Raw genomic sequence first — 72089 nt, 5'->3', positions numbered from 1 at the left:
ATATAGGAGTTAATCAAAATTGGATTTGTTTCACATTTTCTGTGTAATCTGAGGGAAATATGTGTCTCTAATATGGTCATACATTTGGCAGGAGATTAGGAAGTGCTGCTCAGTTTCCATCTCATTTTGTGGGCAGTGTGCACATAGCCTGTCTTCTCTTGAAAACCAGGTCTGCATACGGCTGCCTTTCTCAATAGCAAGGCTATGCTCACCGAGTCTGTACATAGTAAAAGCTTCCTTAATTTTGGTTAATTCACAGCGGTCAGGCGTTCTGTCACTGTGTACTCTTTGTTCAGTGCCAAATAACATTCCAGTTTGCTCAGTTTTTGGTTGATTCTTTTCAATGTGTCAAATAGTTATCTTTTTGTTTTCTCATGATTTTGGTGGGTCTAATTGTGTTGCTGTCCTGTGGCTATGGGGGGTCTGTTTGTGTTTGTGAATAGAGCCCCAGACCAGCTTTTTTATTTATTTATTTTATTAAACCTTTATTTAACTAGGCAAGTCAGTTAAGAACAAATACTTATTTACAGTGACGGCCTACCAAAAGGCAAAAGGCCTCCTGCGGGGACAGGTGCTGGGATTAAAAATAAACAAAATATAAATATAGGACAAAACGCATATCACGGCAAGAGAGACAACACAACACTACACTACATAAAGAGACACCTAAGACAACAATATAGCATGGCAGCAACACATGACAACACAGTATGGAAGCAGCACAACGTAACAACAACATGGTAGCAACACGACATGGTAGCAGCACAAAACATTGTACAAACATTATTGGGCACAGACAACAGCACAAAGGGTAAGAAGGTAAAGACAACAATACATCACACAAAACAGCCACAACTGTCAGTAAGAGTGTCCATGATTGAGTCTTTGAATTAAGAGATTGAGATAAAACTGTTCAGTTTGTGTGTTTGTTGCAGCTCGTTCCAGTCGCTAGCTGCAGCGAACTGAAAAGACGAGCGACCCAGGGATGCATGCGCTTTGGGGACCTTTAACATAATGTGACTGGCAGAACGGGTGTTGTATGTGGAGGATGAGGGTTGCAGTAGGTATCTCAGTGAGGCCTAAGAGGGTTTTATAAATAAGCGTCAACCAGTGGGTCTTGCGACGGGCATACAGAGATGATCAGTTTACAGAGGAGTATAGAGTGCAGTGATATGTCCTATAAGGAGCATTGGTGGCAAATCTGAGGGTAGAGAAAACTTGTTGGACACTAAGAAAGCTTTGTTGTAGAGCATTTAACACAAAATCTGGGGAGTGGCCAGCTGAGTAGAAGACTGTATCATCTGCATATAAATGGATGAGAGAGCTTCCTACTGCCAGAGCTATGTTGTTGATGTAAATTAATTAAGAGTACCCCAAGGATCGAGCCTTAGGGTACTCCCTTGGTGACAGGCAGTGTGTGAGACAGCAGATTTTCTGACCGAATCAAAAGCTTTGGCCAAGTCAATAAAAATAGCAGCACAACATTGCTTAGAATCAAGGCTAATGGTGACATTATTGAGGACCTTTAAGGTTGCAGTGACACATACATAACCTGAGCGGAAACCAGATTGCAAGAGAACACTATAGACATCAAGAAAGCCAGTCAGTTGATTATTGACAAGTTTAACCAACACTTTTGATAAACAGGGCAAAATAGAAATAGGCCTATAATAGTTAGGATCAGCTTGATCTCCCCTTTAAATGATGGACGAACCGTGGCTGCCTTCCAAGCAATGGGAACCTCCCCAAAATGGAGAGACAGGTTAAAAAGGTTGGATATAGGATTGGCGATGATAGGGGCAGCATCCTTATAGAAGAAAGGGTCTAAACCATCTGACCCACATAGTTTTTTGGGGTCAAGTTTACGGAGCTCCTTTATCACCTCGGACTCAGTGACAGCCTGCAGGGAGAAACTTTGTAGCGGGGCAGGGGAAAAAGAGGGAGAAGCATCGGGGATAGTTGCAGTAGAAGGGGTGAGAGATGAGGAAATGTTGGACGGGCAAGGAGGCATTTCTGAGTCAAATAGGAATCCTGACTTAATGAAGTGGTGATTAAAACCTCTTAAGGATCCGCCCCTTTATTTCAATTTTCGCCTAAAATGACATACCCAAATCTAACTGCCTGTAGCTCATGCCCTGAAGCAAGGATATGCATATTCTTGGTACCATTTGAAAGGAAACACTTTGAAGTTTATGGAAATGTGAAAGGAATGTAGTAGAATGTAATAGATCTGGTAAAAGATAATACAAAGAAAAAAACATCCGTTCTTTTGTATTTTTTTGTACCATCATCTTTGAAATGCAAGAGAAAAGCCGTAATGTATTATTCCAGCCCAGGTGCAATTTAGACTGATCCAATGAACCATTGCATTTCTGTTGTATGAAGACTGCCAAAATGTGCCTAATTTGTTTATTAATAACTTCTCATGTCAAAACTGTGCACTCTCCTCAAACAATAGCATGGTAGTCTTTAAAAAAAAAGTTTTATTTTAGCTTTATTTAACTAGGAAAGTCAGTTAAGAACAAATTCTTATTTTCAATGACGGCCTAGAAACAGTGGGTTTACTGCCTTGTTCAGGGGCAGAATGACAGATTTTTACCTTGCCAGCTCAGGGATTCGATCTTGCAACCTTTAGGTTACAAGTCCAACGCTCTAACCACTAGGCTACCTGCCGCCCCTTTCACTGTAATAGCTACTGTAAATTGGACAGTGCAGTTAGATTAACATGAATTTAAGGTTTCTGCCAATTTCAGATATGTTTCTGTAAAGGAAATTTTCCTGTTACTTACAAACTCATGCTAATCGCATTAGCCTACGTTAGCTCAACCATCCTGTGGAAGGGACACAACGATTCCAAAGATGTTTTAAAGAGCTCAGCCATGTGCTTCTTGTCAGTAATTACCACATCATCAACATTAAAGGACATGGGCAGCTGAGGATGACGTTAATGAGTTTAAGTATAGCCAATTGGAATATGTGGTCTGTATATTTTATAATTTCATTGAGGATACCATCAACACCAAAGGCCTTTTTGGGTTGGAGGGTTTGTATTTTGTCCTATTCTCTGAAAGAGACTGAAAGGGCCTGACAGAGACTGAAAGGGCCTGACAGGACAGAGTATATCCCTCTAGTAATTTAATAGGGTCTCTATGGGAGAGTATAGGGATTACCTCAATTAGTGTTGTCACAGTGACACAAACCTCCCTTTGCTCTCATGGGCTCAAAGGTCAAAGTTGACGACAGACATGGAGGCTTAACCACCAGTGTCACTCCTAATGACCTCCCACTGTCTATCTGTCTGTCTATCTGTGTTTGTATCTCTCTTTGTCTCTGGAGACCTTTCTATCTCCTCTCCCTCTCTCCCTACCTACCTTTACGTGTGTGTGTGTTCATGTGTTTGTTTGTATCTCTCAGAGAGAGAGAGAGAGAGAGAGAGAGAACCAGTCAAAAGTTTATATGTTCTACATTGTACAATAATAGTGAAGAAAAACAAAATTAAATAACACATATGGAATCATGTAGTAACCAAAAAAGTGTTAAACAAATCAAAATATATTTTAGATTTTAGATTCTTCAAAGTAGCCTCCCTTTGCCTTGATAGCAGCTTTTCACACTCTTGGCATTCTCTCATCCAGCTTCACCTGGAATGCTTTTCCAACAGTCTTGAAGGTGTTCCCACATTAGCTGAGTACTTGTTGGCCGCTTTTCTTTCACGCTGCGGTCCAACTCATCCCAAACCATCTCAATTGGGTTGAGTTTGGGTGATTGTGGAGGCCAGGTCATCTGATGCAACACTCCATCACTCTCCTTCTTGGTCAAATAGCCCTTACACAGCCTGGAGGTGTGTTGGGTCATTGTCCTGTTGAAAAACAAATAGTCCCACTAAGCTCAAACTAGATGGGATGGTGTATCGCTGTAGAATGCTTGAATTGTGCCTTGAATTCTAAATAAATTACAGACAGTGTCACCAGCAAAGCATCCCCACACCATCACTCCTCCTCCTCCATGTTTCACGATGGGAACCATACATGCAGAGATCATCCGTTCACCTACTCTTCGTCTCACAAAGACACAGTGGTTTAAACCAAAAATCTCAAATTTGGACTCATCAGACCAAAGGACAGATTTCCACCGGTCTAATGTCCATTGCTTGTGTTTCTTGGCCCAAGCAAGTATCTTCTTCTTATTGGTGTCCTTTAGTAGTGGTTTCTATGCAGCAATTCAACCATGAAGGCCTGATTCACACAGTCTCCTCTGAACAGTTGATGTTGAGATGCATCTGTTACTTGAACTCTGTGAAGCATTTATTTGGGCTGCAATTTCTTAGGCTGGTAACTGTAATGAACTTATCCTCTGCAGCAGAGGTAACTCTGGGTCTTCCTTTCCTGTGGCGGTCCTCATGAGAGCCAGTTTCATCATAGCACTTGATGGTGTTTGTGACTGCACTTGAGGAATTGTTCAAAGTTCTTGAAATTTTCCGTATTGACTGACCTTCATGTCTTAAAGTAATGATGGACTGTCGTTTCTCTTTGCTTATTTGAGCTGTTCTTGACATAATATGGATTTGGTATTTTACCAAATAGGGCTATCTTCTGTATAGTACCCCTACAGTGTCATGACACAACAGTTTGGTTCAAACTCATTAAGAAGGAGAGACATTTCACTTTTTTTTTTAAAACAAGGCACACCTGTTAATTGAAATGCATTCCAGGTGACTACCTGATGAAGCTGGTTGGGAGAATGCCAAGAGTGTGCAAAGCTGTCATCAAAGCAAAGGGTGGCTACTTTGAAGAATCTCAATATATTTTGATTTGTTTAACACTTTTTTGGTTACTTCATAATTCCATATGCGTTATTTCATAGTGTTGATGTCTTCACTATTATTCAACAATGTAGAAAATAGTAAAAACAAAGAAGAACCCTTGAATGAGTAGATGTGTCCAAACTTTTGGAGAGCGAGAGAGAGAGAGAGAGAGAGAGAGAGAGAGAGAGAGAGAGAGAGAGAGAGAGACACTAAGAGAGAGAGAGATTTCACCCTTTCTATCTCCTCTGTCTCCCTCCCTACCTTTACATGGCAGCCAGTCACCCAAGCAGTATCACAGCAGTAATCAAGCAGTATCACAGCAGTAATCAAGCAATAACCAAATAGCATCACAGCAGTAACCAAGCAGCAACCAAGCAGTAACCAAGCAGTATCACAGCAGCAACCAAGCAGCAACCAAGCAGCAACCAAGCAGTAACCAAGCAGTAACCAAGCAGCAACCAAGCAGCAACCAAGCAGTAACCAAGCAGCAACCAAGCAGTAACCAAGCAGTATCACAGGAGCAACCAAGCAGCAACCAAGCAGTAACCAAGCAGTGTCACAGCAGCAACCAAGCAGCAACCAAGCAGCAACCAAGCAGTAACCAAGCAGTAACCAAGCAGCAACCAAGCAGTGTCACAGCAGCAACCAAGCAGCAACCAAGCAGTAACCATGCAGTAACCAAGCAGTGTCACAGCAGCAACCAAGCAGCAACCAAGCAGCAACCAAGCAGTAACCATGCAGTAACCAAGCAGCAACCAAGCAGTGTCACAGCAGCAACCAAGCAGCAACCAAGCAGCAACCAAGCAGTAACCATGCAGTAACCAAGCAGCAACCAAGCAGCAACCAAGCAGTAACCAAGCAGTGTCACAGCAGCAACCAAGCAGCAACCAAGCAGCAACCAAGCAGTAACCAAGCAGCAACCAAGCAGCAACCAAGCAGTAACCAAGCAGTAACCAAGCAGTAACCAAGCAGCAACCAAGCAGTAACCAAGCAGTATCACAGGAGCAACCAAGCAGCAACCAAGCAGTAACCAAGCAGTGTCACAGCAGCAACCAAGCAGCAACCAAGCAACAACCAAGCAGTAACCAAGCAGTAACCAAGCAGCAACCAAGCAGTGTCACAGCAGCAACCAAGCAGCAACCAAGCAGTAACCATGCAGTAACCAAGCAGTGTCACAGCAGCAACCAAGCAGCAACCAAGCAGTAACCATGCAGTAACCAAGCAGCAACCAAGCAGTGTCACAGCAGCAACCAAGCAGCAACCAAGCAGCAACCAAGCAGTAACCATGCAGTAACCAAGCAGCAACCAAGCAGCAACCAAGCAGTAACCAAGCAGTGTCACAGCAGCAACCAAGCAGCAACCAAGCAGCAACCAAGCAGTAACCAAGCAGTAACCAAGCAGTGTCACAGCAGCAACCAAGCAGCAACCAAGCAGCAACCAAGCGGTAACCAAGCAGTAACCAAGCAGCAACCAAGCAGCAACCAAGCAGCAACCAAGCAGTAACCAAGCAGTAACCAAGCAGTGTCACAGCAGCAACCAAGCAGCAACCAAGCAGCAACCAAGCAGTAACCAAGCAGTAACCATGCAGTAACCAAGCAGTAACCAAGCAGCAACCAAGCAGTAACCAAGCAGCAACCAAGCAGTAACCAAGCAGCAACCAAGCAGTAACCAAGCAGTAACCAAGCAGCAAAATGTAACAAGTACTTTTGGGTGTCATGGAAAATATATAGAGTAAAAAGTACAAGTTGTCAAAAATGTAAATAGTAAAGTACAGATACCCCAAAAACTACTTAAGTACTTTACACCGCTTGTCGTACAATACCTTAGTCTTTCTTCACTTTGACATATGACATACACACTGAGCCTGTCTCGTTTTGGAAGGCACAGCTTTAGATTTTCTTGGTTCTACATGGTCTGCAGGACTAAATACAAATACTGTCATCTCTCTGTAGTTGTTAAACAACTGTGTTCTGTGTGTGTGTGTGTGTGTGTGTGTGTGTATGTGCAGGCATGCGTGTGTGTGTCTGTTTTTGCGTGTGTGTGTTTGTGCATGCATGCGTGTGTGTGTGCTTTTGTATGTGTGCATGTGTGCGTGCATGTGTGTGTAAGTTTGTGTGTGTATGTGTTTGTAGACAGAGGTGACAAGCAGACAGACAGGCTCTAATCAACTGTGAAAAAGGTTCCCCTTATCACCGCACTGCAATAAAGGCACACAAAGGACCCATTCTCCTGCAGTGTGTGTGTGTGCATGTGTGCAGGGGGAAAGCAGGGGGGAAAACAGGGCGAGAACAGGGGGAGAACAAGGGGAGAACAGGGGGATAGCAGGGGGAGAACAGCGGGAGAGCAGTGGGAGATTGATGGAAACGGGGAGAGCAGAGGTACAACAGGGGGAGAGCAGGGGGAGAACAGCGGGAGAGCAGGGGAGAACAGGGGGAGAGCAGGGGGAGAACCAGGGGAGAGCAGAGGGAGATTGATGGAAACAGGGGGAGAGCAGAGGCAGAACAGGGAGAGAGCAGGGGGAGAGCAGGGGGAGAAGAATGGAAACAGGGGGCAGGCAGAGGTAGAATGGGGGGAGAGCAGAGGTAGAATGGGGGAGAGCAGAGGTGGACCAGGGAGAGAGCAGGGGGTGAGCAGGTGGAGATGGAAACAGGGGGAGAGCAGAGGTATAATGGGGGAGAGCAGGGGGAGAGCAGGGGGAGACAGGGGGAAATTCACGGAAACAGGGGAAGGACAATAGCCAGACTCAACTGTGTGTGTGTGTGTGTGTGTGTGTGTGTGTGTGTGTGTGTGTGTGTGTGTGTGTGTGTGTGTGTGTGTGTGTGTGTGTGTGTGTGTGTGTGTGTGTGTGTGTGTGTGTAAATGGGACCAGAGGACAGAGCTGGCTCCTGTCTGTATCCAGGGTCCCTCCTCATTAGCTACGCTAAGTGACCTTTGAGGAGGTGAAGATAGACGGGGGATGGGACACAGCCAGAAAGCATATCTCACTCTCCTTCTCCATCTCCCTCTTTTCCCTCCCTCTCTTTTCTCTGTCCTGTCATTCTCTCTGCTGTCTCTCTCTCTATCTCTCTCCTCCATCAGTCTCTATCTATATCTCCCTTTCTCTCTCCTCCATCACTTTCTATCTATATCTCCCTCTCTCTCTCCTCCATCACTTTCTATCTATATCTCCTTCTCTCTCTCCTCCATCACTCTCTATCTATATCTCCCTCTCTCTCCTCCATCACTTTCTATCTATCTCTCTCTCTCTTTCTCCTCCATCACTCTCTATCTATATCTCCCTCTCTCTCCTCCATCACTCTCTTACCCTCCTGGGTGGTTCAGTGGTTCTAAAGTTGAGTGAGCCCATACTGTTCAACAGGTTTTTATATATCATACACTACAGTACAGCATTGTCTAAGAATATATTTAGAGGAAGTGTGTGCACTATATCAGAACGGTCAATGTGTTTTGCTTCCTTTTAACAGGTTTTGGCAACCCTGTTATAAAAATCCCTGATCCCACAGTAGAGTGTGTGTTATTGAATGGGTGTGTGTGTCCCTTTCAGTGTGTCAGATATGCAGATGTTGTCTGTTTAAATCATCTCTCAACCTCTCTCTCTCTCTCTCTCTCTCTCTCTCTCTCTCTCTCTCTCTCTCTCTCTCTCTCACACACACACTTTCTCTCCCTCTCTCTCACTTTTTATCTCTCTTTCTCTCTCCCTTTTCCCTGGGTAGTAGCTTCTGCCCAGGGAGACTGGTCTTTGTGTGTAGCCTGATTAGAGGCAGTGTGGGCTGGGGAGAGCTGTCTGCTGTGCTGGACTGTCTGGAAGTCCTCCAGACTTGCTGCTGAAGAGACAGGCTGGAATGTGGGAGGAAACGCACACACACACAATTACCAGAGAAGGAAGGAGGACACCCACACAAACGCTAATGCTGCCTGGAGGGAAGGCACAAGGTGACTTAGCCCTCTGAGACAGATGCTTGTGTGTGTGGTTGTCTGTATGTGTGTGTGTCTTGTTTTGCTATCTTATCCCTTAGATTTTAGTTAGTATTATACATGTGTAAAGTGGAGAAGCTGTGTTTGTATTAATGTATATACATATTGTACAGTATCTTATCATGACAGTAAGTGTTTTATAAAGAGAAACAGACAAAAATGCCTTGGAGTTCCATAGAGTAAACAATGTTAGATAGTGAATGCCAAAATCCCATATATATTTTGGTTTGAAAATAAATGGCACCATTAAGATAGTTATCTTTATATACATTTCTAATATATTTTATTTATAAATGTTTTGCAAAACAATAAAAAGTGTTTCAGTAACAGAACTACTTATAGTTTTAATGGTTAAAAACATAACTGCAGAAGTAAAAAAATGAACATTTTTCTGATTAAAGCAAAAGTGAATTCAGGTGCTATGTCTGTATGTACGATTCCAGGTGTACCATATCATACCATAAAGTATAATTGAAGCAAATTATAACAAATAAAACAATTTTCTTTTTAAAATTGAACATTTTTTCATTACAGCCATTTTACCACCGTTATTTTGTTAAATTATGTTAGATTTGAATACATAAGTAAGTACCTGGTAACTAGGGAACCGTAGTAAAAAGAGACATATTTCTAAGTGATAGTGAGAACCAGAGATTTTACCACCCGACAGGTAGTTTAGTCCAAAGTGTGAGTCTCTCTCTCTGGCTGTTGTTGCGTCCTCCAAGTCCCTTTTCTTCTTGCTTTTCTAAGATGTAGTTTCCTTCTCTCTCTGTTTCTGGTTTTGAGCAGTAGGCTTATTGTCCCAATGCAGGCTGCGCTGTACGACAGTCAGTGGCAGCATCAATCCATCCATACACATCTTCTTTCAATGAATTCATCCATGTCTTCTTTTTTATATTTTTCATATCAACAACCTATTTTTCCCACAATTATTTAAATTTTCCCCCTTTAATCTACACAAAATAAGAAGCATGAAAAGACCATGGTAAGACCATGGTGAGACCATGAAAAGACCAGCGTAAGGTGTTATTTGAATATTCCATAATGCTCCTGTGTAGGCTTGCGAAATTCCAGTTGGGCGATTCCACGCCAAGATTTTTGTTATCTCAGATCCTTCTGCCAATTCTCACATAGAAACATCATTGGGAGAACGGATATTTCACATGCTTTTTACATTTGTATCACCATTTATTTTTAAATAGTGATGAAAGGGCCATTGTAGGCCATTTAAAAAATATACATGCCTGTAATCTGTGAACCGTATATGGTCTTTGTGTTTAGATATTTGTATTTAAATTATTTTTAGACATATAGTTTGGAACAATATACTTTTCAAACACGTGACATTTCAAGAGTGGCTCTCTGGTACTTTTGAAGATATGACCCATTTTATATATAGAATTTGACATCATAGGTCATTAACCAATCACAGCCCTCCTTTAGGATTGCACATTCAGCAAATCACCAGCAGAATCCATTTTCCCATTCGCAGTGTTGTTGATGCTCATAAAATATATCAGAACTTAAACATTTGCAGAGAGCCCACTCTGGAAATGTGATGTACTTGTAGAGTATATTGTTCTAAACAATATGTCTTAAAATAAACAAAATCTAAAAGGATATTCATATGTTTAATGTTGAATAAATGAATGTGACCAATTGTATTTCAGAATCTAGACAATCTCTATATGCTATAGCACACTATGAGGAGTATGATGACACCAAGGTGTTGTCTGTATCGTGTGTGTTTCACAGGTCACAGGTCATAGGGTCTTACAGGAGGCATGAAGGTCTAAAAAGTTATTCAAATGATAAAGCATGTCAAACGTCCTTCCTCCAATGAAGTTTTTATTTGAGAATTGCAAGAACAATCTGAGAAGCCCAAAATATTTTTGGTCTATCCTGGTGTGAAATTTCCCAGTAACTCCCTAAATTCCCAGTATTTCTGGAAATCCTGGTTGGAAGATTCCTGGCATCAGAAGGAATTTATGAATCCTCCTATCAGTATTTCTAGAAAACCTGGGTTATTGGGAAAGTGAAAATAATTTTGCTATATACACTCTGGACAGGCGGAGTTGTCTATTTCAGTGTCTCCTGAACTTCCAACCTTTTTTACACATGCTGTGTGGCAAATTTTCTCTTACCCCTTTTTCTCACAGTCATTCATTCATCACATCTTGAAGCTTGCTTTACTCTAATCCTCTCAAAGATTTACAAAACTATTCAAAGCACCACACTGCAAGCACTACTGCCATCTGTACGAAGTCATACCATCATTTTTACTATGTTCCTCTGCTATTATCATAATGATAAATTGATTGCTGTAAAATATACATGTGATTGTTTTATTTATAGGATATAAGAATTGAATAGTGTCTTGGAGGATCCTGTCGCATCGTGTGTGATAAACGCTGAGCACAATATGGCAGTTCAGTAACACCAGCACCCCTGTATCAAAAATCTGTAGTAACCATCTCAAAAACAGGAAAGAAAATGAGTAGAAAAATATCAGCGAGCTATCTGTTAGAAATTCTGAGATTCTTTGGGGCTCTCAGGGCAGGTATAACAGACAGAGAAGGTGCTACTGTAAGGTAGGGCTAGCTAGTGAGTTAGTGAGTTATCAGAATAGGCTACAGGGTGTGTGAGGGTGGGGGGTGGGGGGTAGGTGGGTAGAAGGAAAGATATTCGGCCAAAGAAAGGTTGAATGTTTGTGCTAGGAAGCAAGCTGAGGGGTTTGGAGGGTGTTTGATAGAACATGGTGGGATATGTGGAAAACTGGGGTAAGACTGGGGGAGACTTGGGAGAGAGACTGGGGGAGACTTGGGAGAGAGACTGGGGGAGACTTGGGAGAGAGACTAGGGGAGACTTGGGAGAGAGACTGGGGAGACTTGGGAGAGAGACTGGGGGAGACTTGGGAGAGAGACTGGGGGAGACTTGGGAGAGAGACTGGGGGAGACTTGGGAGAGAGACTGGGGGAGACTTGGGAGAGACTAGGGGAGACTTGGGAGAGAGACTGGGGGAGACTTGGGAGAGAGACTGGGGGAGACTTGGGAGAGAGACTGGGGGAGACTTGGGAGAGAGACTGGGGGAGACTTGGGAGAGAGACTGGGGGAGACTTGGGAGAGAGACTGGGGGAGACTTGGGAGAGAGACTGGGGGAGACTTGGGAGTGAGACTGGGGGAGACTGGGAGAGAGACTGGGGAGACTTCGGAGAGAGACTAGGGGAGACTTGGGAGAGAGACTGGGGGAGACTTGGGAGAGAGACTGGGGGAGACTTGGGAGAGAGACTAGGGGAGACTTGGGAGAGAGACTGGGGGAGACTTGGGAGAGAGACTGGGGGAGACTTGGGAGAGAGACTGGGGAAGACTTGGGAGAGAGACTGGGGGAGACTTGAGAGAGAGACTGGGGGAGACTTGGGAGAGAGACTGGGGGAGACTTGGGAGAGAGACTGGGTTAGATAGACAGGTGGGAAGTAGCCTGACTGCCAGTCTGTTTGTGTTATCATGCCCAGCTCCCTGTGTCTCATTGACATTTTGTCTTGAACAGCAATGGAGTTGGGAAGAGCACAAACATATCTGGGACCAGGCTAGATGGGAAGGTTAATCTGATACAAATAGGATACAAGTGACATTTGTGAGATATGAAGGATACAGTATGATAGGCAGGAAACTGGAAGGACATAGGGGAGAGGGGGAAGCATCTGGGGAAGAAGGGAAGGATAGAGGGGAGAGAGGGAGACATCTATCTGGAAGGATAGAGGGGAGGGGGGAGAACTGACTGGAAGGATAGAGGGGAGGGGGGAGACAACTGACTGGAAGGATAGAGGGGAGGGGGGAGAACTGACGGGAAGGATAGAGGGGAGAGGGGGAGACAACTGACTGGAGGGATAGAGGGGAGAGGGGGGAGAACTGACTGGAAGGATAGAGGGGAGAGGGGGAGAACTGACTGGAAGGATAGAGGGGAGAGGGGGAGACAACTGACTGGAGGGATAGAGGGGAGAGGGGGAGAACTGACTGGAAGGATAGAGGGGAGGGGGAGACAACTGACTGGAAGGATAGAGGGGAGAGGGGGAGACAACTGACTGGAGGGATAGAGGGGAGAGGGGGAGACAACTGACTGGAAGGATAGAGGGGAGAGGGGGGAGAACTGACTGGAAGGATAGAGGGGAGAGGGGGGAGAACTGACTGGAAGGATAGAGGGGAGAGGGGGAGACAACTGACTGGAAGGATAGAGGGGAGAGGGGGAGAACTGACTGGAAGGATAGAGGGGAGAGGGGGAGAACTGACTGGAAGGATAGAGGGGAGAGGGGGAGACAACTGACTGGAAGGATAGAGGGGAGAGGGGAAGACAACTGACTGGAAGGATAGAGGGGAGAGGGGGAGACAACTGACTGGAAGGATAGAGGGGAGAGGGGGGAGACAACTGACTGGAAGGATAGAGGGGAGGGGGAAGACAACTGACTGGAAGGATAGAGGGGAGAGGGGGAGAACTGACTGGAAGGATAGAGGGGAGAGGGGGAGAACTGACTGGAAGGATAGAGGGGAGGGGGAGACAACTGACTGGAAGGATAGAGGGGAGAGGGGGAGAACTGACTGGAAGGATAGAGGGGAGGGGGGAGACAACTGACTGGAAGGATAGAGGGGAGAGGGGGAGAACTGACTGGAAGGATAGAGGGGAGGGGGAAGACAACTGACTGGAAGGATAGAGGGGAGAGGGGGAGAACTGACTGGAAGGATAGAGGGGAGAGGGGGAGAACTGACTGGAAGGATAGAGGGGAGAGAGGGAGAACTGACTGGAAGGATAGAGGGGAGAGGGGGAGAACTGACTGGAAGGATAGAGGGGAGAGGGGGAGACATTTGGGGAAGACTGGGGTTGTGATAGTTGTATCAGTAAGGTCACTGGAAGACAGTATGATAGGTGGGACACTGCTGACTCTTCATGTACTTGATGGCGAACTTCAACTCCGTACTCTTCTTCTCCCATTTGTGGATGGACATGAGCAGCAGCTGCTGGTCCACTTTCCGACCCATGATGAGGAAGTTACTGCCAAGGTTGTCCAGCTGAGCACAGGGGCAGTTGGCTCCATTCTTTATGTACAGCGTCAGCTTCTTCAAGTCCTTTTTACGCAGGACACCCATCTTGAGCACCTTCTTCTTCTTCTGAGCGGCGATGAGTTTACGGTCACCATTCTCTTTCTTCACTTCTTTGATCTTCATCTTGATAGCTAGGGGAGAAGGGAGAGAGAGAGTGAATGAGAGAGTGAGAAAGGAGAGAAGAGGAGAGAGTGGGAGGAGAAAGTGATTAAGAGAGAGATGGAGAGACAGATTTAGATCAAAATGTGGATCAGTGACTTGCATTTTTATTTCAAATAAACCTCCTGATGGTAGTTTTGCCTTTAAGATGGAATCTATGGCAGAGTAAACAAACACAGCTTAAATCCATTCCCTAAACAACAACAAAACTCAGCAACCCATCCCTTTAACAAATGGAATCAGCCCAACATTGGACTAAATCATGCAAAAACTATATGAAAGCTACTCATGTGTTTTGTGTTGGGACCTGGACATCGCCTTGACGGCACATACACACATACACACACGCACACACACGTACACATACACGCACACATACATTTAATTTTTTTACATTTTTATTTCACCTTTATTTAACCAGGTAGGCTAGTTGAGAACAAGTTCTCATTTACAACTGCGACCTGGCCAAGATAAAGCAAAGCAGAACGACAAAAACAACAACACAGAGTTACACATGGGATAAACAAACGTACAGTCAATAACACAATAGAAAAATCTGTATACAGTGTGTGCAAATGAAGTAAGAAGGTAAGGCAATAAATAGGCCATAGTGGCGAAGTAATTACAATTGAGCAATTAACACTGGAGTGATAGATGTGCAGATGAGGATGTGCAAGTACAAATACTGGTGTGCAAAAGAGCAGAAAATCAAAACAAATAGGTAGTTGGTTGGATGGGCTATTTACAGATGGGCTGTGTACAGCTGCAATGATCGGTAAGCTGCTCTGACAGCTGATGCTTAAAGTTAGTGAGGGAGATATGTCTCCAACTTCAGTGATTTTTGCAATTCGTTCCAGTCATTGGCAGCAGAGAACTGGAAGGAAAGGTGACCAAAGGAGGAATTGACTTTGGGGATTACCAGTGAAATATACCTGCTGAGCGCGTGCTACGGATGGATGTTGCTATGGTGACCAGTGAGCTGTGATAAGGCGGAGCTTTACCTAGCAAGGACTTATAGATGACCTGGAGCGAGTGGGTTTGGCGATGAATATGTAGCAAGGACCAACCAACGAGAGCATACAGGTCGCAGTGGTGGGTAGTATATGGGGCTTTGGTGACAAAACGGATGGCACTGTGATAGACTGCATCCAATTTGCTTAGAGTGTTGGAGGCTATTTTGTAAATGACATCGCCGAAGTCAAGGATCGGTAGGATAGTCAGTTTTATGAGGGTATGTTTGGCAGCATGAGTGAAGGAGGCTTTGTTGCGAAAAAGGAAGCCGATTCTAGATTTGATTTTGGATTGGAGATATGAGTCTGGAAGGAAGGTTTACAGTCTAACCAGACACCTAGGTATTTATAGTTATCCACATATTCTAAGTCAGACCCGTCCAGAGTAGTGATGCTAGTCGGGCGGGCAGGTGCGGGCAGCGAATGGTTGAAGAGCATTTAAGAGCAGTTGGAGGCCACGGAAGGAGTGCTGTAAGGCATTGAAGCTTGTTTGGAGGTTTGTTAAGGCAGTGTCCAGAGAAGGGCCAGATGTATACAGAATGGTGTCGTCTGCGATACATACAGAGAAAAGAGTCGGCCCGAGAATTTAACCCTGTGGCACCCCCATAGAGACTGCCACACACACATACACACATGCTCACACACTCACACACACACACACGAACACATGCACGCACACACAACCACACACACACGCACACACACACACACACACACACACAAAACATTGATCAAAGCTAAAAGGACTCAGCTGTAGGTCTAATGATTTGCCCTTGCCCTGTGTGCCCACGCAGAGACGTAAGTAATGTTCTGGGAGTGAATGGAAATTAAAGGAGAGAGAAAGAGGAGGGCACACATACACACATACGTACACACGCACACACACACGGACACACGCACACATACACACGCGCACACATGGACACACGCAAACATACACACACACACGCACACACACTGACACACGCACACAACACACACACACACACGGACACACGCACACATACACACACACGCGGGCACACACGGACACACGCAAACATACACACACACACACACACGCACACATACACAAACACGGGTAGACCCCGCCCCAAGCACAGGGGTACTTTACACCTCTCCAGAGGGTCATCATTTACCCCTACACAACTAATCACTATTACCTTGGGACTGCCACAAGACTACATCCTCTGTGTCTGTGTTTGTGTGTGTCTGTGTTTGTTTCAGAGAGGAATTCTCCATGTAAGCACACCCTGACAGACCAAATGAATCATGTTGAGGATGAAGGACCAACATTGGTATCAAACGTCGTTATGTTCCCAACCACCTGGATTATTGACATCTTACTTCTGGCTTCCTTTCCTCCTGTTTTCTAATGTTTCTTACACACAGACACACACAAGGTCTTAATATGTTCAGGGGGGTATTTGTGTGGTGTGTGTCTGGGTCCCACCAGCCAGGATTTGACCTGAGACATTTTACAAAATAACGAAAATAAAATTGGAATTGAAAGAGTTGTCTGACGTTTTCAGAAAGGAAACAGCAGTTTGGATGACTAGGTGGACCTAGTACATACACACGAACACACACACAGAAACAGCCCTTCCTGGGGTGAGAGCATGTCAGCCTCACTAACATGCAGGTGTTGGGTATACAGATTTACACCCAGCAGGTTTACAGCCAGGCCTCTGCAAACAAGTCTCAGGCAAGGATAAGGATATTCATCTCATAGATGTTCAGATGATATATTCAAGCCAAGTAATTTATAAATAGGTACAAATGAATTGAAATGTTGAAGCGTTACCAGAAGTTGACACCAAGTGTGAAAATCTTGTATAATAATGCTCTCATTTCTGCTGAATATTTGCATCATTCTTGGCTCAATCAAACAAGTCTCTAAAATCTTTACCTCTGTAATCATCTCTGGATTTCACTCAACTAACTACTCAGCTAAAAGAGTTCATGCTTTGAAGTGAATGATGCTCTCCTATGCTTGCCGGTGTTTGTGTGTGCTTTGATTGGCTATCTGCCTTCATACGCAATCAAATTGCATTCTGAGAGAGTTATTGTGTCATGTTATCTCATGCTGTTTTCCACAACTTTTCTCTTTTATTCTCCCTGGACTATACAGCTGACTATTATTCAATCTCTCAATTAAACAGATGGATAACTATCTAGATTAGTATTGTCTTACCTCATGTTAGATGACAAGTGTGTGTGTGTGTGTGTGTGTGTGTGTGTGTGTGTGTGTGTGTGTGTGTGTGTGTGTGTGTGTGTGTGTGTGTGTGTGTGTGTGTGTGTGTGTGTGTGTGTGTGTGTGTGTGTGTGTGTGTGTGTGAGTGTGACCTCATGCTATATGACAAAGAACTGTGTGGCTGGCTGTTAGTCAGTGTTGGCTGCTACTCTGAGTGTGAAAGAGAATAAAGACACTGGATGTGTCCCAAATGGCTATTTATGGCTATTAACAATATGATACACTCGTTTTGACCAGGACCCATAAGGCTCTTGTCAAACGTAATGCACTATGTAGGGAATAGGGTTCCATTTGGGTCACGTGACTTGTATTGTATTGCTCTTGGATTTGAATAATGCCAGTTCCACCATTCTTCAACCAGAAGTACCTTCTCAGTAGTGTAAGTTATGGCTGGTATCATGTTAACTTAATGTAAGTTCTGGCTGGTATCATGTTAACTTAATGTAAGTTCTGGCTGGTATCATGTTAACTTAATGTAAGTTCTGGCTGGTATCATGTTAACTTAATGTAAGTTCTGGCTGGTATCATGTTAACTTAATGTAAGTTCTGGCTGCTGGTATGTTGTTAACTTAATGTAAGTTCTGGCTGGTATCATGTTAACTTAATGTAAGTTCTGGCTGGTATCATGTTAACTTAATGTAAGTTCTGGCTGCTGGTATGTTGTTAACTTAATGTAAGTTCTGGCTGGTATCATGTTAACTTAATGTAAGTTCTGGCTGGTATCATGTTAACTTAATGTAAGTTCTGGCTGGTATCATGTTAACTTAATGTAAGTTCTGGCTGGTATCATGTTAACTTAATGTAAGTTCTGGCTGGTATCATGTTAACTTAATGTAAGTTCTGGCTGGTATCATGTTAACTTAATGTAAGTTCTGGCTGGTATCATGTTAACTTAATGTAAGTTCTGGCTGGTATCATGTTAACTTAATGTAAGTTCTGGCTGGTATCATGTTAACTTAATGTAAGTTCTGGCTGGTATCATGTTAACTTAATGTAAGTTATGGCTGGTATCATGTTAACTTAATGTAAGTTCTGGCTGGTATCATGTTAACTTAATGTAAGTTCTGGCTGGTATCATGTTAACTTAATGTAAGTTATGGCTGGTATCATGTTAACTTAATGTAAGTTCTGGCTGGTATCATGTTAACTTAATGTAAGTTCTGGCTGGTATCATGTTAACTTAATGTAAGTTCTGTCTGGTATCATGTTAACTTAATGTAAGTTATGGCTGGTATCATGTTAACTTAATGTAAGTTCTGGCTGGTATCATGTTAACTTAATGTAAGTTCTGGCTGGTATCATGTTAACTTAATGTAAGTTCTGGCTGGTATCATGTTAACTTAATGTAAGTTCTGGTTGGTATCATGTTAACTTAATGTAAGTTCTGGCTGGTATCATGTTAACTTAATGTAAGTTCTGGCTGGTATCATGTTAACTTAATGTAAGTTCTGGCTGGTATCATGTTAACTTAATGTAAGTTCTGGCTGGTATCATGTTAACTTAATGTAAGTTATGGCTGGTATCATGTTAACTTAATGTAAGTTATGGCTGGTATCATGTTAACTTAATGTAAGTTCTGGCTGGTATCATGTTAACTTAATGTAAGTTCTGGCTGGTATCATGTTAACTTAATGTAAGTTATGGCTGGTATCATGTTAACTTAATGTAAGTTCTGGCTGGTATCATGTTAACTTAATGTAAGTTCTGGCTGGTATCATGTTAACTTAATGTAAGTTCTGGCTGGTATCATGTTAACTTAATGTAAGTTATGGCTGGTATCATGTTAACTTAATGTAAGTTCTGGCTAGTATCATGTTAACTTAATGTAAGTTCTGGCTGGTATCATGTTAACTTAATGTAAGTTCTGGCTGGTATCATGTTAACTTAATGTAAGTTCTGGTTGGTATCATGTTAACTTAATGTAAGTTCTGGCTGGTATCATGTTAACTTAATGTAAGTTCTGGCTGGTATCATGTTAACTTAATGTAAGTTCTGGCTGGTATCATGTTAACTTAATGTAAGTTCTGGCTGGTATCATGTTAACTTAATGTAAGTTATGGCTGGTATCATGTTAACTTAATGTAAGTTATGGCTGCTGGTATGTTGTTAACTTAATGTAAATTATGGCTGGTATCATGTTAACTTTTCAGTAAAATCAGTTATGGCTGGTATCATATTAACTGGTGATAAAAGGTCATCAAATATATATTGGATATATATTGGATAATATCTTACATTTGGGGGTAAGTTTGACTGTGTTTGAACCTCTAACAGATAACAGTATTCTATGTGATCAAATGTACCAGAAAAGGAAAGACTGGTAGAATTGTGTTGCTACACTATGCTATGTTGAAAAATGATTGCCACTAGGGATGTAGACAGCTTGGTCAATATCCATGATTATCATAATTCAATGGATAGTTTTACACAATCCTCCAAAGACTGGCTGAGGCTTTTCTCTAAACTTACACCCACACAACATGATTTCTACACATTACAGCCAATCCAGAACATGATCAACTCTGAAGACTCTGGCAACATTTGAGGGAGTGTTAAATGTAGACGCTTTTCAGAGTTATAGTCTTACAGGGACCAGCTAAAAGACTTGGCAAACAGAGGACATTCAACTCAGTGTGTCCTGCTGGGACCATAATTACATTCAGGGAACGAGAGACGGAGACGTTACCTTAATGTTGTGTGGACGTTATTATCGGGACATTGCCTGAACTGTACCATTCAAAACATGAACTGTAACATTCAAAACACGACATGACACAAAATGAGTAAATACTTACATTGAACTATTCCAAAATGCACTTAAACTGAGCTTGAACACAGCCTGCTAACTGGACTTCCTAACACAGGACATATTGTTGTCATTCTATCAGAGTTATTGTATGTATTCCATATTGCAATGGAATCATTATCATGGTTCTCCTCACCAGTTACATGTGGTGGGGATGTGGCGGTTAGCCGATGTAGTCCTTAACCATTTCTGCTTGTGTATGTGAGTCTATATATCTCTGTGTGTTTGTGTCTCTGTGCATGCTTGCATGCATGCGTGTGAGAGTTTGTGTGTGTGTGTGAGAGAGTTTATGTGTGTGTGTGAGGAGTACTGTTGTATTGTGGCTGTGAGCCCTCAACATTGTGTTCCTCATTACTGTCATCGTCTCTGGAGTGAGATTTGTGTGTGTGTGTGTGTGTTAGTGTGTGTGTGTTAGTGTGTGTGTGTGTGTGTGTGTATAGCACTTACCAAAGTCGCTGGCACAGTAATGCTCCATGATGTTGTCAGCTTTCAGTTGGTTATCACATGGAGGACATACTTTAGATGCTGGGGAGAAAGAGAGAGAGGAGAATGATTGATATTGTAGCAGTCCCACCTGGGGTTTGAGCCTTGGACCTTCGAACCTTCGGACCATCAACCCAACACCTCAGCTGTTACACCAAGAGATCCGAAGCTCTTGACAATGACGATAGGTGTTGGGTTTAGGAGCCTACAATACATGTCATAATTGTAGCTAGTTTAGACTACAGGTACAGTAGAGGATAATCAGATGGTTCATATAAACAGCAGCATGAGCAGAGTAGAGTAGAGTATAGAGCAGAGTAGAGTATAGAGCAGAGTAGAGTAGAGTATAGAGCAGAGTAGAGTATAGAGCAGAGCAGAGTAGAGTATAGAGCAGAGTAGAGTATAGAGCAGAGTAGAGTAGAGTAGAGTAGAGTATAGAGCAGAGTAGAATATAGAGCAGAGTATAGAGCAGAGCAGAGTAGAGTATAGAGTAGAGTAGAGTATAGAGCAGAGCAGAGTAGAGTATAGAGCACAGTAGAGTATAGAGTGGAGTAGAGTATAGATCAGAGTATAGTAGAGTATAGAGCGGAGTAGAGTATAGAGCAGAGTAGAGTGGAGTATAGAGCAGAGAGCAGAGTAGAGTATAGAGCAGAGTAGAGTAGAGTAAAGAGTATAGTAGAGTAGAATATAGAGCAGAGTGGAGTATAGAGCAGAGTAGAGTATAGAGCGGAGTATAGTAGAGTAGAGTATAGAGCAGAGTAGCGTATAGCGCATAGTATAGTAGAGTAGAGTATAGAGCAGAACAGAGTATAGAGTGGAGTATAGTAGAGTAGAGTATAGGGCAGAGTAGAGTATAGAGCAGAGTAGAGTATAGAGCAGAGTATAGAAGAGTGGAGTATAGGGCGGAGTAGAGTATAGAGCAGAGTAGAGTATAGCGCAGAGTATAGTAGAGTAACGTAGAGTATAGAGTGGAGTAGAGTATAGAGCAGAGTAGAGCAAAGTATACAGCGGAGTAGAATGGAGAATATAGCGGAGTATAGTCAAATATAGAGCAGAGAAAAGTAGCGTATAGAGCAGAGTAGAGTATAGAGCAGAGTAGAGTAGAGCATAGAGCTGAGTATAGTAGAGTACTGAGCAGAGTAGAGTATAGAAAATAGCATGGTATAGAGCATAGTATAGTAGAGTGTAGAGCAGAGTATAGAGCAGAGTAGAGAAGAGTAATGAGCAGAGTAGAGTGGAGTATAGAGCAGAGTAGATACGAGTATAGAATACAGAGTATAGTATAAAGCGGAGTATAGCAGAGCAGAGTATAGAATATAGAGCATAGTATAGAGCGGGTTAAAGAGCATAGCAAAGTAGAGAGGAGTAATGAGCATAGTAGAGTATAGAGCAGAGTAGAGTATAGCATATAGAGTATAGTATAGAGCAGAGTAGAGTATAGAATGGAGTAGAGTAGAGTGTAACGCAGAGTAAAGTGGAGTATAGAGCAGAGTAGAGCAGAGTAGAGTATAGAGCAGAGTAGAGTATAGAGTATAGTAGAGCAGGATAGAGTAGAGTATAGAGCAGGGTAGCATAGAGTATAGAGTAGAGTAGAGTATAGAGCAGAGTAGAGTAGAGTATAGAGTAGAGTAGAGCAGGATAGAGTAGAGTATAGAGCAGCGTAGTGTAGAGTGTAGAGTAGAGTAGAGTAGAGTATAGAGCAGAGTAGAGTAGAGTATATAATATAGAGTATAGTATAGAGCGGAGTAGAGTGGAGTATGGAATATATAGTATATAGAGCAGAGTAGAGTAAAGCATAGAGTAGAGCAGAGTAGAGTATAGAGCGGAGTAGAGTAGAGCACAGAGTAGAGTAGAGTATAGAGCAGAGTAGGACAGAGTAGTGTAGAGCAGAGCAGAGTAGAGCAGAGTATAGAGCAAAGTAGAATAGAGTACAGAGTAGAGTAGAACAGAGTAGAGTATAGAGCAGAGTAGAGCAGAGTAGGACAGAGTAGAGTAGAGCAGAATAGAGTAGAGAGCAGAGTAGTATAGAGAGTAGAGTAGAGCAAAGCAGAGTAGAACAGAGTAGAGTAAAGCAGAGTAGAGTATAGAGCAGAAAAGAGAAAAGTAGAGCGTTATAGAGTAGAGAGCAGAATAGTGTAGAGAGTAGAGTATAGAGCAAAGAAGAAAAGAGTAGAGTAGAGTGGAGTATAGAGCAGAGGAGAGTAGAGTAGAGTATAGAGCAGAGTAGAGCGGAGAATATTGCAGAGTATAGATCAGAGTAGAGCAGAGTAGAGCAGATTACAGAGCAGAGTAGAGGAGAGGAGAGCAGAGTATAGAGCAAAGTAGAACAGAGTACAGTATAGTACAGAATAGAGCAGAGCAGAGTAGAGCAGAGTATAGAGCAGAGTATAGAGCAGAGTAGAGTAGAGCAGAATATATTGCAGAGTATAGAGCACAGTAGAGCAGATTATAGATTAGAGTAGAGTAGAGGAGAGTAGAGTAGAGTAGAGCAGAGTATAGAGCAGAGCAGAGTAGAGTAAAGTACAGTATAGAGCAGAGCAGTGTAGAGTAGAGCAGAGTATAGGAAAAGAGCACAGCATAGTATAGAGCAGAGTAGAGTCAAGTACAGCAGAGCAGAGCAGAGTATAGAGCGGAGCAGAGTAGAGTTTAGAGCAGAGTAGTGTAGAGCAGAATATAGAGTAGAGTAGAGAAGAGTATTATGCAGAGTAGAGCAGAGTACGGAGGAGATCAGAGCAGAGTAGAGTAAAGTACAGTATAGAGCAGAGTAGAGTAGAGTAGAGTAGAGCAGAGTATAGAAAAAGAGTACAGCAGAGTATAGAGCAGAGTAGAGTCAAGTAGAGCAGATCAGATCAGAGTATAGAGCAGAGTAGAGTTGAGTATAGAGCAGAGTAGAGCAGAGTAGAGTATAGAGCAGAGTAGAGTAGAGCATAGTATAGAGTAGAATAGATCAGAGTATTTTGCCGAGTATAGAGCTGAGTTGAGCAGAGTAGAGTGGAGAAGTGCAGATTAGAGCAGAGTAGAGTGGAGTAGAGCAGAGCAGAGTAGAGTATAGAGAAGAGCAGAAAAGAGTAGAGTTTCGAGCAGAGTAGATCAGAGTAGAGTAGAGCAGAGCAGAGTATAGTGTAGATTATAGAGCATAGAAGAGTAAAGGAAAGTAGAGTAGAGCAGAATATAGAGCCGAGTAGAAAAGAGTATCATGCAGAACAGAGTAGAGCAAAGTATAGAGTAGTGTAGAGTAGAGAATAGAGCAGAGTAGAGTCGAGGAGAACAGATAGAGCAGAGATAAGCAGAGTGTAGAGTAGAGCAGAGTATATTGGAGTATAGAGCAGAGTATAGTAGAGTCTAGAGCAGAGCAGAATAGAGCAGAGTGTAGAGCAGACTAAAACAGAGTATAGAACAGAGTAGAGCACAGTATAGGGCTAATTAGAGTAGAGTGGAGCAGAGCAGAGTAGAGCATAGAGCAGAGTAGAGTAGAGTGTATTATATGTAGAGCAGAGCAGAGCAGAGTATAGATTGGAGTGGAGCAGAGTATAGAGCAGACTAGAGTAGAGTAGAGCATAGTATGGAGCAGAGTAGAGTAGAGCAAGCAGAGTAGAACGGAGCAGAGTAGAACAGAGCAGAGTAGAGAGCAGAGTAGAGTAGAGTACAGTATACAGCAGGGTATAATAGAGTATATAGCAGAGTATAGATCAGAGTAGAATAGAGTCATGAGCAGACTAGAGTAGGGTATAGATTAGGTTAGAGTAGAGTATAGATCAGAGTATAGAGTAGAGTAGAGTGTAGAGCATAGAGTAGAGTAGAGCAGAGTAGAGTAGAGTATAGAGCAGAGTAGAGTATAGAGCAGAGTAGAGTAGAGTATAGAGCATAGTAAAGTAGAGAATAGAGTAGAGCAGAGTAGAGTAGAACAGAGTACAGAGCAGAGTAGAGTAGTGCAAAGCAGAGTAGAACAGTGCAGAGTAGAGCAGAGCAAAGTATAGAGCAGAGTAGAGTATAGAACAGACTAGAGTAGAGTAGAGCAGAGTTAGTGCAGAGTAGAGTAGATCAGAGTATAGGGCAGAGTAGACTAGAGCAAGCAGAGTAGAACAGGGTAAAGTAGAAGCAGAGTAGAGCAGAGTATAGAGCAGACTAGATGGGAGTAGAGCAGAGTAGAACTGAGCAGAGTAGAGCAGAGTAGAGTAGAGCAGAGAAGAGTAGAGCAGAATAGAGTAGAGAGCAGAGTAGAGTAGAGAGCAGAGTGCTTTATAGAGTGGAGTATAGTAGAGTATAGAGCAGAGTATAGTAGAGTATAGCTCAGAGTAGAGTAGAGTAATGAGCAGAGTAGAATATATAGAGCAGAGTATATTAAAATATAGAGTAGAGTATAGAGCAGAGCTGAGTAGAGTAGAGTAGAGTATAGAGTAGAGCCGACTAGAGTAGAGCAGAGTACAGCGCAGAGTAGAGTAGGGTAGAGTAAAGTAGAGCAGAGTGGAGTAGATTAGAGGAGAGCATAGTATAGCGCAGAGTGGAGAGCAGAGTAGGGTAATAGAGTAGAGCAGAGAGCAGAGTAGGGTAGTCGAGTATAGAGCAGAGTAGAGTGGAGCAGAGTATAGAGCAGAACAGGATAGTAGAGTAGAGTAGAGTAGAGTAGAGTAGAGGAGAGGAGAGGAGAGGAGAGGAGAGGAGAGGAGAGGAGAGGAGAGGAGAGGAGAGAAGAGGAGAGGAGAGTATAGAGCAGAGTGGAGGAGAGCAGAGGAGAATATAAGAGAGTAGAGTAGAGCAAAGTAGAGTAGAGTAGAGTAGCGAGCATAGTAGGTTGGTAGAGTAGAGAACAGTATAGAGCAAACTAGGGTAGAAGAGTATAGAGCAGAGTAGAGTAGAGTATATCGCAGAGTAGAGAGCAGAGTAGGGTAGTAGAGTAGAGTATAATATAGAGCAGAGTAGAGTAGAGTATAGGAGAGCAGAATGGGGTAGTAAAGTAGAGTAGAGTATAGGGTAGTAGAGTAGAGTAGAGTAGAGCAGAGCAGAGTATAGTAAAGAGTAGAGTAGAGTCGAGTGGAGTAAATTAGAGCAGAGTAGAGCAGAGTATAGCACTGAATGGAGAGCAGCGAAGGGTAATATAGTAGAGTACAACTGGTGAAAGTGTTGAGTAGAGAGCAGAACAGGCTAGTAGAGTATAGAGCAGTATATGGTAGTAGAGTAGAGTATAGAGCAGAGTAGGGTAGTAGAGTAGAGTAGAGTATAGAGCAGAGTAGGGTAGTAGAGTAGAATATAGTATAGAGCAGAGTAGGGTAGTAGAGTAGAATATAGTATAGAGCAGAGTAGGGTAGTAGAGTAGAATATAGTATAGAGCAGAGTAGGGTAGTGGACTAGAATATAGTATAGAGCAGAGTAGGGTAGCAGAGTAGAGAATCAGTTGGTTCATTCAGTATATAGAACAGCCTGTTTTAGACCCTGGTCTAGTCTGTAGTACTGTGCTGTTTGAGACCCTGGTCTAGACTGTAGCTCAGTTGGTAGAGCATGGTGTGTGCAACGCCAGGGTTGTGGGTTTGATTCCCACGGGGGCCCAGTACAACAACAAAAAAATGCATGAAATGAAAATGAAATGTATGGAATGTATGTATTCACTACTGTAAGTTGCTCTGGATAAGAGCGTCTGCTAAATGAGACCCTGGTCTAGTCTGTAGTACTGTGCTGTTTGAGACCCTGGTCTAGTCTGTAGTACTGTGCTGTTTGAGACCCTGGTCTAGTCTGTAGTACTGTGTTGTTTTAGACCCTGGTCTAGACTGTAGTACTGTGCTGTTTTAGACCCTGGTCTAGTCTGTAGTACTGTGCTGTTTGAGACCCTGGTCTAGTCTGTAGTACTGTGCTGTTTGAGACCCTGGTCTAGACTGTAGTACTGTGCTCTTTTAGACCCTGGTCTAGACTGTAGTACTTTGCTGTTTTAGACCCTGGTCTAGTCTGTAGTACTGTGCTGTTTGAGACCCTGGTCTAGTCTGTAGTACTGTGCTGTTTGAGACCCTGGTCTAGACTGTAGTACTGTGCTGTTTTAGACCCTGGTCTAGACTGTAGTACTTTGCTGTTTTAGACCCTGGTCTAGTCTGTAGTACTGTGCTGTTTTAGATCCTGGTCTAGTCTGTAGTACTGTGCTGTTTTAGACCCTAGTCTGTAGTACTGTGCTGTTTGAGACCCTGGTCTAGACTGTAGTACTGTGCTGTTTGAGACCCTGGTCTAGACTGTAGTACTGTGCTGTTTGAGACCCTGGTCTAGACTGTAGTACTGTGCTGTTTGAGACCCTGGTCTAGTCTGTAGTACTGTGCTGTTTGAGACCGTGGTCTAGACTGTAGTACTGTGCTGTTTGAGACCCTGGTCTAGTCTGTAGTATTGTGCTGTTTGAGACCCTGGTCTAGTCTGTAGTACTGTGCTGTTTGAGACCCTGGTGTAGTCTGTAGTACTGTTCTGTTTGAGACCCTGGTCTAGACTGTAGTACTTTGCTGTTTGAGACCCTGGTCTAGTCTGTAGTACTGTGCTGTTTGAGACCCTGGTCTAGACTGTAGTACTGTGCTGTTTGAGACCCAAGTCTAGACTGTAGTACTGTGCTGTTTTAGACCCTGGTCTAGTCTGTGGTACTGTGCTTTTTGAGCCCCTGCTCTAGACTGTAGTACTGAGCTGTTTTAGACCCTGGTCTAGACTGTAGTACTGTGCTGTTTTAGACCCTGGTCTAGACTGTAGTACTGTGCTGTTTTAGACCCTGGTCTAGGCTGTAGTACTGTGCTGTTTGAGACCCTGGTCTAGACTGTAGTATTGTGCTGTTTGAGACCCTGCTCTAGTCTGTAGTACTGTGCTGTTTTAGACCCTGGTCTAGTCTGTAGTACTGTGCTGTTTTAGACCCTGGTCTAGACTGTAGTACTGTTCTGTTTTAGACCCTGGTCTAGTCTGTAGTACTGTGCTGTTTGAGACCCTGGTCGAGTCTGTAGTACTGTGCTGTTTGAGACCCTAGTCTGTAGTACTGTGCTGTTTGAGACCCTGGTCTAGACTGTAGTACTGTGCTGTTTGAGACCCTGGTCTAGACTGTAGTACTGTGCTGTTTGAGACCCTGGTCTAGACTGTAGTACTGTGCTGTTTGAGACCCTGGTCTAGTCTGTAGTACTGTGCTGTTTGAGACCCTAGTCTGTAGTACTGTGCTGTTTGAGACCATGGTCTAGACTGTAGTACTGTGCTGTTTGAGACCCTGGTCTAGACTGTAGTACTGTGCTGTTTGAGACCCTGGTCTAGACTGTAGTACTGTGCTGTTTGAGACCCTGGTCTAGACTGTAGTACTGTGCTGTTTGAGACCCTGGTCTAGTCTGTAGTACTGTGCTGTTTGAGACCCTAGTCTGTAGTACTGTGCTGTTTGAGACCCTGGTCTAGACTCTAGTACTGTGCTGTTTGAGACCCTGGTCTAGTCTGTAGTACTGTGCTGTTTGAGACCCTAGTCTGTGGTACTGTGCTGTTTGAGACCATGGTCTAGACTGTAGTACTGTGCTGTTTGAGATCCTGGTCTAGACTGTAGTACTGTGCTGTTTGAGACCCTGGTCTAGTCTGTAGTACTGTGCTGTTTGAGACCCTGGTCTAGTCTGTAGTACTGTGCTGTTTGAGACCCTGGTGTAGTCTGTAGTACTGTTCTGTTTGAGACCCTGGTCTAGACTGTAGTACTGTTCTGTTTGAGACCCTGGTCTAGTCTGTAGTACTGTGCTGTTTGAGACCCTGGTCTAGTCTGTAGTACTGTGCTGTTTGAGACCCTGGTCTAGACTGTAGTACTGTGCTGTTTGAGACCCAAGTCTAGACTGTAGTACTGTGCTGTTTTAGACCCTGGTCTAGTCTGTGGTACTGTGCTGTTTGAGACCCTGGTCTAGACTGTAGTACTGCGCTGTTTTAGACCCTGGTGTAGTCTGTAGTACTGTTCTGTTTGAGACCCTGGTCTAGACTGTAGTACTGTGCTGTTTGAGACCCTGGTCTAGACTGTAGTACTGTGCTGTTTGAGACCCTGGTCTAGTCTGTAGTACTGTGCTGTTTGAGACCCTGGTCTAGACTGTAGTATTGTGCTGTTTGAGACCCTGGTCTAGTCTGTAGTACTGTGCTGTTTGAGACCCTGGTCTAGACTGTAGTACTGTGCTGTTTGAGACCCTGGTCTAGTCTGTAGTACTGTGCTGTTTGAGACCCTGGTCTAGACTGTAGTACTGTGCTGTTTGAGACCCTGGTCTAGACTGTAGTACTGTGCTGTTTGAGACCCTGGTCTAGACTGTAGTACTGTGCTGTTTGAGACCCTGGTCTAGACTGTAGTACTGTGCTGTTTTAGACCCTGGTCTAGACTGTAGTACTGTGCTGTTTGAGACCCTAGTCTGTAGTACTGTGCTGTTTGAGACCATGGTCTAGACTGTAGTACTGTGCTGTTTGAGACCCTGGTCTAGACTGTAGTACTGTGCTGTTTGAGACCCTGGTCTAGACTGCAGTACTGTGCTGTTTGAGACCCTGGTCTAGTCTGTAGTACTGTGCTGTTTGAGACCCTGGTCTAGACTGTAGTACTGTGCTGTTTGAGACCCTGGTGTAGTCTGTAGTACTGTTCTGTTTGAGACCCTGGTCTAGACTGTAGTACTGTTCTGTTTGAGACCCTGGTCTAGTCTGTAGTACTGTGCTGTTTGAGACCCTGGTCTAGTCTGTAGTACTGTGCTGTTTGAGACCCTGGTCTAGACCGTAGTACTGTGCTGTTTGAAACCCTGGTCTAGACTGTAGTACTGTGCTGTTTTAGACTCTGGTCTAGTCTGTGGTACTGTGCTGTTTGAGACCCTGGTCTAGACTGTAGTACTGTGCTGTTTTAGACCCTGGTCTAGACTGTAGTACTGTGCTGTTTTAGACCCTGGTCTAGACTGTAGTACTGTGCTGTTTTAGACCCTGGTCTAGACTGTAGTACTTTGCTGTTTTAGACCCTGGTCTAGTCTGTAGTACTGTGCTGTTTTAGACCCTGGTCTAGTCTGTAGTACTGTGCTGTTTGAGACCCTAGTCTGTAGTACTGTGCTGTTTGAGACCCTGGTCTAGACTGTAGTACTGTGCTGTTTGAGACCCTGGTCTAGACTGTAGTACTGTGCTGTTTGAGACCCTGGTCTAGTCTGTAGTACTGTGCTGTTTGAGACCCTGGTCTAGACTGTAGTACTGTGCTGTTTTAGACCCTGGTCTAGACTGTAGTACTGTGCTGTTTTAGACCCTGGTCTAGACTGTAGTACTGTGCTGTTTTACACCCTAGTCTAGACTGTAGTACTTTGCTGTTTTAGACCCTGGTCTAGTCTGTTGTACTGTGCTGTTTTAGACCATGGTCTAGTCTGTAGTACTGTGCTGTTTGAGACCCTGGTCTAGACTGTAGTACTGTGCTGTTTGAGACCCTGGTCTAGACTGTAGTACTGTGCTGTTTGAGACCCTGGTCTAGACTGCAGTACTGTGCTGTTTGAGACCCTGGTCTAGTCTGTAGTACTGTGCTGTTTGAGACCCTGGTCTAGACTGTAGTACTGTGCTGTTTGAGACCCTGGTCTAGTCTGTAGTACTGTGCTGTTTGAGACCCTGGTCTAGTCTGTAGTACTGTGCTGTTTGAGACCCTGGTGTAGTCTGTAGTACTGTTCTGTTTGAGACCCTGGTCTAGACTGTAGTACTGTGCTGTTTGAGACCCTGGTCTAGTCTGTAGTACTGTGCTGTTTGAGACCCTGGTCTAGACTGTAGTACTGTGCTGTTTGAGACCCTGGTCTAGTCTGTAGTACTGTGCTGTTTGAGACCCTGGTCTAGACTGTAGTACTGTGCTGTTTGAGACCCTGGTCTAGTCTGTAGTACTGTGCTGTTTGAGACCCTGGTCTAGACTGTAGTACTGTTCTGTTTGAGACCCTGTTCTAGTCTGTAGTACTGTGCTGTTTGAGACCCTGGTCTAGACTGTAGTACTGTGCTGTTTGAGACCCTGGTCTAGTCTGTAGTACTGTGCTGTTTTAGACCCTGGTCTAGACTGTAGTACTGTGCTGTTTTAGACTCTGGTCTAGTCTGTGGTACTGTGCTGTTTGAGACCCTGGTCTAGACTGTAGTACTGTGCTGTTTTAGACCCTGGTCTAGACTGTAGTACTGTGCTGTTTTAGACCCTGGTCTAGACTGTAGTACTGTGCTGTTTTAGACCGTGGTCTAGACTGTAGTACTTTGCTGTTTTAGACCCTGGTCTAGTCTGTAGTACTGTGCTGTTTTAGACCCTGGTCTATTCTGTAGTACTGTGCTGTTTGAGACCCTAGTCTGTAGTACTGTGCTGTTTGAGACCCTGGTCTAGACTGTAGTACTGTGCTGTTTGAGACCCTGGTCTAGACTGTAGTACTGTGCTGTTTGAGACCCTGGTCTAGACTGTAGTACTGTGCTGTTTGAGACCCTGGTCTAGTCTGTAGTACTGTGCTGTTTGAGACCCTGGTCTAGACTGTAGTACTGTGCTGTTTTAGACCCTGGTCTAGACTGTAGTACTGTGCTGTTTTAGACCCTGGTCTAGACTGTAGTACTGTGCTGTTTTAGACCCTAGTCTAGACTGTAGTACTTTGCTGTTTTAGACCCTGGTCTAGTCTGTTGTACTGTGCTGTTTTAGACTTTGGTCTAGTCTGTAGTACTGTGCTGTTTGAGACCCTAGTCTGCAGTACTGTGCTGTTTGAGACCCTGGTCTAGACTGTAGTACTGTGCTGTTTGAGACCCTGGTCTAGACTGTAGTACTGTGCTGTTTGAGACCCTGGTCTAGTCTGTAGTACTGTGCTGTTTGAGACCCTGGTCTAGACTGTAGTATTGTGCTGTTTGAGACCCTGGTCTAGTCTGTAGTACTGTGCTGTTTGAGACCCTGGTCTAGGCTGTAGTACTGTTCTGTTTGAGACCCTGGTCTAGTCTGTAGTACTGTGCAGTTTGAGACCCTGGTGTAGTCTGTAGTACTGTGCTGTTTGAGACCCTGGTCTAGTCTGTAGTACTGTGCTGTTTGAGACCCTGGTCTAGTCTGTAGTACTGTGCTGTTTGAGACCCTGGTCTAGTCTGTAGTACTGTTCTGTTTGAGACCCTGGTCTAGTCTGTAGTACTGTGCTGTTTGAGACCCTGGTCTAGTCTGTAGTACTGTGCTGTTTGAGACCCTGGTCTAGTCTGTAGCATTTGTTTAGAAGCAGACTGTCAGACGTTATTTGCTGAAGAGGGAATATATAGTGCATGATCCTGATTAATGTTTGCACTGCAATTACTCTGGAGAAAATGTTTTAATTTGAGAAGTTGTATATTTTGGTTTTGAGGCATGGTGTGTCTGTTTGTGCTTGTGTGTGTGTGTGTGTGTGTGTGTGTGTGTGTGTGTGTGTGTGTGTGTGTGTGTGTGTGTGTGTGTGTGTGTGTGTGTGTGTGTGTGTGTGTGTGTGTGTGTGTGTGTGTGTGTGTGTGTGTGTGTGTGTGTGTGTGTGTCAGGTCATTGATCCACAGAACAAAGGTTTGGGAAAGAGAGAAAGAGAGAAAGAGAGCAGGAGGGGAGACAGCGGGGGGTAAGGATGTGGTTGTAGGTATGTCTACCAGTGTAACATATAGTATGTTCTTATGGGGCAGTGGGAGTAAGCTTGGCATGGTTAGATATAGTTAGCTCATGGTTAGATATAGTTAGCTCATGGTTAGATATAGTTAGCTCATGGTTACATATAGTTAGCTCATGGTTAGATATAGTTAGCTAATGGTTAGCTCTGATGGATTTTTTGGTAACGTTGAGTTTAGACAACAGTCTTACATTTTTAAAGATAAACCTATGAGTTTGGTATATTATATACCTGATCGTTCATTTAAATACAACTCCAAGAGAGCATCACAAATCAAAATGACAAAATCTTCAAATTCATGATTGCTACGGGAATATCTAAGTAAAAGTAAACTACTTCACTTCACTTACACCACAGTAAAAACAGGCCATGGTATACTGTGATCCCCCACAGATACTGTCTAACTCCCAAATGGCACCCTATTCCCTACATACAGTAGTGCACTATGTCGGGAATAGGGTGACATTGGGGACGTATTCACTTACTGCAGCCAGCCCAGTCAAATGATTTCCCCTGTTTATGACTAAACAGGACAGAGCAGAGCAGAGTGTTGGTTGTGCTGTATAGAAGGAATGCATTTTCTTGACACATACCCTGGCACTGAGACAGCTGGGCAGCCAGCCAGCACAACACCACCCCAGTGAAACTATTACCCTACAGACTGAATAAGACAGAACAGCACAACACCACCCCAGTGAAACTATTAACATACAGACTGAATAAGAAAACCCACCACCCCAGTGAAACTATTACATACAGACTGAATAAGACAGAACAGCACAACACCACCCCAGTGAAACTATTACCCTACAGACTGAATAAGACAGAACAGCACAACACCACCCCAGTGAAACTATTACCATACAGGCTGAATAAGACAGAACAGCACAACACCACCCCAGTGAAACTATTAACCTACAGACTGAATAAGACAGAACAGCACAACACCACCCCAGTGAAACTATTACCCTACAGACTGAATAAGACACAACAGCACAACACCACCCCAGTGAAACTATTAACATACAGACTGAATAAGACAGAACAGCACAACACCACCCCAGTGAAACTATTACCCTACAGGCTGAATAAGACAGAACAGCACAACACCACCCCAGTGAAACTATTGCCCTACAGACTGAATAAGACAGAACAGCACAACACCACCCCAGTGAAACTACAGTGGGGGAAAAAAGTATTTGATCCCCTGCAGATTTTGTACATTTGCCCACTTACAAAAAAATGATCAGTCTATATTTTTAATAGTAGGTTTATTTGAACAGTGAGAGACAGAATAAGAACAAAAACATCCAGAAAAACGCATGTCAAAAATGTTATAAAATGACTTGCATTTTAATGAGGGAAATAAGTATTTGACCCCTCTGCAAAACATGACTTAGTACTTGGTGGCAAAACCCTTGTTATCAATCACAGAGGTCAGACGTTTCTTGTAGTTGGCCACCAGGTTTGCACACATCTCAGAAGGGATTTTGTCCCACTCCTCTTTGCAGATCTTCTCCAAGTCATTAAGGTTTCGAGGCTGACGTTTGGCAACTCGAACCTTCAGCTCCCCTCCACAGATTTTCTATGGGATTAAGGTCTGGAGACTGGCTAGGCCACTCCAGGACCTTAATGTGCTTCTTCTTGAGCCACTCCTTTGTTGCCTTGGCCGTGTGTTTTGGGTCATTGTCATGCTGGAATACCCATCCACGACCCATTTTCAATGCCCTGGCTGAGGGAAGGAGGTTCTCACCCAAGATTTGATGGTACATGGCCCCGTCCATCGTCCCTTTGATGCGGTGAAGTTGTCCTGTCCCCTTAGCAGAAAAACACCCCCAAAGCATAATGTTTCCACCTCCATGTTTGACGGTGGAGATGGTGTTCTTGGGGTCATAGGCAGCATTCCTCCTCCTCCAAACACGGCGAGTTGAGTTGATGTCAAAGAGCTCCATTTTGGTCTCATCTGACCACAGCACTTTCACCAGTTGTCCTCTGAGTCATTCAGATGTTCATTGGCAGACTTCACACGGGCCTGTATATGTATTCTTGAGCAGGGGGACCTTGCGGGCGCTGCAGGATTTCAGTCCTTCACGGCGTAGTGTGTTACCAATTGTTTTCTTGGTGACTATGGTCCCAGCTGCCTTGAGATCATTGACAAGACCCTCTCGTGTAGTTCTGGGCTGATTCTTCCCCGTTCTCATGATCATTGCAACTCCACGAGGTGAGATCTTGCATGGAGCCCCAGGCCGAGGGAGATTGACAGTTCTTTTGTGTTTCTTCCATTTGCGAATAATTACACCAAATGTTGTCATCTTCTCACCAAGCTGCTTGGAGATGGTCTTGTAGCCCATTCCAGCCTTGTGTAGGTCTACAATCTTGTCTCTGACATCCTTGGAGAGCTCTTTGGTCTTGGCCATGGTGGAGAGTTTGGAATCTGATTGATTGATGGCTTCTGTGGACAGGTGTCTTTTTTAGAGGTAACAAGCTGCGGTTAGGAGCACTCCCATTAAGAGTGTGCTCCTAATCTCAGCTCGTTACCTGTATAACAGACAGCTGGGAGCCAGAAGTCTTTCTGATTGAGAGGGGGTCAAATACTTATTTCCCTCATTAAAATGCAAATCAATTTATAACATTTTTGACATGCGTTTTTCTGGATATTTTTGTTGTTATTCTGTCTCTCACTGTTCAAATAAACCTACCATTAAAATTATAGACTGATCCTTTCTTTGTCAGTGGGCAAACGTACAAAATCAGCAGGGGTTCAAATACTTTTTTCACCCACTGTATTACCCTACAGACTGAATAAGACAGAACAACACAACACCACCCCAGTGAAACTATTACCCTACAGACTGAATAAGACACAACAGCACAACACCACCCCAGTGAAACTATTATCCTACAGACTGAATAAGACAGAACAGCACAACACCACCCCAGTGAAACTATTAACCTACAGAATGAATAAGACAGATCAGCACAACACCACCCCAGTGAAACTATTAACCTACAGACTGAATAAGACAGAACAGCACAACACCACCCCAGTGAAACTATTAACCTCCAGACTGAATAAGACAGAACAGCACAACACCACCCCAGTGAAACTATTACCCTACAGGCTGAATAAGACACAACAGCACAACACCACCCCAGTGAAACTATTACCCTACAGACTGAATAAGACAGAACAGCACAACACCACCCCAGTGAAACTATTACCCTACAGACTGAATAAGACAGAACAGCACAACACCACCCCAGTGAAACTATTACCCTACAGGCTGAATAAGACACAACAGCACAACACCACCCCAGTGAAACTATTAACCTACAGACTGAATAAGACAGAACAGCACAACACCACCCCAGTGAAACTATTGCCCTACAGACTGAATAAGACAGAACAGCACAACACCACCCCAGTGAAACTATTAACCTACAGACTGAATAAGACAGAACATCACAACACCACCCCAGTGAAACTATTGCCCTACAGACTGAATAAGACAGAACAGCACAACACCACCCCAGTGAAACTATTAACCTACAGACTGAATAAGACAGAACAGCACAACACCACCCCAGTGAAACTACAGTGGGGGAAAAAAGTATTTGATCCCCTGCAGATTTTGTACATTTGCCCACTTACAAAAAAATGATCAGTCTATATTTTTAATAGTAGGTTTATTTGAACAGTGAGAGACAGAATAAGAACAAAAACATCCAGAAAAACGCATGTCAAAAATGTTATAAAATGACTTGCATTTTAATGAGGGAAATAAGTATTTGACCCCTCTGCAAAACATGACTTAGTACTTGGTGGCAAAACCCTTGTTAGCAATCACAGAGGTCAGACGTTTCTTGTAGTTGGCCACCAGGTTTGCACACATCTCAGGAGGGATTTTGTCCCACTCCTCTTTGCAGATCTTCTCCAAGTCATTAAGGTTTCGAGGCTGACATTTGGCAACTCGAACCTTCAGCTCCCTCCACAGATTTTCTATGGGATTAAGGTCTGGAGACTGGCTAGGCCACTCCAGGACCTTAATGTGCTTCTTCTTGAGCCACTCCTTTGTTGCCTTGGCCGTGTGTTTTGGGTCATTATCATGCTGGAATACCCATCCACGACCCATTTTCAATGCCCTGGCTGAGGGAAGGAGGTTCTCACCCAAGATTTGATGGTACATGGCCCCGTCCATCGTCCCTTTGATGCGGTGAAGTTGTCCTGTCCCCTTAGCAGAAAAACACCCCCAAAGCATAATGTTTCCACCTCCATGTTTGACGGTGGAGATGGTGTTCTTGGGGTCATAGGCAGCATTCCTCCTCCTCCAAACACGGCGAGTTGAGTTGATGTCAAAGAGCTCCATTTTGGTCACATCTGACCACAGCACTTTCACCAGTTGTCCTCTGAGTCATTCAGATGTTCATTGGCAGACTTCACACGGGCCTGTATATGTATTCTTGAGCAGGGGGACCTTAAGGGCGCTGCAGGATTTCAGTCCTTCACGGCGTAGTGTGTTACCAATTGTTTTCTTGGTGACTATGGTCCCAGCTGCCTTGAGATCATTGACAAGATCCTCCCGTGTAGTTCTGGGCTGATTCCTCACCGTTCTCATGATCATTGCAACTCCACGAGGTGAGATCTTGCATGGAGCCCCAGGCCGAGGGAGATTGACAGTTCTTTTGTGTTTCTTCCATTTGCGAATAATTACACCAAATGTTGTCATCTTCTCACCAAGCTGCTTGGAGATGGTCTTGTAGCCCATTCCAGCCTTGTGTAGGTCTACAATCTTGTCTCTGACATCCTTGGAGAGCTCTTTGGTCTTGGCCATGGTGGAGAGTTTGGAATCTGATTCATTGATGGCTTCTGTGGACAGGTGTCTTTTTTAGAGGTAACAAGCTGCGGTTAGGAGCACTCCCATTAAGAGTGTGCTCCTAATCTCAGCTCGTTACCTGTATAACAGACAGCTGGGAGCCAGAAGTCTTTCTGATTGAGAGGGGGTCAAATACTTATTTCCCTCATTAAAATGCAAATCAATTTATAACATTTTTGACATGCGTTTTTCTGGATATTTTTGTTGTTATTCTGTCTCTCACTGTTCAAATAAACCTACCATTAAAATTATAGACTGATCCTTTCTTTGTCAGTGGGCAAACGTACAAAATCAGCAGGGGTTCAAATACTTTTTTCCCCCACTGTATTACCCTACAGACTGAATAAGACAGAACAGCACAACACCACCCCAGTGAAACTATTACCCTACAGACTGAATAAGACAGAACAGCACAACACCACCCCAGTGAAACTATTAACCTACAGGCTGAATAAGACAGAACAGCACAACACCACCCCAGTGAAACTATTACCCTACAGACTGAATAAGACAGAACAGCACAACACCACCCCAGTGAAACTATTACCCTACAGACTGAATAAGACAGAACAGCACAACACCACCCCAGTGAAACTATTACCCTACAGACTGAATAAGACAGAACAGCACAACACCACCCCAGTGAAACTATTAACATACAGACTGAATAAGACAGAACAGCACAACACCACCCCAGTGAAACTATTACCCTACAGACTGAATAAGACAGAACAGCACAACACCACCCCAGTGAAACTATTAACCTACAGACTGAATAAGACAGAACAGCACAACACCACCCCAGTGAAACTATTACCCTACAGACTGAATAAGACAGAACAGCACAACACCACCCCAGTGAAACTATTACCCTACAGGCTGAATAAGACAGAACAGCACAACACCACCCCAGTGAAACTATTACCCTACAGACTGAATAAGAGAGAACAGCACAACACCACCCCAGTGAAACTATTACCCTACAGACTGAATAAGAGAGAACAGCACAACACCACCCCAGTGAAACTATTAACCTACAGACTGAATAAGACAGAACAGCACAACACCACCCCAGTGAAACTATTACCCTACAGACTGAATAAGACAGAACAGCACAACACCACCCCAGTGAAACTATTACCCTACAGACTGAATAAGACAGAACAGCACAACACCACCCCAGTGAAACTATTACCCTACAGACTGAATAAGACAGAACAGCACAACACCACCCCAGTGAAACTATTACCCTACAGACTGAATAAGAGAGAACAGCACAACACCACCCCAGTGAAACTATTAACCTACAGACTGAATAAGACAGAACAGCACAACACCACCCCAGTGAAACTATTACCCTACAGACTGAATAAGACAGAACAGCACAACACCACCCCAGTGAAACTATTATCCTACAGACTGAATAAGACAGAACAGCACAACACCACCCCAGTGAAACTATTACCCTACAGACTGAATAAGACAGAACAGCACAACACCACCCCAGTGAAACTATTACCCTACAGACTGAATAAGACAGAACAGCACAACACCACCCCAGTGAAACTATTACCCTACAGACTGAATAAGACAGAATATCCTTCAAGTGAATCATTCAAAACAGGCTGAGCCAAGAGTGAGAAAGAGAGAGTGTATGTGTGTGTGTGAGAGAGAGAGAGAGAGAGGGAAGATAGAGAGAGAGAGAGAGAGAGAGAGAGAGAGAGAGATATTAACTTTTGAGTCTTTCCACTGTGAGAGTTCTCATGCATTAACACAGTGAAGCCTGCTAGACAGAGAGGGTCAGGGCTCTAATTGTGTGGTGCTGACAATAAGGCCTGAGCTGGACACACACACACACACACACACACACACACACACACACACACACACACACACACACACACACACACACACACACACACACACACACACACACACACACACACACACACACTGAAGGTTTCTGTGTGACTAAGGGGTTCACCTCAATGCGACCCAGTGCAGTGAGGCATGTTGAACTCTGACCCCTGTCATTATCAGGCCAGACGGCTAGTTAGGACCAGGTGATAACCTTTTAACCCTGAGAGGAGAATGGGCTGGGAGGCGACCCTCTCTACCCCACTCAATTCAATTCAAAGGGCTTCAATTCAAAGCTCTCTCTCTACCCCTCTCTTTCTCTCTCTCTCTCTCTCTCTCTCTCTCTCTCTCTCTCTCTCTCTTTATTTCTATCGCTATGAGTACCTGCTTGCATGCATATATATCTGTACCCTGTAGTCATCTTGGATAGGGCCATGACTTTGGAGAATACGATTTCTGTTCTGTAGAGGACACACAGACAGACACACACACACACCCACACACACACACACACACACACACACACACACACACACACACACACACACACACACACACACACACACACACACACACACACACACACACACACAAAGTGGGTATAGGATTCCTACATATGTGAGAATCGTGTTGTGTTTAAGTGAACCCGGGGGTCGGCACGCGGGGCGATGTTTAAGCGCTCCTCTGTCAGTGAGCATGCTGCATTTTAACAGATGTTAGCCTCGCTGACATAAATCACACGCTGTATTTCATGTCTGTGTGTGTGTGTGTATTTCATCCCCGTCCACAGCAGCGTTTTATGTCAGAAGTGTCGCTGCTCGTAAATTAAAGGGCCTAAATGAACCGTGAGATTATGACCTGTTCAGAGTTTCAACTAGACATTCTACACATTAAAGCCTCTGTGATACTCGGGAGTGTGTGTGTATTTGTGCAAGCATCTGTGTGTGTGTGTGTGTGTGTGGGTCGTGCGTGTGTAATACTGTACGGATCAGTATTATTCAATCTGACAGTAGACAGTAGACAGCAGCCAGTCATGTTAACATTGCCAAAGCAAGTGAAATAGATAATAAACAAAAGTGAAATAAACAATAAAATGTACAGTAAGCATTACAATAAACACTCACTCCTTTCTGTCTTGTGTGTGTGAGTGCTTTGCTATATCATGTAATTGCAGAATAGCTGGTATCTGGTTCTTCCAGACAGAAAGGAGAGAGATCCCTCTGAGTGATACAGACCTCAGACAGACACTGCAGGAAGAGGAATGTTTTGATCTAGTAGTTTCTAAAGACCAACGATTTAATCGACTTCGATGCGATCTTAGAGCACATAATGAAGAAAAAGTTCAAAATAAACTCAAACCTAAAAATAAACACATGCTTTGGTTTGTTCCATTTAGGCCACGTGTTCATCTGCTTTGATGTTGAACTCTCTAACTATTATGGGGGGGGGGCTTCTATACACCAGACCAAGCAGGGTAGGAGTGGGAGACTTCCAGGCTGGTACTCTAGCCTGTTAAACAAAATGATGACTTCACCAGTGGGCAAATACTATACACTCTTCTCTTACAGATTGCATCTTTTAGAGGAGTTTGACAGCAGTTGTGTGTTAGAAGGAGTATTATGGTCTGTTTGGAACGCTCGTGTAGTGTAGTCAGCAAAATAAATTTAGAAATCAATATTATTCAATTATTGCACCCACACTGCTCGCGTGCGCCAATGATCGTCTCCGTTGCCAAGGGCTAAAATAGAAGTCAGTTCTATTTCTGACGCAGATTGCACTGCAAGTCTTGCCTCTCCCATCTCCTCATTGGTTTATAGAAGCAGGTACCCACGTGCAATCTCCTCATTGGTTATACCCACGTCGGTGACTGAAAGACGACCGAGGTCAGTGGCGGTAATGCACCTAATTTATGAAAGTTGCCAATCGCAATAGAAAGTCAAGAGAAGAAAAAGCCTAGAAGGAGGAGAGATGACTAGAAACGATTCAGTTGACCGTTTTATGTATGGATTAATTGTCTGCGTAGAGGACCTTGTGCATTTCAGGTAAAATAACAACTCAATGTTTATATCCCAGGACAAATTAGCTAGCAACAGCAAGCTAGCTAAATAGGACAAATTAGCTAGCAAGTGCAACCTAGCTAGCTAACTTTCCATAAATGTTTTATGCTTTCGACCTGTCCACAAATGAATGTAACTGGTTCAGAGTTTGTTTTGATATTTTAACATGAGTGTCGTGATCGCTTTGGCGTGGGGGGACAAAATACATTTATGCACGATAGCGCACGCGCCCAGCCGGTTTGGGTTCCGTGTTAGGGTTAGTATTATGGTCTGGAACACTACAGGGTTAGGGTTAGTATTATGGTCTGGAACACTACAGGGTTAGGGTTAGTATTATGGTCTGGAACACTACAGGGTTAGGGTTAGTATTATGGTCTGGAACACTACAGGGTTAGGGTTAGTATTATGGTCTGGAACACTACAGGGTTAGGGTTAGTATTATGGTCTGTCTGGAACACTACAGGGTTAGGGTTAGTATTATGGTCTGTCTGGAACACTACAGGGTTAGGGTTAGTATTATGGTCTGGAACACTACAGGGTTAGGGTTAGTATTATGGTCTGGAACACTACAGGGTTAGGGTTAGTATTATGGTCTGGAACACTACAGGGTTAGGGTTAGTATTATGGTCTGGAACACTACAGGGTTAGGGTTATGTCAGACTAGGAGGCTCTCAGGACATCAGAGAGGCTCTGGTTCATAACAGAATTTCAGCAGCCGCTAACCTGCCTGGCTAAAACTGATACGGGTTCACACTCAGTTTCATACTCACACTCACATGCACACTCACACGCACAGACACATGCACGTTTACACGGATCAGAAGTGTAAATCACAAGCTCTCCAGCAGGATGGAGACACACAGGATGGTGTAATGTTCAATCAGAAGCTGTAAACAGGTTTCTAGAAAAAATGTAACAATTACACTTTCCTTAAAAATTGGCCTTGGGACCAGTGTTTTAATAAATGTATGAATCCTAACATAACAGAGTTCAACAATTAAATAAAACATTTAATTGTATGAATTCCACAATTTGGGAATTTCAGAATTCCGTGGTTGCCATGGCGCCGTTAGGTAGCCTATGCAGAGAGCGCTGTAAATATTGTACATATTTTCTGTTTTAAGTGTTGTTTTATAAACTTTTTTAATCAACTCTTTTTGTTTTAGATAACTTGTTGGTAGATGAACTGAAATATCTGGTGCTGACCCATGGAATTGCAGGCCTGATTATTGCAAGTTGGTATTTGGCTTGGTTGGCTAGCTAGATATGAACGATAAAACAACACCAGATCAACAGCATCGGCTTTTCAGCCCGCAGACCCAATTTCTACAGGAAGTGGACCCTGTCTGTCTGATGTCTCTACCTTCCTGTCTGATGTCTCTACCTCCCTGTCTGTCTGTTGTCTCTACCTCCCTGTCTGTCTGATGTCTCTACCTTCCTGTCTGATGTCTCTACCTCCCTGTCTGTCTGATGTCTCTACCTCCCTGTCTGTCTGATGTCTCTACCTCCCTGTCTGTCTGATGTCTCTACCTTCCTGTCTGATGTCTCTACCTCCCTCCCTGTCTGTCTGATGTCTCTACCTTCCTGTCTGATGTCTCTACCTCCCTGTCTGTCTGATGTCTCTACCTCCCTGTCTGTCTGATGTCTCTACCTCCCTGTCTGATGTCTCTACCTCCCTGTCTGTCTGATGTCTCTACCTTCCTGTCTGTTGTCTCTACCTCCCTGTCTGTCTGATGTCTCTACCTCCCTGTCTGTCTGTTGTCTCTACCTCCCTGTCTGTCTGATGTCTCTACCTCCCTGTCTGTCTTATCTCTCTACCTCCCTGTCTGTCTGTTGTCTCTACCTCCCTGTCTGTCTGATGTCTCTACCTCCCTGTCTGTCTGATGTCTCTACCTCCCTGTCTGTCTGTTGTCTCTACCTCCCTGTCTGTCTGATGTCTCTACCTCCCTGTCTGTCTGATGTCTCTACCTTCCTGTCTGATGTCTCTACCTCCCTGTCTGTCTGATGTCTCTACCTCCCTGTCTGTCTGATTCTCTACCTCCCTGTCTGTCTGATGTCTCTACCTCCCTGTCTGTCTGATTCTCTACCTCCCTGTCTGTCTGATGTCTCTACCTTCCTGTCTGATGTCTCTACCTCCCTGTCTGTCTGATGTCTCTACCTCCCTGTCTGTCTGATGTATCTACCTCCCTGTCTGTCTGATGTCTCTACCTCCCTGTCTGTCTGATGTCTCTACCCCCCTGTCTGTCTGATGTCTCTACCTCCCTGTCTGTCTGATTCTCTACCTCCCTGTCTGTCTGATGTCTCTACCTCCCTGTCTGTCTGATGTCTCTACCTCCCTGTCTGTCTGATGTCTCTACCTCCCTGTCTGTCTGATGTCTCTACCTCCCTGTCTGTCTGATTCTCTACCTCCCTGTCTGTCTGATGTCTCTACCTCCCTGTCTGATGTCTCTACCTCCCTGTCTGTCTGATGTCTCTACCTCCCTGTCTGATGACTCTACCTTCCTGTCTGATGTATCGACCTCCCTGTCTGTCTGATGTATCTACCTCCCTGTCTGTCTGATGTCTCTACCTTCCTGTCTGATGTTTCTACCTCCCTGTCTGTCTGATGTCTCTACCTCCCTGTCTGTCTGATGTCTCTACCTCCCTGTCTGTCTGATGTCTCTACCTCCCTGTCTGTCTGATGTCTCTACCTCCCTGTCTGTCTGATTCTCTACCTCCCTGTCTGTCTGATGTCTCTACCTCCCTGTCTGTCTGATGTCTCTACCTCCCTGTCTGTCTGATGTCTCTACCTTCCTGTCTGATGTTTCTACCTCCCTGTCTGTCTGATGTCTCTACCTCCCTGTCTGTCTGATGTCTCTACCTCCCTGTCTGTCTGATGTCTCTACCTCCCTGTCTGTCTGATTCTCTACCTCCCTGTCTGTCTGATGTCTCTACCTCCCTGTCTGTCTGATGTCTCTACCTCCCTGTCTGTCTGATGTCTCTACCTTCCTGTCTGTCTGATTCTCTACCTCCCTGTCTGTCTGATGTCTCTACCTTCCTGTCTGATGTCTCTACCTCCCTGTCTGTCTGTTGTCTCTACCTCCCTGTCTGTCTGATGTCTCTACCTTCCTGTCTGATGTCTCTACCTCCCTGTCTGTCTGATGTCTCTACCTCCCTGTCTGTCTGATGTCTCTACCTCCCTGTCTGTCTGATGTATCTACCTCCCTGTCTGTCTGATGTCTCTATCTCCCTGTCTGTCTGATGTCTCTACCTCCCTGTCTGTCTGATGTCTCTACCTACCTGTCTGATGTATCTACCTCCCTGTCTGTCTGATGTCTCTACCTCCCTGTCTGTCTGATGTCTCCTCCTCCCTGTCTGTCTGATGTATCTACCTCCCTGTCTGTCTGATGTATCTACCTCCCTGTCTGTCTGTACCATCTATGCTCTATCCTTTCAAGATAGTACCTTTCTGCCTATCATCTAAAGATGTGGAATACTGTCGCCCAAATACTGCCAGATTCCTATATTTGTTTTGTTAAATAGTTTTAGGTTTATTTTGTTTTTAAAGCAACTTTGAGATTCTACTTGAAATGAAAAGTGCTATATAAAATAAATATATTATTATTATTATTATATCTTGTGATATCACATTTTAGGCTTGGACTTTGCCACTTTATTGTAACTATTTGACCATGAACCAGTCCTGAAATCAAATGTACACTCTGCAGTATATACAGTCATTTGAATAGACATAGTTTTCCATATAAAAAAAAAGGTTCAGGTTGAATTCATTCTGTTTGCTTTCCAAGGACCATGTGAAACAGTGAGTTATGGGTTATGGCTCAGCAAAGTGAACATGTCGCATAGTTGATTCTAGTCCCATAAAAACATAACATCCATTTTCATAATGGAATATGGTCTCCATCCAAAATGTCAACCTATTCCCCAAGTAGTGCACTACATCGGCCCACATGTCTCTGGTCAAAAGTAGTGCACTACATCGGCCCACATGTCTCTGGTCAAAAGTAGTGCACTACATCGGCCCACATGTCTCTGGTCAAAAGTAGTGCACTACATCGGCCCACATGTCTCTGGTCAAAAGTAGTGCTCTACATTGGGAATAGGGTGTCATTTTGGACACGTAAATGCTCTACATGAGCTCAGTGAAACAGCTTCTATCCTCTTCTATCATCAGCGTAGACACCGGCACACTTTCTGAATGAGCTCGCTGAGTGTGTGTGCGTATGTCTGAGTGTGTCTGGTGTGTGTGTGTGTGCATGCTTGTGTGTGTGTGTGTGTGTTCGTGGACACTTGCTGAATGAGTTTCCCTGAAGCGTTTGCAGACTGTTGTCGTTCAGAGTGTCTGATTAAAACAGATTAAGTCGCTCATGTCTTCTTTCAAAAGTCCCATGTGATTTTATTCAGTGTGCTTTTTTCTTCACAATTTTGTTTCATATATTTTTGTGTGATATGATGTGATATCCATAAACAAAGAACATTAGAGTTAACATGCAGATGTACGATCTTCAAAACTTGTAGTGCATTTGAGGTTTTAAAACGCTTCTGCAGTTTATCATTTCCATTTTGAAATTTTACGGAACATGTATCAACCAATACAAAAATAGCCATTGATTGTAATCCATATGATAATTCACATTTCCAGGGCCTCCCGAGTGGCGCAGCAGTCTAAGGCCCTCATTTCAGTGCTTGCTGTGTCACTACAGATCCTGGTTTGATCCCAAGCTGTGTCGCAGTCGGCCGCGACTGGGAGATCCATGAGACGGCGCAAAATTGGCCCTGCATTGTCCGGGTTAGGGGAGGGTTTGGCCAGCAGGAATGTCCTTGTCCCATTGCGCTGTAGTGGGCCGGGCGCAATGCATGCTGACACGGTCGCCAGGTGTACGGTGTTTCCTCTGACACATTGGTGCGGCAGGCTTCCGGGTTAAGTGAGCATTGTGTCAAGAAGCAGTGCGGCTTGGTTGGGTTATGTTTCGGAGGAAGCATGGCTCTCGACCTTCACCTCTCCCGAGTCCGTACAGGAGTTGCAGTGATGGGACAAGACTCTAACTACCAATTGGGTAACAAAATTTATAAATATCAAAATTTCCTTTTTCTGCAGGATTAGTGGCTGCTGTAGTGGCTCAAATTAAGATCCTACATTTCTGCTCTTTGTCACTTTTAACATTTACTTTTGGTCCCTCTTAACACTTTACACTGTCTTCCAGTCCTTCTCAGACAAGATTGTGTGAGTCTCTTCAGTCAGTTTCTAGACTTTGTTTTAAATAGAATGTTCAGTCTGAAGTATAAAACCAGAAGGATTCTAGAATTACAGTACATAGACAGATTCTATTCATATTGCCTGAGATGGTGCACTGTAGATGAAATCCTGGTTCTTAATCGACTAACCTGTCTAGCAAAGAGTTAAAAACATAAATTAAGGAATGAATTAATTCAACATTCTCTTTCCCATTCTAACTGAAACCGGAAGGGAACCAGTCTTTTTCTTTCACTTTACTTCCTCACAACCTCCCCTCTCTCTGTCCCTCTCTCTGTCCCTCTCTCTGTCCCTCTCTCTGTCCCTCTGTCTGTCCCTCTCTCTGTCCCTCTCTCTGTCCCTCTCTCTGTCCCTCTCTCTGTCCCTCTCTCTGTCCCTCTCTCTGTCCCTCTCTCTGTCCCTCTCTCTGTCCCTCTCTCTGTCCCTCTTTCTGCCCCTCTCTCTGTCCCTCTCTCCCTAAACTCTCTTTCCTCTCTCTCTCCTCCCTCTCGTCCCAGCTCTTTCATTCTCTCTCTAAAGCCCACTCGGTCTCTCCTTCTCATCCTCATTCTCTCCCCCCTCTTTTTCTCTCCCCCTAATTTTCCCTCTTATACCCCAGTCTCTCTCTTACCCCCTCTCTCTCACTGACCTCCCTCCCTCCCTCCCTCCCTCCCTCCCTCCTTTTCTCTCGTTAGACTAATTCACCCTCAGTAATTAGTCAGCTAGTTAATTGGCTGTCTAATAGGCTGATCAGACAAAAGACAGAGCAGGCCTGGACACAGCAGAGACACAGCAGAGTGTGCCCTTCACATTCTATAGACTCTAAACTCACATTGAGTCTCTCAAACACTGTCTCTCTCTCTCGGTAGTTGCCATGCGCGCGCACACACACACACACACACACACACACACACACACACACACACACACACACACACACACACACACACACACACACACACACACACACACACACACACACACACACACACACACACACACACACACACACACACACACCAGGGGTCATATAGTAATTGATTTGGGGAAAGTGTGTAATTGTTCTGTCCTGCACTGGAGACCTAGCTGCCCTCCATGCAGCCTGTCTCTCTGTGTTTGACCTGGCTACTTTCTCACTAGACTCCCTGTCTGTCGTCAGCGCAGAGCTGCTACCATATGAGATTTAACGCCATGGTCTGTGTATGTTACATTAGCAGACACATAACTAATACAGTATGTCAGTGTAAGTGAAATATAACCATCATGGTTAAATATCACTTGTTGTCATATTCTACTGAGACCATTAGCTTTGAGTATGATGGTCGTCTACTCACCACTTTATGCATGTAAAGGTAACATTTCATCTGATATTAGGTCAATCCTTACCTTCAATTCATTCTACAGGTATATAGATGTTCTTGTGATTTCTTATAGAATAGCTCTGTAAAAAAATACATCTGATTTTGATATATCTTTGTCTTATTTATATCTGAGGATTTGTATGGAAGCAGATTGGAGTTTAGGTCTGTTTCCCCTGACCTAGAATAAATCTACTCCTAGAGTTAAAAGCATGCTGAATGCCGAATCTCTAAAAGTGTTTTGTAGTCCAGGAATAGTCGTTGTGTCCGGGAAACCAGCCCTACGCGTTTATCTGAAAAGCTGAGATTCCTTAGATCCTCTTATGGTACAGTCTGAACAGTATTATTTCTGTTGTTTACTACACACCAGCAGTGCCACTGTCTGACAGTTGGATGTTTTCCTAGTCTACAGTAACTTTCATTTTCATCTCTGCAACTAGAATAAATCGTCGGAATATTTGACATGAAAATGTCCCCATGGTCTTTCTTTTATGTCACACTGTTTAATAGTAGACGTTACATTGAACACATGGACATTTCGCTGTGGTGGTCTATGTATTATTTCCAGCTCTCTCATACACTAGAAGAAACACTGACTTGTCTAGAGGGCATGTTATCTGTGCTATGGGAATATAATACATTCTGATATCTAACCTGGAACGTTATCTGTGCTATGGGAATATAATACATTCTGATATCTAACCTGGAACGTTATCTGTGCTATGGGAATATAATACATTCTGATATCTAACCTGGAACGTTATCTGTGCTATGGGAATATAATACATTCTGATATCTAACCTGGAACGTTATCTGTGCTATGGGAATATAATACATTCTGATATCTAACCTGGAACGTTATCTGTGCTATGGGAATATAATACATTCTGATATCTAACCTGGAACGTTATCTGTGCTATGGGAATATAATACATTCTGATATCTAACCTGGAACGTTATCTGTGCTATGGGAATATAATACATTCTGATATCTAACCTGGAACGTTATCTGTGCTATGGGAATATAATACATTCTGATATCTAACCTGGAACGTTATCTGTGCTATGGGAATATAATACATTCTGATATCTAACCTGGAACGTTATCTGTGCTATGGGAATATAATACATTCTGATATCTAACCTGGAACGTTATCTGTGCTATGGGAATATAATACATTCTGATATCTAACCTGGAACGTTATCTGTGCTATGGGAATATAATACATTCTGATATCTAACCTGGAACGTTATCTGTGCTATGGGAATATAATACATTCTGATATCTAACCTGGAACGTTATCTGTGCTATGGGAATATAATACATTCTGATATCTAACCTGGAACGTTATCTGTGCTATGGGAATATAATACATTCTGATATCTAACCTGGAACGTTATCTGTGCTATGGGAATATAATACATTCTGATATCTAACCTGGAACGTTATCTGTGCTATGGGAATATAATACATTCTGATATCTAACCTGGAACGTTATCTGTGCTATGGGAATATAATACATTCTGATATCTAACCTGGAACGTTATCTGTGCTATGGGAATATAATACATTCTGATATCTAACCTGGAACGTTATCTGTGCTATGGGAATATAATACATTCTGATATCTAACCTGGAACGTTATCTGTGCTATGGGAATATAATACATTCTGATATCTAACCTGGAACGTTATCTGTGCTATGGGAATATAATACATTCTGATATCTAACCTGGAACGTTATCTGTGCTATGGGAATTTAATACATTCTGATATCTAACCTGGAACGTTATCTGTGCTATGGGAATATAATACATTCTGATATCTAACCTGGAACGTTATCTGTGCTATGGGAATATAATACATTCTGATATCTAACCTGGAACGTTATCTGTGCTATGGGAATATAATACATTCTGATATCTAACCTGGAACGTTATCTGTGCTATGGGAATTTAATACATTCTGATATCTAACCTGGAACGTTATCTGTGCTATGGGAATATAATACATTCTGATATCTAACCTGGAACGTTATCTGTGCTATGGGAATATAATACATTCTGATATCTAACCTGGAACGTTATCTGTGCTATGGGAATTTAATACATTCTGATATCTAACCTGGAACGTTATCTGTGCTATGGGAATTTAATACATTCTGATATCTAACCTGGAACGTTATCTGTGCTATGGTATATCTTATGGCAGTTGCATTGACTTATTAAAAGGTTTATATTTGTATCTATAACTCTCAAAATAGTTTGAGTGGTTTGTTCTTTCCTATCCAAAGGTTATACACGCCTATAACAAAAATGTTACGGAAATCTTGTTCTAGAATATCTTCTGTTCCAAGCTCTGGAGCAGGAGTAAGACTGGGTTGTTCCAAGCTCTGGAGCAGGAGTAAGATTGAGTTGTTCCAAGCTCTGGAGCAGGAGTAAGATTGAGTTGTTCCAAGCTCTGGAGCAGGAGTAAGATTGAGTTGTTCCAAGCTCTGGAGCAGGAGTAAGACTGAGTTGTTCCAAGCTCTGGAGCAGGAGTAAGACTGAGTTGTTCCAAGCTCTGGAGCAGGAGTAAGATTGAGTTGTTCCAAGCACTGGAGCAGGAGTAAGACTGAGTTGTTCCAAGCTCTGGAGCAGGAGTAAGATTGAGTTGTTCCAAGCACTGGAGCAGGAGTAAGACTGAGTTGTTCCAAGCTCTGGAGCAGGAGTAATGTTGAGTTGTTCCAAGCTCTAGAGCAGGAGTAAGGCTGAGTTTCCTGCATGGGGGCTGGAGCAGGAGTAAGGCTGAGTTTCCTGCATGGGGGCTGGGGCTCTCTCATCTACAACCAGTCTGGTGTGAAGGCACCAATCATATTCAACCTGACGCTCAACTAAACTAGTTACAGGGAAGGGACCGTTATCATGTCATATAGTGGCTCTGTTTCACAGTCAGTATACGGTCTCTGAATAGGGTTGTGAATAAGTGTGTGTGGTCTTACCTGGCGCTGGGGTGGCCTGGTTCCCAGCGAACTGTATGGGGATACACAGATCATTATCAATAGGAAACTTATCGCAGGTCAACATCTCCGGCCAGGGGAACCCGTATGTCTCCATAACGGGGGCACAGCTGTCCCTCACGGCCTCACACAGTGAACGACACGGGTAGATGGGCCTGTCCAGACACACAGGGGCAAACAGGGAACACAGGAACACCTGTGTATCCGCATGGCATCGCTTGGCAAGGAGCGGCACCCAGCTACCCGCCTGCTGTTTGACCTCGGGCATGGTCTCGTGGTCCAGCAGGTTGGGCAGGCGCATCTTCTTGTAGCCCACGTTGTGGCAGAGGCGTAAATCGGCGGGGATGTCCAGGCACTGCGGCTCCTTGGTGTAGAAGCGGCCGTTGTGGAAGTTGTCCGACTGCCAGCTGTAGTAGTCGTATTCGTCAGCGGCCGAGGCGGGGGAGGTGAGGAGGAGGAGGAGGAGGGACAGTGAGAGGGATAGTGTCACGGTGGAGAAGGGGTTAGTGAGTAGTGGTCCCCTCCGCTGCTGCCTGCTGTGGCTGTGGTTCTTTTGTCCCTGTGCCATGTTGCTCTGAGCTCTCGGAGGGAGAAAGAAATGAGGCCCAACGTGACTCAGGGCTTCTGGAGGATAAAGGAAAACTCTTTGTGCTGAAGAAACAAACTGGAATCCTTTTTTTCCTGTCCAAGAACGAGAGTAGAATCGGAGACAGAAAACAAAAAGAAAGTGTGTATTCCTGTCTTCTTTCAACAGAGAGAAAATGAGTGTGTGTTAGTGTGTGTCCAGTCCTCTCCCCCTGCGCTGGTAGAGCTGTGTGTCTCTGCCTCAGGTGGTCGTAAGAAGGGAGACAAGGGTCGAGGATAAGACGAGGGGTGAGTGGAGGGGGAGTGCTGTGTGTGCCTCTTTTCCGTCTCTCTAACTCTCTGTCAAACTCTAACTCTATCTCTCTATTGCTCTCTCCTTGCAGTTCTGTGTATCTCACTCCACAGCTGTCTCTACCTCTACCTCTCTCCTGCTCTCTCTGTCTGTGTCTAGCAGTGTGTGTGGAGCAGCTACAGTATATCAGCTAGAGGGATAGTTTTTCCCTGTCTGCTGTCAGGCCTCCTAGTGGACTGCCTCCCACTGGCCCCACACAGCTCTACCTCAGCCAATCCGAGACCAGGGGGAGGTCCTGAGAGGGGGGAAGAGATCCCCCCCCACCTCACCCTCTCTGGTAGACACTCCCTGAGGCAGAGAGAGGCAGGCTGAGAAGGAGAGAGAGAGAGAGAGAGAGAGAGAGAGAGAGAGAGAGAGAGAGAGAGAGAGAGAGAGAGAGAGAGAGAGAGAGAGAGAGAGAGAGAGAGAGAGAGGGGGACATACCCTCCAAACCCAAAAGGCCTGTGGTGTTGATAGTATAATAAACAAAATGATAAAATATACAAATGAAATTCCTCTGCAGTATCATTAATAGCAGACTCCAACATTTCTTCAGTGGCAATAAACACACATTTCTTTCCTCAGGGCCACAGAGTGAGAGACATGCAGCTTGAGCCCCACCCTCTTCAACATTTATATCAATGAATTGGCGAGGGCACTAGAACAGTCTGGAGCACCCGGCCTCACCATACTCGACTCGGAAATCAAATGTCTACTGTTTGCTGATGATCTGGTGCTTCGGTCACCAACCAAGGTGACGCAGCACCTAGATCTTCTGCACAGATTCTGTCAGACCTGGGCCCTGACAGTAAATCTCAGTAAGACCAAAGTAATGGTGTTCCAAAAAAGGTCCAGTTGCCAGGACATCAAATTTTATCTCGACACTGTTGCCCTAGAGCACACAAAGAGCCTACTTCGGCCTAAACATCAACACCACAGGTAACTTCCACTAGGCTGTGAACGCAAGAAGGGCCTTCTATGCCATCAAAAGGAACATAAGACAGGACATCTCAATTAGGATCTGGCAAAAAATTCATTCAGTTATAGAACCCATTGCCCTCTATGGTTGTCAGGCTTGGAGTCCACTCACCAACCAAGAATTCACAAAATGGGACAAACACCCAATTGAGACTGCATGCAGAATTCTGCAAAAATATACTTTGTGTACAATGCAAAACCCCAAACAATGTATGCAGAGCAGAACTAGACCTACACCTGTTGGTTATCAACATCCAGAAAATAACTGTTCAATTCTACAACCACCTAAAAGGAAGTGATGTCCAAACATTCCAGAGAGAGAGAGAGAGAGAGAGAGAGAGAGAGAGAGAGAGAGAGAGAGAGAGAGAGAGAGAGAGTTTTTGAGTTTTTATAAAACCTTTATTTTCTACTCAATTGTTAACATTAATAATGACATACTGTCTTTTCAGAAATGAAACACCAAATGTAATTCCTAAAAAAAAGACAAAAATACACAAAAAAGACAAAAATAACAAAAAAAATTAAAAATTTAAAAACTAAAGAACCTATACATTCAACTTATTTCTCCAACAAAAATAATTTCCCCTCCTCTACAAAACAAAGCGCTCCTTCGTATGCCCACTTCTCCTCAAACAATGGGAGATCTTTTACAGCTGAGTAGAACTCAAAATCCACTTTTATTCTTATTTTCACTAATCCTTTAAAAACACATCTTACATCCTGCCCATATCCCGTTTCTATCTTATGTTTCCTACTCAGAAAAATGGACATCTTTGCTTGTCCCAAAATAAAATTTAACAGTTGACATTTTCTTTTCTGTTGCTTTCTATATTGAAACCCCAAAATAAAAACAGTGTTATTGAAAATCTCCCCTACAGCTTTAAACAAAGACTCCAGCATCTCCAAGAGAGGTTTTATCCTCTCACACTCCATAAAACAGTGAAAAATGGTTTCTCTTATATTACAAAAAGGACATCCATCTCCAACATCTGAGTTAATAACAGATACAAAAGCATTAACTGCAATGATGCCATGCAAAACCCTCCATTGCATATCACCAGTACCCTTTTGTAACGGTGGCTTGTACAGTGCTCTCCATGCTGGCTTTACCTTGTCATCAATGCCCAATTTTACCCTCCATGGAGTGTCTTTTCTAGTTTTCAATTTATCTTTATTCAACACCTTGACACACCCCCTATATAAGTCTTTCCCATTCACCTCATCCAAACCCACCTCTTCCAACCCTCTCAAATCCAGTAATATCGCCTTTCTTTCTGACTCTGGGATATTTGGTGTAATCCCTAGTCTTGGAAATGAGACGTCTTCATCTTGTACCTTCTTCTTGTGGCTATGAAGCATATCCCACTCTTCTGCTGACAAAGCCTTCCTGCAGCTTCCCAGCAGTTGTCCTACCATCCTTTCCGACCTCACCCCCAAATGTTCAGCCACCCGTCTTCCATCCATTAAGGCGGGCCCAGCCATGGCCATTAACTGTTTTAAGGTGATGATTTTGCCCTTCACCAGAATCTTGGAAAAATGTGGAACAGCTGCAGTTGTGCAATCAAGTCTTGCCCCATACACCAGAGGTTCCTCCAACAGCCAATGCACTGACTCCGCTGAAGTTCGTCTGGACACCTTCATTATGCTCCACACCCTAAGAAGGCCTCTGTAAAACGGAGGTATTCCCTCCCTAGAAATCTGGCTACTATCAACCAAAAATAAAGCTTTCTTTAAACCTAATCCTCCAACCTGCTGTAATACAAGACCTGCCACCCCTCTCCAAACCACTTTTTCCGGTCCATAAAGCAACCTTTGAATAAACTGAAACCGGAAAGCAGCAGCCCTACTAGCAAGATGTACAAGACCTTGTCCCCCCTCCTCTTTTGACAAATACAAAACACTTTGTGGAACCCAGTGATATTTATCCCAAAAGAAATCCACAATTATTGCCTGTATCTTAGCCAGAAGGCCAGATGGTGGTTCTAAAACTGACAACCGATGCCACAGTGCAGAGGCAATCACATTGTTAACTATAATAGTGCGCCCCCTATATGACATACGAGATAGCAACCAACGCCATTTCCTTATCCTCCCTTCCACCATTTCAACCACCCCAATCCAATTTTTTTCCATAGTCCCCTCATCTCCCAGGTACACTCCAAGATACTTAAAACCTCCCTTACACCATTCCAGCCCCCCTGGCAAAGCCATGATCCCTCCAGACCATTCTCCAATCTGTAAAGCACAACTCTTTTCCCAATTTACCTTTGCAGAGGATATTCCCCTAAAACGATCAACCATTAGACTCAAACTATCCACCTCCGCTTGATTTTTCACTAAAACAACTACATCATCAGCATAGGCTGAGAGACGAATAGGAGGAATATCCCTTGAAAGGTACACCCCCTCAATGCGACTTCTAATGCTATTTAGTAATGGCTCTATAGCAATGGCATATAACATTCCCGACAAAGAACATCCCTGCCTAATACCTCTACACACTTTAAAAGGAGCACTCAAACCACCGTTAACTTTCAATACACTTTCAATGTCACCATATATCACCTCTATCATGGCAATAAAACCAGAGCTGAACCCAAACGCCTCCAAAGTGTGCCATAAATATTGATGTTCAACTCGGTCAAATGCCTTTTCCTGATCAATTGAAATTAGACCAGCATCCAACCCAATAGCCCTAGAGACGTCCAAAAAATCACGAATCAGAGAAATGTTATCCCCTATCTGCCTGCCAGGCACACAGTAGGACTGGTCCGTATGTATGATCTGCCCCATCACCTCCCTCAACCTGTTGGACAAAGCCTTTGACAGGATCTTATAATCAGTGCACAATAAAGCCACCGGCCTCCAGTTCTTCACCTCCCTAGGGTCACCCTTTTTTGGGCAGTAGGGTGAGGACAGCCCTTCTGCAGCTTATTGGTAGTAACCCTCCGGTTAAACTATCATTAACTACTGCTAGCCAATCCTCTCCCAACATAGCCCAAAAAGACTTTAAAAAATCAACGGGAAGCCCATCAATGCCTGGTGCCCTTCCATTTTCCATGCCTTTTAATGCAGTGTATAACTCCTGCAAAGACAATGGTTGCTCAAGCTCAACCTGAGCTTCTGCAGCCACCTGTGGGAGTCCATCAAGGAACTGCTGTGTCACTTTTTTATCCTCTTTGTACTCACACTTGTAGAGCTCAGCATAGAACTCTACTGCCCTCTTTCTAATTTCACTAGGTCTAGTGAGCTCTTGTCCAACAGCAGATTTTAGACAATGAATCATTTTTCTTTGTCCATTCTTTTTCTCTAAACCAAAGAAAAATTTGGATGAGGCATCCATTTCAGAGATTCCCTGAAACTTACTTCTCACCAATGCCCCCTGTGCTCTGATACCCAGCAGGTCTGCCAATGCAGCTTTTTTTCCCTCTTGAGGGCCTGAGTGTGGCCTCGATCTCCTGTGGTCTCAACCAACGTCATGAGTTCCACTATTTCAGTCTCTAGGGCTTTCATTGATCTGGTGATATCCTTGGTGACATTCCTCGTGTATTGCTTACAGAATTGTTGAATCTGGATTTTCCCTATATCCCACCACTGTTGAAGGGATACAAAACTGGCCTTTTGAGACCTCCACCTCTCCCAGAAAAAACTAAAACATTTCCTGAAGTGAGCATCACTCAATAAAGTTATGTTAAAATGCCAGTATGCGCTTTTAGGTTTTACATCGTTAATGAACACCACCTCTGTTATTAAACAATGATCAGAAAAACCCACTGGGGTTATCACACTTGATTTACAGACCTGAGATTGATGCTCAAAACAATAAAACCTATCTAACCTGGCCATAGAGATGGTGTTCTCTCTCACATGCACCCAGGTATACTGCCTTGTGCCTCCATGTTGACTCCGCCAAATATCACACAGTTCATTTGTTACAATGAGACGTTTTAAAAAAGTCCTTGAGGCTATATGAGGTTCTTTGTGATTTCTATCTAAATCACTGACTGTGCAGTTAAAATCCCCAGCAATAAATAAATAATCTTCATTGTTACATTTCTCAATGGTATTTGATAATGTCTCTAAAAAAGCATACCCTCTCAACTGCCACCACTGGGGCATATACATTTATCAGACACATAGTGATGTTTTCATACCTTACTCTAACTTTTAATAACCTCCCCTCAACTACCTCTTCAACCTCATATGACAAAGGCAAAAACCCTTTTGAGAACAAGATGGCCACACCCCCACTTTTTGAGTTTTTATGACTACACACCACTGTCCCCCCCCACTCCTGTTGCCACATAACTTCATTTTCCAAATTACTATGCGTTTCTTGTAGAAAAATTATGTCACTTCCCTTTCCCCTAATTAACTCATACACTATGGCTCTTTTTTTAACGTCTCTTGCCCCATTTACGTTTAAAGAAGAAATCTTAAAACTGCTCATGGATGAAAAAAAAATACAGAGGAATACCCAGAAACCACATCTCTTTACATACTTAAAGCTGCGATTGAACTCTTTCATTTTCTTTAGAATTTTCATCACTTATCACTCTCGTGACCACTTTCTTGAGTCTAGCAATTTCAGGGCTTGTCAAACTTCCCCCCTGTTATTTTTGACATCAGAAACTTTGCTGATTCAATAAACAATTCACTTTCAGGGAAAAAATCTGTTACATTATAATCCTGCATATATTTCTTCCCTTTTGTCAACTTCAGAAATTGACGTACCTTCTCAATCCCATACCTCCCTTCCACCCCATTTATCTCACTATTTTGTTGTGACGCGTCAGATGACTCACTCTCGCTATCCTCCCCAGAAGAAAACTCCATCTCTACAACCTGTTTATCTTCAAATGAATTATTAATCTCTACCTTCCTCTTGGAATTAGACCCTTCACCACCCCTTACATTCTTCCTCTTACTTCTCGGTACTTTGAAAACAGCTGCTTCCTTTTCCATTATTTCAATCTCCTCTTGACCTCCAATTTCATTTTCCAGCACCACCTCAGCGACGGCAGTCGCAATCTCACCGACTGTTTCCCCTCCCTCTTTGTTCTGATCTACCACAATTGCCCCCGTATCCACAATGCCTTCCTCTCCTACTTTTCCTACCACATCTGCCCACCTTCTCCCTTCCCCTGCACCCTTAGCATGTTCATCCCTTCGCGGTGGTGCGTTAGCTGCACCGGCACTAGAGCTACTACCGGGCTCTGCGTGCTCATTCTCGGGACAATTACGCACCAAATGCCCCTCTCTTCCACAGCCAAAGCATTTCATTGATTCAGTAGAAGCGTAGAAGACATAATCAAATCCATCAATCTTAAAACTGAATGCTAAATTCAGTTCATCAGTGTCCTTTTTTAAAATCATATGCACTTGTCTCCTATGAGACACGACATGTTTCAGCAACGGAGATTTGCATCCAAAAAGAACCTTCTTTATTGTTGATACAATTTGACCATGACGAGATAACTCTCGCTCCAACACTTCATCTCTAACAAATGGTGGCACGTTAGAAAGTATAACTTTCTTTGCCGGATTCATAAGCGGAAATACCGGTGTCTGTGTCTCCCGCAACACAACACCACTCTCAACTATCGTATTCACCTTTTCAATGGAATCTAAGAATATCACTACAGCGCTATTCATCCTTGAGGCTGATTTGATACTATCACACCCAATGATAGCACCCACTGCCAAGCTACATTCTTCCACTGAAACCCCGGCCGCAGCAGGAATCTTTACTCCATGTCGCCGACTAAGTTTTTCAAACTCCAAACTTCCGCGAGTGGCCATTGCAACCAGCCCCACCCGCTGGTTGTGCCCTCGCGAAAACCAACCTCAACGATCCCACCACCCCTATACGTGCTTAGTGATATTTTAGACAAGATACCCTTAAAACAACTAAACTAATCAACACACATATATATATATATATATATATATATATACACACACCAAAAACCAATAGAGTGAAGATAATTCCAGTCGCTCTCACAATCACTCCTGCTTCACGACTCACTCCCAGCATGCACTCCAACGAGAGAGAGAGAGAGCGAGAGAGAGAGAGAGAGAGAGAGAGAGAGTTTACTGTTCATTTGTATTGTTTATTATCTACTTCACCTGCTTTGGCAATGTTAACATATGTTTCCCATGACAATAAAGCCCCTAAATTGAATTAAAGGCAAAGCACAATATGTTTTCTCCCTATTTGTTCTACCTCTCTGCCCCTTTTTGTCACACAACTCTCTCTCTCTAACACACACAAACACACACACACACACACACACACACACACACCAGGAGGCTGCTGAGGGGAGGACGGTTTATAATAATGGCTGGAACGGAGCAAATGGAATGGCATCAAAATGATTTATTTGATACAATACCACTCATTCCACTCCAGCCATTACCACGTGTCCGTCTTCCTCGATGAAGGTGCCACCAACTCACTGTAGCGCACAAACCTTTCACTGCCACCACACTCTTGTCTGAGTGTGTGGGGGTCCTGTGGTTTAGTCAGGCAGGCTACAGCAGCTACAGGTGGCTAGGTTGTTTGGTGACCCTCTGTGAGATATGCTAATGTCTATGGTGGTGATGAATAGAGGCGCACTGCATGTCTGTCTCTTTCCATCAGTAACACTGACACACACAGACACACAGAGGGGCCCAGCCATAGCATCAAAATGAATCAAATTCTCATTCAATGCTCAATCATTCGCATTCAAAGCACTGCGACTTAGTGAGTGGACTGGTGGCCACAACCATTCACTTGGATGTATCACATGGATGGTCACAGTTAGGTGTTTCCTCAGTGTTCTTAACATGCAACAGATTCTGTTGTGTCACCATATTGGGTGGACAAACAAAGTACTAATAGATTTAGGAGCCATTTCCTCTCTAATTAGAGGAGGTGGGGGTCAAACACACACATCATTCAGCCCACTGACCATGCAGCTTTGATCTAACCTCCCCACTGCTGGAACCTATGGACGTATGCCACTGTCCAGACATTCACATCAATACCACAAGATAGCAGGGTTAGAGATTGGGACTTTTACAATTTATTTACTTGACTTATTCATTTTAGCTCTTAGTCGAGCTAATGCACCCTCAATCAGATCTTTTTTTGTGGATTTGTGTTGGTACGTCTTTTTTCATGCTAAAGCAGGTGGAAACATAATTAGGATGAGCATTTTACAGCATTTGTCTGGTATGACTTCCACTATGAACAAATCAACATGTCTCCCATTTCAGGGAGAGATTAAACAAGAATCCATGTGATCATGTGATGGTCATATCAATATGTGACGATCACAGGGGAAATTGACTAAGGCTACTGTCACCATCTGCACTGTTCTCCCCACAGACCAAAACTATTAGACACACGTCTACAACTATCAACTGGGTGAATCTAGATGGTTTCCCCCCTGTATTAGCAGGGAGTCCCATTGAGACAAAGGCCTCTTTTCCAAGGGAGCCCTGCATGGACACAATTTATAAAAATGTTCATATATATGATACTACAAGCAAACACATTCATCAACAATGAGCTCCTTCATGAACAACTTGAACTGCCCTGGAGGCACCAGAGCATCAAGGTGCAGAGAGCTCTGCAGATCATTCCACAAACGGGGAACAAAAAAACTGAATGCAGATTGATCTAATTCTGTAGAGATCAACAGGACCTCTAGAGTGTGATCTGTTCTGATGACTTGTATGTCTGCAATTCAACAATGAATTAAGGTATGGAGGAAGTTTGCACAAGAGGTCTTTATAAACAAAAAGAGAGCAATGCATTGATCTATGAAATTTAAGAGCAGGCCAGACTACTTTTTGATAGAATGCTGTGATGTGTACTGTACCTATCGCCCGTAATAAAGCCTAGTGCGCTATGATAAACGGCGTCCAATGGCTTCAATACAGTGGCAGCTGCATTCAAATAAACGATATCACCATAGTCTAAAGCCCGAATGAACATTGACTGAATGATTTGTTTTCTGCTATTTAACTACTGTACAGTAAAACTGATAAGACAATAATAGATTGGCAGATATTGATAACATGTTGTGGATTATATCAACAATTACAGCAACCCTGTATGATTGTTGATGTGTGACAGACATTATAATATAGCATTATTATTGTTGTAATATTGTCGGAGTAGATTGTAAGAATATAAGTGGCTGGACGGCACTGACTTGATGCAATGAATTATCTCATGTTTAGGTCAGTGGCTTGCGTAAGTATTCACCCCCTTGACATTTTTCCTATTTTGTTGCCTTTCAACCTGGAATTAAAATAGAATTGGGGGGGGTATAATTTGATTTACACAACATGCCTACCACTATGAAGATGCAAAATATTTTTTATTGTGAAACAAACAACAAATAAGACAAAAAAACTGAAAACTTGAGCGTGCATAACTATTCACCCCCCCAAAGTCAATACTTTGAAGAGCCACCTTTTGCAGCAATTACAGCTGCAAGTCTCTTGGGGTATGTCTCTATAAGCTTGGCACATCTAGCCACTGGGATTTTTGCCCATTCTTCAAGGCAAAACTGCTCCTTCAAGTTGGATGGGTTCCGCTGGTGTACAGCAATCTTTAAGTCATACCACAGATTCTCAATTGGATTGAGGTCTGGGCTTTGACAAGGCCATTCCAAGACATTTAAATGTTTCCCCTTAAACCACTTGAGTGTTGCTTTAGCAGTATGCTTAGGGTCATTGTCCTGCTGGTGAACCTCCGTCCCAGTCACAAATCTCTTGAAGACTGAAACAGGTTTCCCTCAAGAATTTCCCTGTATTTAGCGCCATCCATCATTACTTCAATTCTGACCAGTTTCCCAGTCCCTGTCGATGAAAGACATCCCCACAGCATGATGCTGCCACCACCGTGCTTCACTGTGGGGATGGACTTCTCGGGGTGATGAGAGGTGTTGGGTTTGCGCCAGACATAGCGTTTTCCTTGATGGCCAAAAAGCTCATCTTTAGACTCATCTAACTCATCTACCTTCTTCCATATGTTTGGGGAGTCTCCCACATGCCTTTTGGCGAACACCGAACGTGTTTGATTATTTTTTTCTTTAAGCAATGGCTTTATTCTGGCCACTCTTCCGTAAAGCCCAGCTCTGTGGAGTGTACTGCTTAAAGTGGTTCTATGGACAGATACTCCAATCTCCGCTGTGGAGCTTTGCAGCTCCTTCAGGGTTATCTTTGGTCTCTTTGTTGCCCCTCTGATTAATGCCCTCCTTGCCTGGTCCGTGAGTTTTGGTGGGTGGCCCTCTCTTGGCAGGTTTGTTGTGGTGCCATATTCTTTCAATTTTTTAATAACGGATTTAATGGTGCTTCATGGGATGTTCAAAGTTTCAGATATTTTTTTTATAACCCAACCCTGATTTGTACTTCTCCACAACTTTGTCCCTGACCTGTTTGGAGAGCTCCTTGGTCTTCATGGTGCCACTTGCTTAGTGGTTTTGCAGACTCTGGGGCCTTTCAGAACAGGTATATATATGATCAAGTGACAGATCATGTGACACTTAGATTGCGCACAGGTTGACTTTATCTAACTAATTATGTGAGTTCTGAAGGTAACTGGTTGCACCAGATCTTATTTAGGGGCTTCATAGCAAAGGGGGTGAATACATATGCACACACCAATTTTCCGTTTTTAATTTTTTTGAATTTTTGAAACACGTTATTTTATTCATTTCACTTCACCAATTTTGACTATTTTATGTATGTCCATTACATGGAATCCAAATAAAAATCTATTTAAATTATAGGTTGTAATGCAACAAAATAGGAAAAACGCCAAGGGGGATGTATTGCAAGGCACTGTATTGAGGTTAAATTATGTCTCCTCCACCACTTCATTCTTCCCTCTCTCCTCCTCCACCACTTCATTCCTCCCTCTCTCCTCCACCCCTCCACCCCTTCATTCCTCCCTCTCTCCTCCTCCACCCCTTCATTCCTCCCTCTCTCCTCCACCCCTTCATTCCTCCCTCTCTCCTTCTCCTCCACCACTTCATTCCTCCCTCTCTCCTCCTACACCCCTTCATTCCTCCCTATCTCCTCCACCCCTTCATTCCTCCCTCTCTCCTCCTCCACCCCTTCATTCCTCCCTCTCTCCTCCACCCCTTCATCCCTCCCTCTCTCCTTCTCCTCCACCCCTTCATTCCTCCCTCTCTCCTCCTCCACCCCTTCATTCCTCCCTCTCTCCTCCACCCCTTCATTCCTCCCTCTCTCCTCCTCCACCCCTTCATTCCTCCCTCTCTCCTCCACCCCTTCATTCCTCCCTCTCTCCTTCTCCTCCACCCCTTCATTCCTCCCTCTCTCCTCCTCCACCCCTTCATTCCTCCCTCTCTCCTCCACCCCTTCATTCCTCCCTCTCTCCTCCACCCCTTCATTCCTCCCTCTCTCCTTCTCCTCCACCACTTCATTCCTCCCTCTCTCCTCCTACACCCCTTCATTCCTCCCTCTCTCCTCCACCCCTTCATTCCTCCCCTCTCTCCTCCTCCACCCCTTCATTCCTCCCTCTCTCCTCCACCCCTTCATTCCTCCCTCTCTCCTTCTCCTCCACCCCTTCATTCCTCCCTCTCTCCTCCTCCACCCCTTCATTCCTCCCTCTCTCCTCCACCCCTTCATTCCTCCCTCTCTCCTCCACCCCTTCATTCCTCCCTCTCTCCTCCTCCTCCACCACTTCATTCCCCCCTCTCTCCTCCTCCACCCCTTCATTCCTCCCTCTCTCCTCCACCCCTTCATTCCTCCCTCTCTCCTCCTCCACCCCTTCATTCCTCCCTCTCTCCTCCACCCCTTCATTCCTCCCTCTCTCCTTCTCCTCCACCCCTTCATTCCTCCCTCTCTCCTCCTCCACCACTTCATTCCTCCCTCTCTCCTCCACCCCTTCATTCCTCCCTCTCTCCTCCTTCCCCCTTTCATTCCTCCCTCTCTCCTCCACCCCTTCATTCCTCCCTCTCTCCTCCACCCCTTCATTCCTCCCTCTCTCCTCCTCCACCCTTTCATTCCTCCCTCTCTCCTCCTCCACCCCTTCAATCCTCCCTCTCTCCTCCACCCCTTCATTCCTCCCTCTCTCCTCCACCCCTTCATTCCTCTGTCCCTTCACTCGTCTATCCAGACTGGCTCATTATACTGACTGAGTGAGGCCTCCGGATCTTTGAACCAGAGCTAATCAATATTAGGAGCCAGTAGTGGAGCTAATGATCGGAGGACTTTAGTCTCCACTGATAAGGTATGTAGATGGTGACAGAAAACACAAACTTAGACATGCTGGCGCACACACACACACACACACACACACACACACACACACACACACACACACACACACACACACACACACACACACACACACACACACACACACACATACGTAAACAAGATAAATGTCAATGTGTTACAGCAGTCCTGATACAGGGAAGTACCAAAATAAAGGAAACACCAACATAAAGTGTCTTAATAGGGCGTTGGGCCACCACGAGCCACCAGAAATGACATAATTTGGTGTTTTGTTAATGGTGGTGGAAAATGTCGCCACTCAAGAATCAGGCGCCACTCCAGAATCACCCATAAGTCTTCAGTTGGGTTGAAATCTGGTGACTGAGACGGCAATGGCATATGGTTTACATAAACGATATATACAAAAGTATGTGGACACCCCTTCAAATGAGTGGATTCGGCTACTTCAGCCACACCCATTGCAGACTGGTGTATAAAATTGAGCACACAGCCATTCGATCTCCATAGACAAACATTGGATGGCCTTACTGAAGAGCTTAGTGACTTTCAACGTGGTACCGCCATAGGATGCCACCTTTCCAACATGTCAGTTCGTCAAATTTCTGCCCTGCTAGAGCTGCCCTGTCAACTGTAAGTGTTGTTATTGTGAAGTGGAAATGTCTTTGAGCAACAACGGCTCAGCCACGAAGTGATAGGCCACACAAGCGCACAGAATGGGACTGCCAACGTCAGCACAAGAACTGTTTATCGGGATCTTAATGAAATGGGTTTCCATGGCCGAGCAGCAGCACACAAGCCTAAAATCACCATGCGCAATGCCAAGCGTCGGCTGGAGTGGTATAAAGCTCGTCGCCATTGGACTCTGGAGAAGTGGAAATACATTCTCTGGAGTGATGAATGACGCTTCACCATCTGGCAGTCCGATGGACGAATCTGTGTTTGGCGGATGCCAAGAGAACGCTACTAGCCCAAATTGTATTTTATTGTAATTTTTATTTCACCTTTATTTAACCAGGTAAGCTAGTTGAGAACAAGTTCTCATTTGCAACTGTGACCTGGCCAAGATAAAGCAAAGCAGTGCGACAGAAAGAACAACACAGAGTTACACATGGAATAAACAAGCGCACAGTCAATAACACAATCGAAAAAAAAGAAAGTCTATATACAGTGTGTGCAAATGGCGTGAGGAGGTAAGGCAATAAATAGGCCATAGTAGCAAAGCAATTACAATTTAGCAGATTAACACTGGAGTGATAGATGAGCAGATGATGATGAGCAGATGATGGTGAGTAAGTAGTGATACTGGTGTGCAAAAGAGCAACAAAGTAAATAAAAACAATATGTGGGATGAGGTAGGTTGATTGGGTGGGCTATTTACAGATGGACTATGTACAGTTGTGCAGCGATCGGTTAGCTGCTCAGATAGCTGATGTTTAAAGTTAGTGAGGGAAATTAGAGAAATGCATAGTGTCAACTGTACAGTTTGGTGGAATAATGGTCTGGCGCTGTTTTTCATGGTTCGGGCTAGGCCCCTTAGTTTCAGCAAAAGGATGTCTTAACGCTACAGCATACAATGACCTTCTAAACAATTCTGTGCTTCCAACTTTGTGGCAACAGTTTGAGGAAGGGACTTTCCTGTTTCAGGAAGTTGCCCCCGTGCATAAAGCAAGGTCCATACAGAATTGGTTTGTTGAGATCAGTGTGGAAGAAATTGACTGGCCTGCATAGAACCCTGACCTCAACACCATCAAACACCTTTGGGATGAATTGGAACGTTGACTGAGAGCCAGGCCTAATCGCCCAACATCAGTGCCCAACCTCACTAATGCTCTTGTGGCTGAATGGAAGCAAGTCCCTGCAGCAACGTTTCAACATCTAGTGGAAAGCCTTCCCAGAAGAGTGGAGGCTGTTATAGCAGCAAAGGGGGGACAAACTCCATATTGATGCCCATGATTTTGGAATGATGTTCGGTATAGTGCAGTTACCTGTATAGTGCAGTTACCTGTATAGTGCAGTTACCTGTATAGTGCAGTTACCTGTATAGTGCAGTTACCTGTATAGTGCAGTAACCTGTATAGAGCAGTTACCTGTATAGTGCAGTTACCTGTATAGTGCAGTTACCTGTATAGTGCAGTTACCTGTATAGTGCAGTAACCTGTATAGTGCAGTTACCTGTATAGTGCAGTTACCTGTACAGTTCCTGTGTTGATATTTGCATTGAGATTTGTGATTGTATGTTTCATTTCTAATCCAGCATCTCTGAAAAAGTATTTTTAGAAAACACCGTGGATCACTTTCAAGTATTTGGACATTTCCTGTGTATTGTACAGTGAATAACTGTGTCTTGTTATTTTTCCACAAATCTGTCTATCTCTGCTATTGGCCACTCAGTCACATCTTTCCTGGTTTGTGATTGGAGGAAGGATTAAGATTAGGTCCAGGCTGCATTGAAAAGCCCAGAGGTTCAGCTTTGTTTGAAAAGCCCCCCCCCCCCCACACACACACACGCACATGTATACACACACACACACGCACACACACAGACAGACACACACTAACAGCCCCCAGCCTTCCAACTCAAACAGATAGAATAGGGATTAGCTAGCAGAGCTTTCGAAACAAGAGTAACGGCTTTTCCACTAGTCTCACACTGCAAACCAATATTCAGCTCAAATATCCCTTCGAAATACAAAATATCTGTTTAGTGCAACTTCTAGAAAAATATATTGATGCAACCTTGGGTGCTGTAGCCCCAAGAGCAATCCAATGACCTGCACTCATAAACATCATCTATTTAATCATTTGAAAGAAATAACTTTATCTCCTTAGAAATGTGCCAATTGGTCATTTGATATATCATGTGGTCAAAGAGAACACAGTTAGAAGCTAGAATAAGTCTATATAAAATAATACAGGTAGGATCCATGAACATTTTGTTTGTTTTGTGTTAAATCCTGCAGTAATCTGTGTATGGGATATCCAATCCACTGTAAGAACTGTAAACTAGGACAGTAGCCTTCCTAGAAACTGGTTTAGGTAGTCCGGTACTTTGGTAGCTACTGGTAGAAACAGCAGGTTAGTTTTCTACCTTGGTAGCTACTGGTAGAAAGAACAAGTTAGTTTTGTACCTTGGTAGCTACTGGTAGAAACAACAAGTTAGTTTTGTACCTTGGTAGCTACTGGTACAAACAGCAGGATAGTTTGGTACCTTGGTACCTACTGGTACAAACAGCAGGATAATTTGGTACCTTGGTACCTACTGGTACAAACAGCAGGATAATTTGGTACCTTGGTACCTACTGGTAGAAACAGCAGGATAATTTGGTACCTTGGTACCTATTGGTAGAAACAGCAGGATAGTTTGGTACCTTGGTACCTACTGGTAGAAACAGCAGGATAATTTGGTACCTTGGTACCTACTGGTACAAACAGCAGGATAATTTGGTACCTTGGTACCTACTGGTAGAAACAGCAGGATAATTTGGTACCTTGGTACCTATTGGTAGAAACAGCAGGTTAGTTTGGTACCTTGGTACCTTTTCCACTCTTCAGCAAGAAACATGCTCCAATTCTACAGTGTTAGAGAGGTGCCTTCGACCAGCTGCTGTTTTCAGACCTTTTCACAGGTTTTTCATTGGACTCTGGGCTCAACGATGGCCACTCCTAAACCATCCAGAATTTCTTCTTGAACCATTCCTGGGTGCTTTTTGTTCGGTGTTTGGTGTAGTTGTCGTGATGGAAGACCCACGACCTTCAAGGGATACCCATTTTTTCGACAATACTAAACATTTCATGATGCCCTGCACATGTTCAAGGTCCCCAGTAGCAGAGGCAGCAAAGCAACCCCACAGCATTTTTTAAACCTCCCCCATCTTTGATTGTAGGGTGTTCTTTTCTCTGAACTCTTCATTTGGGCGTCAGTAAATATAGTAAATATAGCGTAGCTTTTTATTGCCAAAAGGGCTCTAATTTTGATTTGTCAGTCCACAGAACATTTTCCCCAGGATGTAGCCTTGTTTTTCTTTTCAAATGAATTCATTGGGAATTATTTCAGAAAAGTGCAATGGTGCCAATACATGACAGGGACTGTAGCTGTGTGTTTTAATATGATAATCTGTTATGGAGTGAGAAGGTGGCTTGTTCATCAGCAGTCCCCAGCAAACACAATAAAAAGATGGCAGGAGAAATGCACCAGGAGAATTAGAACATGATGATGGTAACGAAACACCCTTTCCAAAGCTACTTATTCATCTTACATATAGTGTCAGGGTTTTCGCTGCTGGTCATTTGAGTCAAGTGCAGGAGAGCAGGGAATAAATAGGTGATCAGGCGTCTTTATTAGCCAAGAGCAACAAACAGACGGGCGCAAACAGCTACAACTCAAGCCAACCGGCAAAAGTGACAAGCGCAAAATAGAACAATAAGGTTCACCAATAATTCCCCAAATAGGGTACAGGCAATGCCCAGGGTGAAAAACCAGACTAGTGCAATACAACAAACACACAACAAAAACAATTCCACACAAAGACATGGGGGGAACAGAGGAATATATATATATATATATATATATATATATATATATATATATATATATATATATATATATATATATTGCAGTGTGATTAGGGAATGTAAACCAGGTGTGCGGGGAACAAGACAAAACAAATGGAACAATGAAAAAAGGAGCGGCGATGGCTAGAAGGCCGGTGACGTCGACCGCCGAATGCCGCCCGAACAAGGAGGGAAGCCGACTTCGGCGGAAGTCGTGACATATAGTACATAGTATGGGAGGCCCATGGATCAATCAGACCAACAACTCTGATGTAAACAACAGAGTATCCCTTAATGGCCAATCTCAGGGCTTCTGGAAAGTAAGCTGATCCTAGATCTGTGCCAATGGGAAAGTCATAGTGACGTTTATATTGTTTTTGTAGACTTTAACCTCATTAGCAGACTAATCTGCATCTTAACTCCGGTTGTTTGCAAACAGTGTTAGAGGTTAGTCAGTTCACTCCACACAGAGAGAGGGTATATAATCCTGAAACATGCACACACACACACACACACACACACACACACACACACACACACACACACACACACACACACACACACACACACACACACACACACACACACACACACACACACACACACACTCCACCAAGGCTCTGACTCTCTATGCTGAAGTCTCTCTCGATGAGTGACTGTTGCACGTACTTGTTGAAATGTGATGAAATCATGTAGGAGAATTTTCTCACCACACATTGAGATGGTGATAAACCCTGCTAGCTGTCACACTGGACAGCAGACAGAGGAGCTGGCAGCCAACCGTCTACACTGCTTTTCACACACTGTCTTTCCTTGCCTCTCTCTTGCTTGCTCTTGTTCTCTCTATCTCACTCAATTCAATTCATTTTAAGGGGCTTTATTGTCATGGGAAACATATGTTTATATTGCCAAAGCAAGTGAAGTAGATAATATACAAAAAAATTAACAGTAAACATTACACTCACAAAAGTTCCAAAATAATAAAGACATTTCAAATTTCGTATTATGTCCTGTAACGCTGTGCAAATAGTTATTAAAGTACAGAAGGGAAAATAAATAAACATAAATATGGGTTGTGTTTATAATGGTGTTTTTTCTTCACCGGTTGCCCTTTTCTTGTGGCATAAGGTCACAAATCTTGCTGTTGTGATGTCACACTGTGGTATTTCATCCAATAGATATGGGAATTTATCAATATTTGATTTGCTTTCAAATTCTTTGTGAGCCTGTAATCTGAGGGAAATGTGTCTCTAATATGGTCATACATTTGGCAGGAGGTTAGGAAGTGCTGCTCAGTTTCATTTTGTGGGCAGTGTGCACATAGCCTGTCTTCTCTTGAGAGCCAGGTTTGCCTACGGCGGCCTTTCTCAATAGCAAGGCTATGCTCACTGAGCCTGTACATAGTCAAAGCTTTCCTTAAGTTTGGTTCAGTCACAGTGGTCACGTATTATGCCACTGTACTCTCTGTTAATGGCCAAATAGCATTCTAGGTTGCTCTGTTTTCTAGTTGATTCTTTCCAATGTGTTAGGTAATTATACATAGAATGAAAATAAATAAAAAAAAAAATAGTATTTTTGTTTTTCTCATGATTTGGTTGGGTCTAATTGTGTTGCTGTCCTGGGGCTCTGTGGGGTGTGTTTGTGTTTGTGAACAGAGCCCCAGGAACAACTTGCTTAGTGGACTCTTCTCCAGGTTCATCTCTCTGTAGGTGATGGCTTTGTTATGGAAGGTTTGGGAATCGCTTCCTTTTAGGTGGTTGTATAATTGAATGGGTTTTCTGGATTTTGATAATTAGCGGGTATTGGCCTAATTCTGCTCTGCATGCGTTATTTGGTGTTTTACATTGTATACAGAGGATATTTTTTGCAGAATTCTTCATGCAGAGTCTCAATTTGGTGTTTGTCCCATTTTGTGAATTATTGGTTGGTGAGCGGACGCCAGACCTTTCTCACTCTCTCTGTCTCATACTCTCTCTCTCTCCCTCTTCTCTTCCTCTCTCTCTGTGCTCTCGCTGTCTCTCTCTGCTCTCTCTGTCTCTCTCACTATCTCCCTCTTCTCTCCCTCTCTCTCTCTGCTCTCTCTGTCTCTCTCTGCTCTCTCTTCTCTCTCTGTCTCTCTATGCTCTCTCTGTCTCTCTCTGCACTCTGCTCTCTCTGTCTCTCTCTGTCTCTCTCACTATCTCCCTCTTCTCTCCCTTTCTCTCTGCTCTCTGTCTGTCTCTTCTCTCTGTCTCATTCTATTACCCTCTCTCTCTCTCTCTCTCTCTCTCTCTATCTCTGCACTGTGAGTTGAGGCCACCAAGGAGGGGTCAAAAGGTACACACACACTCGTGGACCTGTGCACTGGAGGCTCGGCCCGCACGTTTGGCTCCAGTTTGTCCAATCAGACGATGGCTTTGTGAAAAGGCCATTGAATGGATCAGCGTCATGGAGCCCAATGCAAAGAGACAGATCAGAGAAAGAGAGAGAACCTAAACCCAGCCATGGATGTGTGTGTGTGTGTGTGTGTCAGCATGTGGTCCGCTTCCAGTAAGTAGCTGTGGGTTACGTGACACTTCCTCTGACGTGTTGACACCACCACATTGCACATCCTGACACACACACAAACACACACACACACACACACACACACACACACACACACACACACACACACACACACACACACACACACACACACACACACACACACACACACAAACACACACACACACACACAAACACACCTCCAGCACCACTGAGCGCTGCCGCAAGGAACAAAATGGCAAAAACAAACATGTACGCAAGCATACTGTATACACACAAAGTCTCATCACTGTTTGCCTTTAATAAGACGGTGACATGGGAAGAGACAGCTGGTTAAAATAGAAAGACCAGACAGGTGGCTTGTTTACTAAGAGCTGTGACTATCTGTCAACCTTTTATCTCAGAGTTTAACCATGGTGATAAAATTCAGACGGCTGGTATTTTTGCATGTGTCTGTCTACCAAAAAATGTGCATCCTTTCGATATACAGTGCATTCGGAAAGTATTCAGACCCCTCAACTTTTCCCACATTTTGTTACATTACTGTCTTATTCTAAAATATATATTTTTTTATCCCCTCATCAATCTATACACAATACCTCATAATGACAAAGCAAAAACTGATTTTAAGATATTTTTGCAAATGTATGAAAAATAAAAAACCGAAATACCTTATTTACATAAGTATTCAGACCCTTTGCTATGAGAGTTGATCATTGATCATCCTTGATATGTTTCTACAACTTGATTGGACATGATTTGAAAGACACACACCTGTCTATATAAGGTCCCACAGTTGACAGTGCATGTCAGAGAAAAAAACAGGCCATGAGGTTGAAGGAATTGTCCGTAGAGCAACGAGACAGGATTGTGTCGAGGCACAGATCTGGGGAAGGGTACTAAAACATTTCTGTATCACTGAAGGTCCCCAAGAACAGTGGCCTCCATCATTCTTAAATGGAAGAAGTTTGGAACCACCAAGACTCTTCTTAGAGCTGGCCGCCCAGCCAAACTGAGCAATCGGGGGAGAAGGGCCTTGGTCAGGGAGGTGACCAAGGACCCGATGGTCACGCTGACAGAGCTCCAGAGTTCCTCTGTGTAGATGGGAGAACCTTCCAGAAGGACAACCATCTCTGCATCTCTCCACCAATCAGGTCTTTATGGTAGAGTGCCCCCCCCCCCAAAAAAATCTACAAATTAACTGAAAATTCATTACATACTCTAGTATGAATAAATAATAATCCAAGTTCTATACTACTTGTCAAACATAGAGAACTGATACTGTATACTGGTCATTGAGGTGGGCTAGGTGTGGGGTTAGG

At 43.8% G+C, this 72089-nt stretch overlaps 1 protein-coding gene across 1 annotated transcript; it reads right to left on the bottom strand.

Moving 5' to 3' along the window:
- Nucleotides 1-13526: 13526 nt before the first annotated feature.
- Nucleotides 13527-51603, bottom strand: LOC106577235 (secreted frizzled-related protein 5). Its single transcript, XM_014155153.2, has 3 exons — nt 50514-51603; nt 20549-20626; nt 13527-14003 (listed from the first exon to the last, which is right to left on the bottom strand). Exons 1-3 carry the CDS (start codon nt 51097-51099, stop codon nt 13675-13677), a joined length of 993 nt encoding a protein of 330 aa, XP_014010628.1. The 5' UTR covers nt 51100-51603; the 3' UTR covers nt 13527-13674.
- Between the last annotated feature and the right edge of the window lie 20486 nt (nt 51604-72089).

This window comes from Salmo salar, chromosome ssa18 (genome assembly GCF_905237065.1).
Source record: "Salmo salar chromosome ssa18, Ssal_v3.1, whole genome shotgun sequence".
In the NCBI taxonomy this organism is placed as follows: Eukaryota; Metazoa; Chordata; class Actinopteri; order Salmoniformes; family Salmonidae; genus Salmo; species Salmo salar.
Note: the sequence above shows the minus strand (reverse complement) of the source record. Positions and strands in the feature narration are given on the sequence as shown.

What these genes read in the sequence shown, in the direction of transcription:
- LOC106577235 (XM_014155153.2), bottom strand. Translation starts at nt 51,099, where the DNA reads ATGGCACAGGGACAAAAGAACCACAGCCACAGCAGGCAGCAGCGGAGG. An exon ending in CCAGGCCACCCCAGCGCCAG is followed by an intron (nt 20,627 to 50,513) that starts GTAAGACCACAC and finishes CTTTCTCCCCAG; the next exon opens with CATCTAAAGTATGTCCTCCA. An exon ending in TTACTGTGCCAGCGACTTTG is followed by an intron (nt 14,004 to 20,548) that starts GTAAGTGCTATA and finishes CTTCTCCCCTAG; the next exon opens with CTATCAAGATGAAGATCAAA.